The sequence below is a fragment of the Enhydra lutris genome, unplaced genomic scaffold (genome assembly GCF_002288905.1).
Source record: "Enhydra lutris kenyoni isolate GAN:26980312 unplaced genomic scaffold, ASM228890v2 scaffoldscaffold1, whole genome shotgun sequence".
NCBI lineage: Eukaryota > Metazoa > Chordata > Mammalia > Carnivora > Mustelidae > Enhydra > Enhydra lutris.
In genome coordinates this window covers 29,316,996-29,379,696 of record NW_019154085.1, presented here as the reverse complement: position 1 = coordinate 29,379,696, position 62,701 = coordinate 29,316,996, and the positions used below count along the sequence as shown (strand labels likewise).

The 62,701-nt window shown below is 53.0% G+C and overlaps 7 protein-coding genes across 19 annotated transcripts; 4 read left to right on the top strand and 3 right to left on the bottom strand.

Moving 5' to 3' along the window:
- The first annotated feature begins 12,892 nt into the window (after positions 1–12,892).
- LOC111143142 (tubulin alpha 4a) lies at positions 12,893–16,690 on the top strand. Its single transcript, XM_022496645.1, has 4 exons — positions 12,893–13,010; positions 14,751–14,973; positions 15,257–15,405; positions 15,649–16,690. The coding sequence occupies exons 1-4, from the start codon at positions 13,008–13,010 to the stop codon at positions 16,618–16,620; spliced, it is 1,347 nt and encodes a 448-aa protein (XP_022352353.1). The 5' UTR covers positions 12,893–13,007; the 3' UTR covers positions 16,621–16,690.
- A 1,471-nt stretch (positions 16,691–18,161) lies between these two features.
- On the bottom strand, positions 18,162–21,625 carry LOC111141632 (serine/threonine kinase 16). 2 transcript variants are annotated; one of them, XM_022494355.1, is made up of 8 exons: positions 21,594–21,625; positions 21,027–21,216; positions 20,223–20,442; positions 19,817–19,950; positions 19,527–19,647; positions 19,304–19,399; positions 18,763–18,884; positions 18,162–18,646 (listed from the first exon to the last, which is right to left on the bottom strand). In XM_022494355.1, exons 2-8 carry the CDS (start codon positions 21,110–21,112, stop codon positions 18,508–18,510), a joined length of 918 nt encoding a protein of 305 aa, XP_022350063.1. In that variant the 5' UTR covers positions 21,113–21,216; positions 21,594–21,625; the 3' UTR covers positions 18,162–18,507. The 2 variants fall into 2 exon arrangements, with proteins under 2 accessions (XP_022350063.1, XP_022350071.1); XM_022494363.1 differs by lacking the exon at positions 21,594–21,625 and having other exon boundaries at positions 21,027–21,403.
- Positions 21,626–23,120: 1,495 nt separating this feature from the next.
- On the top strand, positions 23,121–31,400 carry LOC111145707 (galactosidase beta 1 like). 2 transcript variants are annotated; one of them, XM_022500882.1, is made up of 16 exons: positions 23,121–23,189; positions 23,406–23,572; positions 23,817–23,967; positions 24,145–24,205; positions 27,786–27,880; positions 27,970–28,144; positions 28,228–28,286; positions 28,390–28,511; positions 28,618–28,658; positions 28,857–28,975; positions 29,285–29,359; positions 29,477–29,566; positions 29,710–29,823; positions 30,122–30,253; positions 30,383–30,598; positions 30,965–31,400. In XM_022500882.1, the coding sequence occupies exons 1-16, from the start codon at positions 23,121–23,123 to the stop codon at positions 31,232–31,234; spliced, it is 1,956 nt and encodes a 651-aa protein (XP_022356590.1). In that variant the 3' UTR covers positions 31,235–31,400. The 2 variants fall into 2 exon arrangements, with proteins under 2 accessions (XP_022356590.1, XP_022356673.1); XM_022500965.1 differs by lacking the exons at positions 27,786–27,880; positions 27,970–28,144.
- Positions 31,343–37,326, bottom strand: LOC111145531 (ankyrin repeat and zinc finger domain containing 1). Of its 4 annotated transcripts, none has more exons than XM_022500576.1 (13): positions 36,845–37,326; positions 36,003–36,109; positions 35,674–35,776; positions 35,362–35,555; positions 34,854–34,966; positions 34,611–34,758; positions 34,095–34,323; positions 33,800–33,946; positions 32,681–33,164; positions 32,405–32,516; positions 32,102–32,269; positions 31,879–31,964; positions 31,343–31,673 (listed from the first exon to the last, which is right to left on the bottom strand). In XM_022500576.1, exons 1-13 carry the CDS (start codon positions 37,002–37,004, stop codon positions 31,550–31,552), a joined length of 2,175 nt encoding a protein of 724 aa, XP_022356284.1. In that variant the 5' UTR covers positions 37,005–37,326; the 3' UTR covers positions 31,343–31,549. The 4 variants fall into 4 exon arrangements, with proteins under 4 accessions (XP_022356284.1, XP_022356194.1, XP_022356371.1 ...); XM_022500486.1 differs by having other exon boundaries at positions 36,857–37,326; XM_022500663.1 differs by lacking the exon at positions 35,362–35,555 and having other exon boundaries at positions 34,611–34,966; positions 36,857–37,326.
- A 554-nt stretch (positions 37,327–37,880) lies between these two features.
- LOC111150832 (autophagy related 9A) lies at positions 37,881–47,004 on the top strand. Of its 2 annotated transcripts, XM_022508495.1 has the most exons (15): positions 37,881–38,843; positions 39,243–39,374; positions 39,496–39,539; positions 40,067–40,131; positions 41,133–41,294; positions 41,475–41,616; positions 41,855–42,603; positions 42,704–42,857; positions 42,964–43,143; positions 43,475–43,723; positions 43,933–44,111; positions 44,220–44,337; positions 45,076–45,298; positions 45,492–45,637; positions 45,931–47,004. In XM_022508495.1, the coding sequence occupies exons 2-15, from the start codon at positions 39,272–39,274 to the stop codon at positions 45,934–45,936; spliced, it is 2,520 nt and encodes an 839-aa protein (XP_022364203.1). In that variant the 5' UTR covers positions 37,881–38,843; positions 39,243–39,271; the 3' UTR covers positions 45,937–47,004. The 2 variants fall into 2 exon arrangements, with proteins under 2 accessions (XP_022364203.1, XP_022364291.1); XM_022508583.1 differs by lacking the exons at positions 37,881–38,843; positions 39,243–39,374; positions 39,496–39,539 and having other exon boundaries at positions 40,072–40,131; positions 41,137–41,294.
- A 532-nt stretch (positions 47,005–47,536) lies between these two features.
- Positions 47,537–54,693, top strand: LOC111150963 (ATP binding cassette subfamily B member 6 (Langereis blood group)). 4 transcript variants are annotated; one of them, XR_002640840.1, is made up of 19 exons: positions 47,537–48,259; positions 48,573–48,710; positions 48,960–49,146; positions 49,344–49,445; positions 49,614–49,797; positions 50,383–50,504; positions 50,990–51,099; positions 51,414–51,479; positions 51,664–51,789; positions 51,926–52,002; positions 52,091–52,154; positions 52,268–52,353; positions 52,549–52,606; positions 52,822–52,926; positions 53,321–53,495; positions 53,593–53,754; positions 53,996–54,090; positions 54,163–54,231; positions 54,413–54,693. XR_002640840.1 is itself a non-coding variant. In XM_022508675.1 (19 exons), exons 1-19 carry the CDS (start codon positions 47,711–47,713, stop codon positions 54,513–54,515), a joined length of 2,529 nt encoding a protein of 842 aa, XP_022364383.1. In that variant the 5' UTR covers positions 47,537–47,710; the 3' UTR covers positions 54,516–54,693. The 4 variants fall into 4 exon arrangements, 3 of the variants coding, with proteins under 3 accessions (XP_022364383.1, XP_022364551.1, XP_022364465.1); XM_022508675.1 differs by having other exon boundaries at positions 53,642–53,754; XM_022508843.1 differs by lacking the exon at positions 48,573–48,710 and having other exon boundaries at positions 53,642–53,754.
- Positions 54,694–54,821: 128 nt separating this feature from the next.
- Positions 54,822–57,727, bottom strand: LOC111141769 (zinc finger AN1-type containing 2B). 4 transcript variants are annotated; one of them, XM_022494578.1, is made up of 9 exons: positions 57,492–57,727; positions 57,121–57,215; positions 56,749–56,880; positions 56,466–56,617; positions 56,112–56,207; positions 55,972–56,053; positions 55,815–55,882; positions 55,420–55,492; positions 54,822–55,213 (listed from the first exon to the last, which is right to left on the bottom strand). In XM_022494578.1, the coding sequence occupies exons 1-9, from the start codon at positions 57,544–57,546 to the stop codon at positions 55,169–55,171; spliced, it is 798 nt and encodes a 265-aa protein (XP_022350286.1). In that variant the 5' UTR covers positions 57,547–57,727; the 3' UTR covers positions 54,822–55,168. The 4 variants fall into 4 exon arrangements, with proteins under 4 accessions (XP_022350286.1, XP_022350294.1, XP_022350310.1 ...); XM_022494586.1 differs by having other exon boundaries at positions 55,972–56,032; XM_022494602.1 differs by lacking the exon at positions 56,749–56,880 and having other exon boundaries at positions 55,972–56,032.
- Between the last annotated feature and the right edge of the window lie 4,974 nt (positions 57,728–62,701).

Sequence of the window (62,701 nt, the reverse complement as noted above, 5' to 3'; positions counted from 1 at the left end):
AAGGTCTTCCCCACATGATTCCAGGCTGGTGGTCAAAGAACGCTTGGCCCCTAAAGCAGGACTGGGATGAACTGCTTGGTCCTGGAAATCAGAAAGTTCAATGCCCTTCCAGAGGAGCCACATGAGAATCAAGAAAGCTGGACCCTCTTGCTTCATCAAACATTCTGAGCCTCTTCTCTCTGCCTGATGTGTTGACACTGGAGATACGGAGCACCTCATGCACGGTCCCCGCCTTCCAGCAGCCCGCTGGGCGGGGAAGGGAGACTTCCGCACGTTAACAGATGTGGGGCGGCATGGTAAGTGGGGTACCAGAATAAGCCTTTTTGCTCTGCTTGAGAAGTAATTACCACAGACCTTGAAAACAAAATGAGTACATCCATCAGCTTTCCCCAAGCTTGAAGGCTTAACCTTGTAGAGGGTGTGGAGAAATGGGAATTCTTAAACAGTTGGTCGAAGCCTAAATTGATGCATCTCTTTTGGAGAAAAAAAAATGGGCAAGATCTAGGGGTGCTGATGGCGGTCTTGCTCTAGAGAAGTTCTCACACAGGTGAACAAGAAGAGAAGCCGGAGAGCCACAATCTCAGAAGCCGATTAAATGTCCTTCAACAGGAGAAGATGGACAAAGAGTGGCACAGAAGTTGAAATGGGTGAACTACAAGGAAGAATCTTACCAAAAAATTCTTCCCAGAAAAAAAAAAAAGCAAATTAGGGAAGAATCATACAACAGGATACCATTTATAAAGATCTTTAACTCGTAAAATAATGTCGTGCGTCATTTACAGATAAATTTATATTTTGCTATATATTCTGGTAGCATGTGTGTCTTACAAAAATAAAGAAAGCAAGGGAAAGTATTAAACACTAAATTTGGAACAATGGTTCTCTCTGGGAGAAAAGGGCGGTGTATGCAGTTGGAGAGGGATTCTCTTTCTTAAGCTGGGTAGCAGGTGTTTATTATATTATTCTTTATACTTTCCTGCCTGGAATATTTCATAATTTTTAATGAGGATGCTGTCTCCATAAATTTAACACTTGCCTGGCTTTTAAAATATGATGCAAGGGCCTTGTCTGATGACTTTGAGAGGACTGGGATTAAACCATACATCGTCATTACTTCTCTATTTGCCTTGAGCAAGACTGTTGACCCCTTTGTGGGTCTCCCTCCATCCCATGAACTGGGGCAATAATAAGAACGCCCTCCTAGAATTACAATGGGGATTAAATGAAAGAAGGCGTAGAAGTTGCCTAGCTCACTGCATGACACATGTTGCGGCACCATACATGTTGGGTCCCCTCACCAACTCCCATTCCCCAACCCCTGCTGTCGTAGTAAGAGAAGGTAATGAATTAAGCTGGGGGGATTGCTTAGGGACACAAGGACTCCAGGAATCCTCATACCCCACAGGGAGGACTGACAGGGTTTACCAGTCTACTGGCAAGGCCAGCCCTGGCAGTTGCAACTTCCAGCCTCCCCGGGCTCTGTCTACAAAGCCAGACACCATCTTGGCCCCCATGACTGCTGGCCCACACAAGGCATCTCTGACCTCTTGGGTAAGCTTGAGATATTAGAAATGATGCCCCTTACTGTGGGGCAACAGGTTTGGGGCAAAGAACTCAACCCCTGGAATCACCTAGATTCAGCCTCAAACCCCATCCCTCTGTGACCTCAGACAAGTTCCTTCTCTTCAGCTGCTCCACTGCCCTTTCCTTGAATGTAAAACTAGTGTGATCTCGCACCTGGCAGGCTTTGTCATTACATCATTTCGTTCCCCTGTACTAAGCATTAATTAGGCGCCAGCCACTGTGCTAAGCGCTCTGCATACATCATCCCATTTCATCTTCACGACAACCCTGTAGGTAGGTCCTTTCACGACGCCATTTTGCACAAGAGGAAACTGACACTCAGGTTAAGCAAGTAGCTCAAGGTCATGAGCAAAACCAGTAATATTCGGAGTGGGAATGGCTTGGCTCCAACCATGCTCTTCACTGCTTTTCTCTCCCTTCTGGTGGGGAGCCTGGCAAAAGATATCAAAGGAGCCCCACGCACAGCCAGCTCTTGATAAGAGGGAGCACACTCTCTTTCCCTCCGCCTCCTCCTCACTCTCTCTGTTGAAATAAGGGGTCAGATCGGATGCATCGGCTGGGCAGGGCTGCAAGGATGCGTCCCGCCAGCCAGGAGAGGTAGGACCAGAGGCCAACGATGAATCTGCTGTGGGGCCCAGGGTTTGTAAAGTGCCTGTACTTCCTGTTCCAGTGCTGCTTACTCCATCCTCCCCACCCCTAGATCCAGAGCCTCTCAGCAGCCCTGCTCCTGAGCAGACTCTCAGCCCCACATCCTGGTTACCATCAGTCTATCCTCCACCCCTGCACGTGCTCTCACGTACCAGCACACTTAAGGGGGCACACTCACATATGGAAGTCTCTTTCCATCTCCCCATCTCACCGGTGCACACAGGAGCCCCGGGAACACCTGGAGTCCTAGGGATCCCTCACACCACTCGCCTGGGTCCACTAGGACCCTCACTAGCGTGCCCAGCCCCTGACCCCTGCTCACCATGCTGCTTGGCTGGGTGCTGGCTTGGGTTGTCTGTCTATCTGCTGCTCGATGAGAGGCAGATACAGGTCTGTGAGAGACCTACAGCCACTGGTCTCCTTATACTCTCCGGTCAGCTCTCAGCAGGGAAAATGTAGTTAGAAACTGCCCCAGGAGGGCAGGCCTGTTGACTTGGTTACCAAGTGCTGGGCCTGGGCTCAAACAGAGCAGCAAGGTGGGTTGGGTAGAGGAGGGGATCGGCTGGTCCCCCCACACAGGTCCCCCCCACTGTGTACCGGGTACACAGGGTCTGCAGCTCACTCAGTCCCATTTCCTGGTGGCTCACTGGCAGGGGAGGATTCAGAAATCAAAGTCCCTGAGCTCCAGCGGCAAGGCCACCCTTAGGGTGGGTGAGGACTGGAAGTGGAATGTGGGTGGCGCTAAGAGAGTGCACTGAGCCGGAAATAATGAGTCCTAGGGCAAGAGACCAAGCCTCAGGGCCTTCGGGATGGAAACTCAGAATATTATAGGACATAGGGAACTAGAGCTCAGTCTTAGGGCCAGTTCTGGTATTTAAGGTCTTTTCCCACCTCAGTTTGCTTATATGTAGAATGGGGAGAAGTGGTATGGTGAGGATGAAAACAGATAAACAAAGAATGCTTAGTCTAGACCTGCTGTTGTTCTCCACAGGGAGAGAACACCCAGGAGCAGGGGCTCAGGGCTCCTCTCAGGGTCTCTCCCTATTCTAAGCAAGTGGCTGCCGGCCTACCCGGGCCTTACTTCCTCACACGCCTCTCCCTATGGCCTCAGGCAAACTTATGAAATACAAAAGCGACTCTGTCACATTCATATCCCATTTTGTGGCTCTTGAGGTGGCTACACCCCTTATCTCCTTTGAGTCCCTCAACAGCTTTGTGAGGTAAGCAAGGCGGGGCCTCCATTCCCCTGAGGGAGAAAAGGAAATGGAAGCCTCTTGCGTCTGGCCCAAGATCACATGGGGGCTCATTAGTGGTAGAATTAAAACCCACCTGGGACTCAGGCTCAGTGCTTCTCCCCTCTCCACAAGGCAGAGCTTTCACTGTCCCTCATCCCCCCTTCTATGTCTGTATCTCCTTCCTTTCCATCTTAAATTCCACAGCGCCCGTCATCGCTCCCTTGCCTCTCTCCACTTCAGCATCCTCGTTTGACTAAACCACAACCCTGATTCTTCATCAACTCTGCGGCTGCACTGACCCAGCTAAACAGTGGCTATAGAAAAACCCAGAAACGGGCTGAATGACCTGACTTCAAATGTATGACCACTAACCTCAAAGGGACTGTAATGCTGCCTGGAAACCACACTGTGCCTCTCCAGTCCTTCTTCTGATTAGCACCAATGACCAGGAATAGGAATGCCAGGTTTAGCAAATAAAGGAATTTTATCTAGCAAACCTATCCACGAAGCAGTTGGTAATATGAAATTTCAGTCACTGTGCCAAAAGGTGGAGGGAGTTATTAGGTTGGGGGCTATATTAGAGTATAACCTAATTATATTAGAGGGGGCTATATTATAAAGGTTGGGGGCTCTATTAGAGCCCTTCTCAACACAGTGTACCAGGGAGGACCCAGAATGTCAAGATGGTTAACTCTGGTTTTGGCTGTGAACTGCAGTCATCACTCTCCCAACTGGAATTAAGAGGCCAAGAACTCCAGAGAGAAGACACAGCCAACCAAGGCTTCAAAGGTCAGCAAGCCCAGCCTACACTGGGTTGATCCACGAAGCCAAAGACCTTAGGAATTATTATCCAGTTGGAGGGATTTGGGGCCCAGAGGGCCCAGTGGCCCAAAACACTTCAACTTCCCAACTGGCCTTCAGAGTTGGGCAACTCAAGAGTCAACGTAGACATCACCAACTCTGGAAAGTAAACTATCCTGAAGGTAGGCCAGGAGGAGAGTCTTATGTACAACAAAGTAAAGAGACCAAGATTTTAAAAGCATATTAATGGGGGCACCTGGGTGGCTCAGGGGGTTAAGCCTCTGCCTTCGGCTAAAGTCATGGTCTCAGGGTCCTGGGATTGAGCTCTGCATTGGGCTCTCTGCTCAGTGGGGAGCCTGCTTCCCCTTTCTCTCTGCCTACTTGTGATCTCTGTCAAATAAATAAATAAAATCTTTATTAAAAAGCATATTAATGTATCTCAGTTATAAAATGAGAGGAAATCTATATCTTAATTTCTTCAACAAATATTTATTGAGAGTCTGCTATGTGCCAAGGACTGTTCCAGGGGCCAAGGATATAGTGATGGACAAAGAGGCTGTGTTCTAAGGAGCTTACGTTTTCTTTTTCTTTTTTTAAAGATTTATTTACTTATTTGACAGAGAGAGAGAGAGAGCGAGCACATGCAGGGCAAGTGGCAGGGAGAGAGAGAAGCAGGCTCCCACTGAGAAGAGATCCTGATATGGGACTGGTCCCAGGACCCTGAGATCATGGCCCAAGCCAAAGGCAGACACTTAACCAACTGAGTCAGCCAGGTGTCCCAAGGAGCTTACATTTTCATGGAGAAGACAGATAATAAATAAATAAACAAGGCAATTTCAGAAAGAAATAAACACATGAAAAAAATAAACCAGGATAATGGCAGAAAGAGATGGGGCTACTATGGAAAGGGAACAGCTCTCTAAGAAGCTGATGTTAGACAAAGGAAGGAAGGAAGGGAGGGAGGGAGAAAGGAAGGAAGGAAAAAGAAAGGAAGAAAGAAAAGAAGAAGCAGATGTTTGAACTGAGACTGAATGCTAAGGAGTCAACTATAACAACGTCTGGATCATGGATCATAGTGCTCTAGATCAAGAGAACTGGTGAGGCTAAAAGAGCCAGCCTGGTGTGTTCAAGGAGAAAGAGAGAGGCAGGGAGGGAGCTCTGCAAGATGAGAACACAGAGGTAAAAGAGTCTTGGAAGAATGGCTTCCATTACTAGGGCAATGGGAGGGTATAAGCAAGCATCATTGCCTACTTTGTGTTTAAGAGAGATTATTGCTGCTGCTGCATGGAGGAAGCATTGTAAGGGTAAGCAAATCCAGGTGTTCAAAAGTAGAAGCAGGACAATAGTTAGAAGTCTACCTTTGGCATCCAGGAATGAGGGATGGTAGTTTGGAGTGGAGCAGGGATTGTAGGAAGTAGCTGGGTTCAAAATAAAGTTATAGGACATGCTAATGTGGGGTGTGCAGATCCACCTAACAGCCTTACTGCCCCCTGCCTCTATTTTGTCTTTGTTGGTAGGGTCTTGAATTTGTATAGTTATTTACCCTTCCACTTGCTCAAGGAAGATGGCCTTTCTCAGACCTAGGTGTGAGTATAAATTACTCTAAACCATTAATGGTAATTCCATTCCCTCCTTCCAACTACTGGTTTAGGCAAGGGACTAGTGAGATATGAGGGAAGTCTACAAGGAGGCTTGAAGACAAGGATTTTCTGACTGTGGGAGGACATCCACCTTTCCAGCCTTAGTAAATGAGAACATGACACTTGGAGCTGCTGCAGTCATCTTGTGATCACAAGAGAAGATGCCACCAGCCATTGAGGATGTCAGAGCGGATAGCTAGAAATACTGGAGTTGTTGGTGACATCATTGAGTCAACTCTGGAACCGCCCTACACTCAGATTTCTTGCAGGATAATAAATATCCTCATTGTTTAAGCCTCTGTTAGTTAGGCTTTCCGTTATTTGTGGCCAAGAAAATTCTAAGCAAAAAAGAGAGGAAGGAGAAAGGGAAAGAGGAATGTAGGATGATTCTAGGTTTTTAACGTAAGCATGTGGGTAGAATACTTGGAAGCCTTAGGACAGAAGCATTTTTGGCAGGGAGCAGGGTGAGAGTGGGACATTGGGAGTTTTACTTTGAATTTGTGATGTTTGAGATGTCTAACAGGCTTTTAAGTGCTAATGTCAAAAAAGCAAATAAGCATGTGAATCTGATATTCAGAGAAGTCCTAAAGAACATATAAATTTGTGACTTATCAGCACATAGATGATATTTCTTTCCATTCTATTCTTTCTCTTTGGTTTGTGAATGTATACACTCTAGTTCTATTCCTTTTTTAATGACCCTAAAATGTTACAGTAACTTTTTATTTTTTTTATTTTTTTATTTTTTTTAAGATTTTATTTATTTATTTGTCAGAGAGTGAGCACAGGCAGAGTGGCAGGCAGAGGCAGAGGGAGAAGCAGGCTCCCTGCTGAGCAAGGAGCCCGATGTGGGACTCGATCCCAGGATGCTGGGATCATGACCTGAGCCGAAGGCAGCCGCTTAACCAACTGAGCCACCCAGGCGTCCCTACAGTAACTTTTTATTAAGGACATTTAATAATACACCCCAAAGTAGAGATAATATAATAAAACCCCATATACTCTACATTTACCTTCAAGAACAATTGCTCCTTTGGGGAGGAAAAGAGAGAGCCTGGGACTGAGCCTTGGGAAACACCCATTAGGGGTAAGCCATCAAAGACTACCAAGAAGGAATGGCTGGAACCAAGAGAGAGGTGTGTCATTGAAGCCAAGAAGAAAGTTTTTCAAGGAGAAAGGAAGGGTCAATTATCTCAAACAATGGCGAGAGGCTGAAAAAGATGTAAAAATGTGACCTTTAGCTTTAGCCAATTGGAAGTCACTAGAGATTTTGGCAAGAACATCTCAATAGAGAATGTGAACCAAGCCTGCGGGGACAGTGAAGAGGAGAGAAGACGTGAATATATCCCTTTCGAAAGATGGTACTGTGAGACAGAGGACAGCTGGTAGATACTCTAGTCTTAAAAAATGGAAGGATATGCACTAAGGCTCAGTTCCAACTTTCCCAGATGGAATCAGTGAAGGCATTTTAAATTTTGAGGACCTTGCTGCATGGCTCCAAGACAGAGGGGAGACTCTGGGAAGGGGTTAGAAAAGATGGAGATAACAAAGGGCAAGGGGAAGAGGGAAAGAGATCCAAAGACAGAGTGGTCTGCAGGATACCCTTGGAGCATAGACAGTCTAAGCAGTGATTCAATTGGAAAAATGAAGAAGTGTGGAGCATCATCTTCTAGATTCTGTACATATGTGTGAATGTCCAAGTTTTCAGGGTGCCTGCATGTCTCAGTTGGTTAAACGTCTGCCTTCAGCTCAGGTTGTGATCCCAGTGTCCTGGGATCGAGTCCTGCATCAGAGGGGAGTTTGCTTCTCCTTCTGCCCCTCTCCCCTGCTATGCTCTCTCACTTGTGCTCTCTCTCTTTCTCAATAAATAAATAAAATCTTTTTTAAAAATGTTCAAGTTTTCAACCTGGCAATATGGATTGCTGCTTGTACACCCACCCAGACGTTATGGCCCTATTCAGGAGATACATACATACTCCAGGTCATGTGCACACATGCACGACTGTACACACACACAGAGGCAGAGGCAGAATCTATATTCTACTAACAAGTCTTGGACATTTCTCCCTCTACCCTTGTCTTCTCCATCTTGCCTGCCAGGGGTTATAAACTTCTTGCTAAGGGTCAGGGTAACATAAATATGTTACAGTTGAGCATATGATGGTAAATGGTGGACTGAGTGATTTGGAGCAGCTTGCTGTCCAGCCTTAGAAGGTAGCCACCAGCCAGCTCCATTTGTTGCCCTACTGGTTTCCTACTGCTGTTTTAACAAATTGCTACAGGCTTAGTAGTTTAAAACAACACAAACTTATTATCTTATAATTCTGGAGATCAGAAGTCCAAAATAGGTCTTGGGGTTACAAGTCTCTGATTTATAAGAAAAATATTTATGTGGTTATTCAGATGACCAAAACATAGTCCTCATACACATTCGGTCTTTGTGTAGGATAACTGGCTCACAGCTGCTAAAACCCTTGGAATTTCATTAAGTGTTGAGAGTGATAAAGATATCTTTTGTTGGGGCGCCTGGGTGGCTCAGTGGGTTAAGCCTTGCCTTCGGCCCAGGCCATGATCTCAGGGTCCTGGGATCGAGCACTGAGCACCAAGCCCCACCCCCCTCTCTGCTCTTCAGGGAGCTTGCTCCCCCGGACCCCTGCCTGCCTCTCTGCCTACTTGTGTCTCTGTCTATCAAATAAATAAACAAAATCTTTTTTTTTTTTTAAAGAGAGATATCTTTTTTACACTAATGAGGTGTCATTCGGAAAGCACCTAGGGTTGGGGGCAGGTGGCCAGTAGAGTCAACCAAGTGTTAGAGGGTTGGAACTTTCAGTCCCTTCCTCACCTCCAGAGAGGCGGTGCCCACCTAGAAAATGTAGAATAAGGTCACCTCAAGAGCGGGGAGAGGGGCTAGAGCAACACCAGTGGTCCGTGATTCCATCCACCATGCCTATGTAATGAACCTCCATAAAAACCCAAAAGGATGGAGCTTGGAGTTTCTAGGTTGGTGAACATGTGAAAATACTGGGAGAGTGGCATGCATGGAAAAGGCATAGAAACTCCTTGTCCTTTCTCCACACCTTGCCCTATGTCTCTCTTCCATCGGGCCATTCCTGATTTGTATCCTTTTATAATAAACGAATGATACAGGAAGTGAAACATCTCTCTGAGTTCTGTCAGCAACTCTAGAAAATTAATCAAACCCAAGAAGTAGTCATGGGCACCTCTAATTTATAGCCAGTTGATCAGAAGCCCAGGAAACAACAGGAGTACTGGAGAGGCAGTTGTATAGGACTGTACCCTCAGCCAGGGGAATCTGATGCTATCTCTGGGTAGGTAGTGGCAGAATTGAGTTAAATTCCCAAGACACCCTGCTAGTGCCTGAGCATTGCTTGGTGGTGTATGGGGAAGCCCACCCCCGGAATTAATATCAGAACCTATTTAAGGTATAAATAAACTCAAAGCATTGGCAGATTGCCTTCCTTCTAGAGACTCTAGAGGAGAATCTGTTCCTTGCCTTTTCTTCCTTCTAGAGGCTGCCCATATTCCTTGACTCATGGCTTCTTTCTACCTTGAAAGCCAATAATCACATCACTTTGACCTCTGCTTCTGACCTCTCCTTCCCTGACTCTGTCTCTCCTGTCGCCCTCCTCTACTTATAAAGACCTTTGTGGTTATACTGGACCCACCCAGAAAATGGAGAATAAGCTCACCTCAAGACCTTCACTTCAGTCACATCTGCAGTGTTCTGCCACGTAAAGTGACATAGTCACGGGGTTCAGGGATTAAAATGTGGACATCTTTGGGGGACGATTAATTCTGACTATCACAGTTGCTAATTGGGAATGCAAGCCTGATATAGCCAGATCCTCCAATTCTTTTCAAGATAAGCTAGGAATCTAGGTTTTTATATGACTGTGCAGAAAGAGTTAACACAGTTGAGACTGCTCCTTAGAAAGTTCTGCTGGTAAGAGTACCTCAATGCCCTTGGCTGGCATTGAGAACTTGGCTCTTAGAGTGTCAGTCAGTCAGTCAGTCAATAGTTAAAGGACCAGGATGGTTTGTTGTGCCTAGACTGTGTGTATGAAGAATATGGTTTGTGCTGTGGGGCACCGGGGCCGCTCAGTCGGTTAAGCACCTGACTCGATTTCAGCTCAGGTCACAATCTCAGGATTGTGAGATTGAGCTCCTCATTGGGCTCCGTGCTGGACGTGGAGTCTGCTTAGGATTCTCTCTCTATCCCCTTCTCTCTGCCCCTCCCTCCTCTCTCAAATAAATAAAAGTCTTTTTAAAAAAAATAATGGCTTATGCTGAACAGCTGCTTTTCTTCTAGGAATCTGGAATTTGGGTACGTGCAAGGCAGAGGTGTCTATGTGACCAGCCCTCACGACAAGTCTTAGGTGCTGAGTCTCTAACAGGCTTCCTTGGGCAGAACTACTGCAGGGAAATGTTGCTCCTCTTCCATTTTGGAGGAAGAGAATGCTGTGGGAGCCCTACCGGGAGGGAGAGGGCAAACATTCCTTCAGATTCAGCTCGTGTCTTTCCCCCGTATGATCCAGCTGTGCAGCCTTCCTACATCACTAATAAACCTTAATAGTTTATTTAACAAGTAATAAACCTTAGCTAAGGGGTTATTTATCAACTTTATGCTGAGTCCTTCTAGTAAATCTCCTGACATGGGGGTGGTTTTGGGGATGCTCCAGAACGAAGGCAGTTCCTGCTTTTTCTCATATATTCTAAACGCTATGGGGATGAACACTGTGAGGGTCAAACAAAACAATTCTGAGAGGGAACTTGGCCTCCAGGCTGCCAATTTGCAACTGCTGGCTTCTTAGAGTTCTACCCTAATTTTATTCCCATCTCAGAAGCGAAACAATTCTTCTGACACACATTTAGCCAATGCTTACCCTGTGCGAAGCACTATGCTAGGATCTAGGGACACAAAGATGAATAAGATCCAGTCCTTACCTGGAATGAGTCTGCAATTTCTAAGATGGGCATGGACACAAATAACTGCAGCCTGGTGTGCCAGCGCACTAAAGCGAAGGAAGGATATGCTCCAGGAACCCATTTCAGATGCTTACACGGCACTTTGCTGTGTATGTACACAGCCCCGAAGTTCATCAGGTCCTTAAAGTCTGAAGTTATCCCTGTTTCACAAAGGAAGAACCTGAACCTGAAGGTCAAAGGAGTTTAGGGTTTTGCCTGAAAGAGCTCAGGTCTTTTACCATACTCATTCTGTAGGGATTAGGGATGCACAAGGGAAGAGGAGGGCCCGGGAAGGTCTGCAAGAGATTGTATGCTCTGTCATCACCAAGGGTCTTTGCTCTGTAGAGACCATGACCCTATTTCCCAAAGCAGCTTCACTATATGACCTTGCCCCATTCCATGTTTATGAATGAGTCTTGTTCTCCCAACCATACAGCAAGTGCATAGGGAAGAGAGACCTTGTCATGCTTCACTGTGTTCCTTTCCATGCCTTGCTCAGGTAAGCGGTCAATTAGCTATTTTGTTGGCAGGAAGTTGCCATTGTTAGTTATTTTAGCCTACTGTGTTGTCATGTCAGACAGTCTAGTGGTCCAAGGAAACGCTATCGTGGAGATGCAGGTGAATCATTTCCAAGGAACTAGACTGGGAGACAGGTTTCTTCACGATATGCTGATGGGCTCGAGGGGAACTTCCTGATGATTTCCCCAGTGAGGGGAGAGAGCTAGAAAACGTAAGGCATACAAGGGAAAGCAGAAGATCGATAAGGGGCACCTGGATGGCTCAGTTGGTTAAGGAGCTGCCTTCTACTGCGGTCATGGTCTCAGAGTCCTGGGATCTGAGCCCCATATAGGACTCCCTGCTCAGCAGGGAGTCTGCTTCTTCTTCCTCTGTGCTCTCTCTCCTCTCGCTCTCTCTCTCAAATAAATAAATAAATAAAATCTCTTTAAAAAGTAGATGGAAAAGCCCATTCTTGCAAGAAATGGAAATGAAATGTGGAAAGAAGGGGTAATTGATGTTGAGGCCTCTGCCTGAGCGCTAAGGGCGTTGAGATGTGGTCGCAGATGCCTGCCCGGCCCGGGAAACAGGAGAAGATGAGAAAGTCAAAATCACCTATGATACCAGAATCTCCACTTTCTTTTTTCCTCTTCAGAGTCAACGCACATTTTGATACCTCACAACAATGCTTTCAGTGTAGGATCATCGTCTCCTTTTCACCGATGAATATGCCAAGGACTCAGTGAGGTTAGGTCACTTGCCCAAGGTCACATAGAACAGTCCGGCTGTGAACGCAGGTCCCGAGGGCTTCCGCCCAGAGCTCTGGCGGTTCTGGCGGCAGGGAAGCGGGCAGGTGTGGGTGGCGAGGGCTCGCTAATAGTGACGGCGTTGATGACGGGGCCACTGACCCGCGGGCAGCCGGCGAGCCGCGCCAGATTCCTGGGGTCGGCCCTTGCAGACAGGCTGCGGAGCTTGGCTCTGTGGGGGTACTCTGAGGGATCGGCACCCTGGGGCTCAGACTGTGCAGCTCCTTGTCCTCGGCCGCCCACAGGCATTGGCGAAGGCCAGCCTCCCCGGCCGAGGACCAGCAGGCCGTGTGCCGCTGTAAGGGGTTCCCCCGGGACTGGCCAGAACCACCAGGGAGGCAGGGCGGGGAGGGGGGCACGGGCGAAGGCCCGCTGAAGCCACTTCGCAAGGACAGCCTCTACAGCCCCCGGCCTAAGTCAGAACACCCGGGTGATGGGCGCCCCGGGGATTCAGGTGCAGGCGAGATGCGCCCTGGCACCGCGCCCTGCGTCCCTGCCGTGGAGATCGGGAACCCAGGGTGTCGGCTCAAAACCTGGAGCGAAGGGCAGAGGCCCGCATCGCTACACCTAACCCAAGTGCGACAGGTGAGAGACAGGGACAGGGCAGGGGGAGGAGACCCGCCCTGACCCCGCCCCTTAGCACCGCCTACCGTGCGGGGGCGTGGCCTCCGGGCCGCTCAGCTCCTAGTGGGCGAGCGCAGCGCGCGGGCCCCGCCCTCCGCCTATAAGAGCGGTGCGGCACTGCAGCTAGCGCAGTTCTCACTGAGACCCGTCGCCCGGACTCTACGTGAGACCCACCGCCCGGACTCACCATGGTGAGTGCGGCCCCGCGGGGATCGCGGCTCTCCCCTTATTGCCCTTCTCCTTCGGGACCCTGCATTCCGGGATGCTCCGGACCCCCATCCGATGTTCCCGGGCTCGAGGACGCGCGAGGGTTTGTGCATTCCCCCACCCCCACTCTCTCGTGACTTTGGCCGAGACGTGCTGTCCACTTTTGGAGGCTGGGGAAGGGGGATGGAGTGGGGTGGGATTCTTCACTAACTGAGAGGAGTCCTTCTGGAAATCGCCTCCTGCTCCAGCAAGCATTTGTGCCCTAATCCTCCTAAAGGGGAGTCGCGATCCCACGCCCAGTCCTTTCCGCGGATGAGGGAGACCCGCTGGGCTGCCCTCCGCCCCAACCTCCCGCCACCCCTAACCCCGCTTCCTGGATCTGACCGAACACGTGCTTAGCCCAAGAAGGTGGTAGGGGGTCACATTACTTGGTCCAGCATACCCCTTTCCTCCGACTGTGTGTGCATCCCTCCTACCCAGAGCCCCCCCCGTGACTCAGCACCCCGATTCTGAGCCGGGAGGGGTGGCGGGAATGGGGTTCGGCGTTGTGAGGCGAGCTGGCCCCTCTCCAGCTGGAGCCCAGCGAGCGGACGGGCAGAGACAGCTGGCGCTGAGCGAGAGTGCGGGCCCAGGCCAGGTTGGGGGGAGGGGAAAGAGGTGTGTGTAGGGGGGTGATATTTATAGCCCAGGAACGGGGGCCGAAATCCAATCTTCACTTTCGGCTGGGATGTAACTGGAAAGAATCTAGAAGGGGGCGAATGCAGGGCCCTGGTGCAGGATGGCGCTTACACTCCGCACCGCAAGGCGGGTTACCTCTGGGGCCTCACCCCAGGTTCCACTTCCTTTTCTGGGTATTTGGAAACCGTCACCCCGCCATTTCGGCGTTAGGAAGGGAGGCTGCGTGAGCCCTGCGCCGCACCACTTTGGCTCTTTACGGGTTAATTTCAGACTGGCAGGGATGAGCCTAAGGCGCCTAGTGCCCCAGTGCCCACAACCCTTATTGCCTGCACCTGCCATCTGCACACTTTGCTATTTCCGTGAGGGCTGCGCGGTGGATGAAGGTGGTGAAGATACCCAGAGTGCGGGGGTGGAGGTGGGGAGAGCAGCCAGCTGGGATTGATCTCCAGAGCCAGATGGGATTTAAAGGTGGGGGAGAGGGCATCCTGATGGGTCAGTTGATGCCAGATCAGAAGGCTGAGACCTTTCTGCAGCCCACAGGAAGGAAAGGGAGAGAGTTGTAAGAAATTCTAGTTCACCTTCAAAGAGGGCTTCTGGCTATAAACTCATGCCTCTGGAACACCTGTCCCTTCTCAGGCTGGAGAAGCTGGCTTTGGGAGTAGAAAACTGGAAACAGCTGAGAAGTTGTGTGCTGTTGTCTGTTTCTGCAGCATCTGCCTGTCTTTCATATGCACTTGCCCTCTCTGTCCTCCCTGAGTGTCCTGTGAGTGTGGCAGGGTCATGCGGAGCCACAGTTCTTACTTGACAAGGTCCCCACAGAGAAGTGAGCTAAGGGATTTTTCCCTACTCGGTGCCTCCAGTTGTCAAGTCCTATGTGGGGGAGCCTGGGCAGGCTGCCAGCCTCTTCTGACCTATGCCCAGGCCCAGGCCTCCACTTTTGCCAACAGAATCACCCTAGCCGGTAGGCAGTGGGGTGGAAGAGAGGCTCGTGAGGTGAGGACTGCAGATGTGGTGCTTATGCTGTGTCCCCTCTCTTTATCCCTCAGCGCGAATGCATCTCAGTCCATGTGGGGCAGGCAGGTGTCCAGATGGGCAATGCCTGTTGGGAGCTCTACTGCCTGGAACATGGGATCCAGCCTGACGGGCAGATGCCCAGCGATAAGACCATCGGTGGAGGGGATGACTCCTTTACCACCTTCTTCTGTGAAACTGGCGCTGGGAAGCATGTGCCCCGCGCCGTGTTTGTGGATCTGGAGCCCACGGTGATTGGTGAGATGAAGATGGGGTAGAATTGAAACCGTGACTCCAAGCTTCCCTCTGCAGGGATGGTGTCTAGAGCCGGCTTTCCTGGCCCTCAGCTCTGCCCTGTTTGCAGCTGATCGCAGGCGAGCCTGGGTGGTGGGTCTGGGTTTCTCACCCACTGCTATCACAGGCCAGCAGAAGGATGAGCTTTTCCACACATCTGGCTATAGCTACTGTGCTGGGGGAGGGCGATCCCTGCTGAGCATGGCCTTGTGGTTTTTGCCCTAACGATGTGTTTGCGCCCCACCAGATGAGATCCGAAATGGCCCGTACCGCCAGCTCTTCCACCCAGAGCAGCTCATCACCGGGAAGGAGGACGCTGCGAACAACTACGCCCGTGGCCACTACACCATCGGCAAGGAGATCATCGACCCGGTGCTGGACCGGATCCGCAAGCTGGTGAGAATCTGGGATGGAAGGGAGGGGGCTTTTGAGATGATGCTAATGGCCTGGAAATTATTTTTTTCCAGGACCCATGTTGGGGGGTCATCTCTAATTTTAACTGTCTTATGCTGCTGCTATGAGATACTTCCTAGTCTCGGCCCTGACTCCTGAAAGAGTTCAGGCATTCGTGGAGTCAGAAGGTAGAGCTCTACAGGCCCCTGACATACCTACATGCTCTTTCTCTTTCCTGCCTTTCAGTCTGACCAGTGCACGGGACTCCAAGGCTTCCTGGTCTTCCACAGCTTCGGAGGGGGCACCGGCTCGGGCTTCACGTCTCTCCTGATGGAGCGGCTCTCGGTTGACTATGGCAAGAAGTCCAAGCTGGAGTTCTCCATCTACCCCGCGCCCCAGGTGTCCACGGCCGTGGTGGAGCCCTACAACTCCATCCTGACCACCCACACCACCCTGGAGCACTCGGACTGTGCCTTCATGGTGGACAACGAGGCCATCTACGACATCTGCCGCCGCAACCTGGACATCGAGCGCCCCACCTACACCAACCTCAACCGGCTCATCAGCCAGATCGTGTCCTCCATCACGGCCTCCCTGCGCTTCGATGGGGCCCTCAACGTGGACCTGACGGAGTTCCAGACCAACCTGGTGCCCTATCCCCGCATCCACTTCCCCCTGGCCACCTACGCGCCGGTCATCTCTGCGGAGAAGGCCTACCACGAGCAGCTGTCGGTGGCAGAGATCACCAACGCCTGCTTCGAGCCTGCCAACCAGATGGTGAAGTGTGACCCCCGCCACGGCAAGTACATGGCCTGCTGCCTGCTGTACCGGGGCGACGTGGTGCCCAAAGACGTCAACGCCGCCATCGCCGCCATCAAGACCAAGCGCAGTATTCAGTTCGTGGACTGGTGCCCCACGGGCTTCAAGGTCGGGATCAACTACCAGCCCCCCACGGTGGTGCCCGGGGGCGACCTGGCCAAGGTGCAGCGCGCCGTGTGCATGCTGAGCAACACGACCGCCATCGCCGAGGCCTGGGCCCGCCTGGACCACAAGTTCGACCTGATGTATGCCAAGAGGGCCTTTGTGCACTGGTACGTGGGTGAGGGCATGGAGGAAGGGGAGTTCTCGGAGGCCCGGGAGGATATGGCTGCCCTGGAGAAGGATTACGAGGAGGTGGGCATCGACTCCTATGAGGACGAGGACGAGGGAGAAGAATAGAACTGCCTGGACCCCACTCACTATGTTTATTGCAAAATCCTTTCGAAATAAACAGTCTCCTTGCACGGTTTCTTGTCCCCTCTGTGAGTGCTTAAGCTTCTGCTGTCTTCCTCTCTGTGCTGCTGCTGCCTGCTGCTTCTGCTGCTGCCCTCATTTTTGCTGCCTGTGACCCCTTTCCCTTCTGTGGCTGAAGGTGAGACCTGCCAAGGGGTCCTTGCCAGGCCCGAGGAAACATGACCCCGGGGACCTTGATGTAAGACCCCGGGGATGCCCAGGATGGTAGAGAAGAAATGAGGACTTACTCCCAGACCTGTGCGTCCAGCCGCAAGCTGTTGAAAGACACAAGTTTTCACTTCCTTTCCAAGTAGGAGTTTAAGTCCAGCAGTTTCTGTATTTGAGTTAGACTGCCACCCTGTTCTTCCTGCTGCTTCTGCATTCACCGATTCTGGAAGCTTGGCCCCAGGCACTTCTGTGTGTCATGAGGGCCTGGGACCAGGACTGGGCTGGCCCACAGTTGCTGGGCATGGAGCCTAGTCATGAGCTTGGGGGATGGGAAGGGACAAGGGCGATCTCCTAGTGTTGTCTGTGTCACCGCACCTCTGAGCAGCTTCGCACAGCTGACTCTTGCTGCATTGCTGGGGCCTAGGGCTGTGCCATTAAAGTCAGGTCGTCTCCCCTCTGTTTGTTCTTTCTTTCTGACCTCAGCCTCTATGCTAGCCCAGGGAGCCTCCTGCCAGGGCCCTGGGGAAAATGCCAACATTGCTAATAGGCACCCCAGGACCCACATTGACGTCAACACATGGGGGTGAGCATGGCTGTGGTGGGGGATGGGGGGTGGGGATGAGGCTTCAATCTTGGGAGCAGAAGATGTCAGCCCTGCCCTTCCCTTTCCCTCCCTGGTGATTCAGGGACGCAGTGCCCTTCCCTAGGGAACATGTTTCAGCCCAGCAAAGCCAGGGCCCCTGTTTACTCAGCAGAGTAGGGCAGGAAGTGGCAGCTGGATACAGCCACGCCACACCGGCCTCATTAATCATTAACCATGTGTGTGCTAGAACCCTCTGGGAGAAACTCAGGGCCAAACGGCTGCCACCTCCACTCCCCTCACCCCCAGGCTGAGGCCGGGAGAGACCTGCTCAGCTGCGGTCCAAGAGCTTCCTCAGGTGTCTCCACCCAAAAGCCCTTGCCTGGCAAACCGGCTGGGCTGCTCTGACTCAGCTACCCACTCCTGGGAATGAAGGAAAGAACAAACTGAATGTGCTTCTGGGGTGGGGGGGTGGGCATGGTCCCAGTTCTTAGCACACAAGCCAACTCGATCCAGAACAGCATAAGTTTCTGACTGAGACAGGCTGGGAGAAGATATGCCTCCTCCAGCCAGACAGGTCTCAGGTAAGGACACTTGCCTCCTTAGGTGGAAGGACGAAGTCATGTCATTCCTCACGAAGCCAGTCCCTCTTCCCAGTCTGTTCCCTTGGAAATGGCAACCAGACCTCGGGCCCCTGGCCCCTCTTCTCTCTCCCTCCAGGAACAATGAGACTAAGATCTACACCAAGCTGCTTTCACTTTATTCTTCTATTTATACATTCTCCTGCTCCCAGATGTGAAGGCAGACCATGATGTAGGCTCTGCAGTCCTGCTCAGAGCCTTTCTAAATTCTATCCGTTTCCCTTTCCCCCTCTCCCATCCTCGTCCACCCCAACTCAGTCAGTCCCCCTGTCCAGTTGTTGCTTTTGGAGGTCAGAGAGCAGAAGCAGAGAAGTAAGACTGAGTCAACTGTCCCATCCACCTGCCCCAGTGACAAGACAGCAGCCCTGGAGAGACTGGATGGAGGTTCTGAGGGATGGGAGCCAAGGCACAGGGGCCACCATCTCAATGTTGCCACTGGTTCATTCAGATTTGGGTGGTGTGCTGGCCCGAAGCTGGGGGTTGCAGTGCCTCCAACTGACTGAGAAGGAGAGAAACAGGCGGGCGCTGCTGGGGATCTACAGTCATCATGGAGGTCAGCAGCTGCCGCAAGGCTGAAGAATGCCTGTGGAAGGAGGCGGGCAGAGTGACTGGAGGGTCGCTGTTCCCCGTGCTAAGGTTCCAACTCTGCTAATGGCAGGGAGAAGTCTGAAATGTTTTGGTGCCCCTTTTATTGCTCACCTGGGGCTCTGCGGGATGCTGAGTTGGTTCTGCACAGCAAGGGCCACGCTGTCACCCTTCTGGAACACCATGTCATACGGGCCTTCCCCAAACATCATGGCGTATAGCACACAGCCTAGGGACTGAGCATAACTTGGTTATTCCTTGGCAAGGGACCAACGGAGGTGATTATCTCTCCTCTTATTTGGTAGTGAAAGGTGACTTCGTAAGCTAAAAAGAATATGCTGACCTCAGCCACAGGACATCACGAGAGTCCAGAGAAACTGCCAGTTCGCTGGAGGCCTCTGTACCCCTTGCCTGACCACTGCCTTCAGCCTTGCCACTTAGCTCTACTCAGTCTGTTCGAAGGGCAGGATTATACCACTTCCTGAGCAGCTGAGTACCATGTCAGTGACAGTTCCCAGGAAGGAAGTCGAGGGGGGTGGGGACATACATGGTTCCTGGGGCCCCATGCTTTTGAAACCAAAGTCCCACCCCTCTGTCACACAGCAGGGAGAACAGCACTCCTCCCCCGCCATGTGTCTGGCCACACGCTCCTCACCCAGACATCAGTGCGCTCGTCAATGACACAGTGGCTCTGCACGGAGAAAAGCTCCGGGGCCCGGTAGGAGATGGTGCATCGCTGGGCTGCCCAGTCCTGGAACAGTGGCCCCAAAACTCAGATGAGGGGCACAGGTCATGGTCACGTGATCAAACTGGGGCAGGCAAAAGAAAAGGTTGAGGATGGGGAACAGGCGGGGAAAGGAACCTGCACACTCTTTTACCTGCAGGGCTAGAGCCTGGCGGGAGCCCTCCACGTGGATGCAAGCTTGATTCATGGAACCCAAGTCCATTAAAATTGGCTGCCCCTCATCTCCAAGCAAGATATTGGTGGGCTTCAGGTCCCTGTAGGGAAGTGGAAATGGCCCATGAGCATCCCTGGATAGGGAGGCTAGAATCCCTCGGGGCAAAAGAATCATGGGTACTGTTCCTCGGGAGGAGAGCAGGACCTCTCATTCCTTTTGGTGAGGCCCTTCCTTTCTGCCCCATAAGCACACAGGGCCCTCCCACTGACCTGTGGGCATAACCTCGGGCATGAATGGCCTCAAGGCCTCTGCAGATACCCAGCAGCAGCTGAAGGATCTGATCTTCAGTCAAGAAGTTGCCTTTGTCCTTTAGCCTTTCTATCTCGTTCCACAGCGTACCCCTCTGCAACACAAATTTCCCCATAGTTGGCCATCTTTTCTGAGCCTCTGCTTCCTCATCCTAATCCCTTTTCTGTGCCACAGCCTAGCAACTCTTTGACCACACACACTCACACACTAGACACCTCACGGTCCCACTTGGGTTCCTCTAAACCCCAAATCTGCAGCGGCTCACCCCAGGACATGGTCTCTGCTTCCTAACATGCTGGACTACTCACACAGCCCTCGGTAGATGATTCTGTTGCAAGCCCCTCCATTGCCAGGAGACTTTCTGACCTTGAAGAAGGGCAGCAGCAGCCAGGCCTCATGTTTAGTGCCCCGCTCCCTCAGACAATAAGCCACAAGGCGAAGGATGTTGGGGTGATGGAAGAGGCGATGCATGTCTGCTTCTCGTTGGGCCTCCTCCCGATCCTGCTGCTCGTGACACAGGATCCGCTTCAGGGCGTAGAAGTGTCCATCATGTAACCCCTCCACTAGGTCCACATAGCTGAACCCACTGTGGGCCAAAGGGGTCAGTGAAGGACCATGGTCATCTCCCACACTGCTTGGACCCCGAGGAACTCCCTGGGGAGAAGGGGAGGGGGGTATCTTTCCCAGTTGGCAGAAACCCTCCCAAGATGTGGCTTCAAGAGAAATCTGAAGATTTTACATTCTGAGCTCAAGAGTAGGAAAACCATAATTTGAGGTACTCTGGTCATAATGCACTGTTCTGCACATGACAAATGCTCCATAAATATCACATGAGTAACAGTCAACATTACCAAGTGCTAGGAACCAGGCCCTGGGTGAGATGTTTTATACGCAATATCTCATTTAATCCTCACAACTCCATCACCAACAAAAGACAATTATCTCCATTAAGCAGATGAAGAAACCATGGCTTTTCAAGGTCACACAAGGTGGATCCAGGAGCCCTGGCCCCAGAATCCACTTCCTTGACCACCATGTCACTAGGCTCTCTCAGGTGAGCTAAGAGGATAAGTTAAGAGAATAAAACTTCTATGCCTCTATCATGTGCAGACTGCTGTCCTTCAATCACCAGAACCTTGGGGACTAGCTAAGTGATTTCCAAACACTCACCCCTCCCCCAGTTTTTGGATGAAGAGGTAGCGCTTATTGTCAATGATGACAGTTCCCCGAGAGCAGACACACAGTGCGTGGCCCATAGTGTCTCAGTCATCCTCCTCAAGGGCGGTCTGAGGCTGCCGACAGCTGCGTCCAAGTTGAGTGGGCTCTTCCAGGTGATGCGCTGGGGGCCCAGCGGATCATGCTGGAAGGAAAAGAACAGCAGGGTCGTGGGTCAGGCACGATCCAGACGATTCCTGAAGTACTAATGTGGAAAGCTGGCGCCCGGGTCTCGGAACGTGGAGAAAACGGGCCTTGGCGACGCCAGCTCCAAGAAGGCTGGGGTCGGATGCCTTAAAGCCTCCGGCCACGCAGCGACTGCAAGGCCGCTTCCTCCAACCCCAGCCCACCTCTAAGCGACCCCCGCTCCCCCGGCCATCGGGGCGCCACCGCAGGGCAGAGGGTAGTCCGGCGGGGTGCGAGGCCCAGGCCCACCCCTGGCAGGGCCCACCCCTCAGGAAAGCCCACCGCCATTCTCTGCGCGCAGAGCCCCGGGAAGGCCAGCCCCGACTCCCCACTGACCTGGCTCGGGCTGTAGAGAAGCGCCGGGGACCGGAACACGTGGATACGTCATCAGTCCGCGCCGGCGTAACGGCCCGCGGTATCCTAGCAACCGCTGGGCATAGGGATAATGTGGGGGCACCGAGCTGAGAGGCCGGGGGCGGGCTAAGCCTGGGGGAGAACGGGTCCCAGGACCCCGGTGAGGGTTCCGCACCTGGCCTTCAGTAGTGGTCAAGACGCAGGCACCCACGCCAAAAGGGAGCAAAGCCGGGCTCCGCCCGAGGCCCCCAGGACCTCCATCTCCCAATGCTGGAGGTAGGAAGCTGACTACAGTCCAGCCCCGAGGGGCGGATGCTGGGGCGCGTGCTGCCGACCTGGACTCCTACCCCCTACAGCTCTGATCAGTACAATCTTGGGGGCTCTGACCTGTATCCCACTCCCCTAGTTTCAGTGGTTGAGACCTTAGGCTCTTGAGCCAGACTAGGTTCTAAATCCTGTCTTAATAGCTTAGTTACTAGCGTGTGGTCTTGGACCACTTAACCTCTCAGAGCCTCAGTCTCCCTAATTGTAAACAAGGTATAGTGGTACCTAAGATTAAGTGCAGGTACTGTGAGGCCAGATGGCCTAGTTCAAATCCCAGCTATGCTAAACTAGTAGTGCGACCTTGAACAGGTTATTTAAAATTTCTGTCTCTCAATTACCTCATCTGTAAAATCGGAATAATAACTATCAACTGCACGGAGTTTTTTGAAGATAAAATGAGATGTGACGTACTTAGCACAATAGCTGACATAGCCCTCAGTGTCAATAAACAAATTACTGATATTTTTATTATTATTTTATTTTTCTTATTCTGATCCTTACATCCCAGGCTTGGGACTGTGAAGGCAGGAGCCATGGAAATTCACAAATTCCCAAACCTTAGCACCAAGTAGCTGTCCTTGACATCTCTCACACAGGCAGGCAGGGATAAATTGAAGAGCAGTGCACATCCAAAGAAGACAGAATGGCTGAGGTGATACAGGGCCACCGGGAAAAAGAGCCCTCTTATAACTTGGTCCCCCGCTTTTCACACCACTGGGAAGATCTGGTTTCTCTTGGTTCTGAACCGTTTTAGCCCCCTGGTTCTGACATTCATTCATCTAGATTTAACCTGCTATGTGCCAGGCCCCATGCTAGAAGCTGAGGATTCAAGATGGACAAGGTACTCTTCACCCTCAGGGAGCTCAGTTTAGTAGGACAGTGCTTCTCAATCTGGAATGTCTTTAGGATCACCTGGGAATCTTGTTAAAATGCAAATTCTGATTCTATAGGTCTGAGGTAGGACCTGAGACTGCATTTCTAACAAGCTCCCAGGTGACGATGATGAAGCAGATTCAAGATACAGAGGATTTTTACAAACGTAGAGTAATGGGGTGGACAAGTCCAGGCTACTGGCCTGGCAACTTGAGGTGGTCCCCGCCCCCTTGCTCGCTGAGGTTCCCTCCCAGGAATCCGACACGTGACAGCCGGACCGCCCTCTCAGACTAGAGGAGCCCTGTTAGCGCCATGGCCCCCAAGAAGCCTCTCTGCCTTCCCGCCCTGCTGTTGCCACTTCTGACGCTGCTGCTGCCCCAGGTAAAATGACAGGACTGAGTCAGCAGGCTGGGTGTGGTGAGGCGGGACTAGACGGAGCCCAGGAGAGAAGGAAAGTGAAAATCATAGAACAATGGGCAGGGCTAGTTCCACCTCCTCTACCGACACTGCGCCGCCTCCCGTACCCCCCCCCGCCCCCCTCCCCGGCCACCATCCCGGACTCCAGACCTCTGCTGAGCATGTTCTCTCTCTCTGCAGGCAGGCACTCGGTCGTTCGTAGTGGATCGGGAAAATGACAGATTCCTCCTAGATGGGGCCCCGTTCCGCTACGTGTCTGGCAGCCTGCACTACTTTCGGGTACCACGGGTGCTTTGGGCAGACCGGCTTTACAAGATGCGAATGAGTGGCCTCAACACTGTACAGTTGTAAGAAGTGCTCAGGAGAGCCGTGGAGGGTGGGATTTACCCTTCCTACCACCCCCGTAAGAAGGGGTTTGGGGACAGGAAGACCAGCTGGGTATGAGAGCTCCAGGACTTTCAGGCCAAGGGTGGGAAAGGGTAAGCCAGGACCACCTTCCGGCAGCTTCCTGGAGATTCCCTGCAAGGCCTGAGCCCTTAGGCTTCCCAGCACCTCCCCACCTTGGGCCCTGTTAACCTCTTTCTTTCTCAGTTATGTGCCCTGGAACTACCATGAGCCCCAGCCTGGGGTCTATAACTTTAATGGCAGCCGGGACCTCTTTGCATTCCTGAATGAGGCATCTTTGGCGAACCTGTTGGTCATACTGAGACCAGGACCTTACATCTGTGCGGAGTGGGACATGGTGAGTTAGGAGAAGGGACAGAACCAGAGCCACTCACAGGCAGTTCCTCCACACCTCCCATCTGCCCACACTGTAGGGCCACTTCCAGTGCTGCATTCAACATACTCCCTTCTTACACGCCCCCCCCCCCCCCCCCCCCCGCCAAACAACAAAACCTCCTGTTTATGTTTGTCTCAGGGGGGCCTCCCAGCCTGGCTGCTTCAAAAATCTGACATACAACTGAGAACCTCAGATCCAGGTGAGTTGAGACAACATTTTTAACACAGAAAAAAAGCAACCAACAGCCACAAAATGGGTCGTTTGGGTACCCCAAACCAGAGAGACCATCCCCAAACTGGAGCTCATTCATGCAGACATTTGAGTGTCTCCTTCATGCCTAGCGAGGCGCCATATACTGGGGAACCAGACAGACCCAGCTCCTGTGGAGTGGAGCTTATGGTGAAAGAAACAGCTTTTTATAAAACCAAAACCTGCAAGATTAGCACAACCTGTAAAAATACCAGCCGTGGAAATAGACAAGGAGTTGAGATCATGAGTAACAGGGAAGGCCCGTTTGGGGTAGGGACATCAGAAAAGGCTCTTCTGAGATGATGACATTTCACTTGGCTCTAGGGAAGGGAAAGCACTGGTCATATGAAGAGTGAAGTGACAACAACCAGGTAGAGGGAACAGTCTATTCTAAAGCCCAGAGTTGGGAAAGAACATGGCCTGATTGAGGCCAGCTTGGCTGGAGCATAGCGGGTAAGGGAGGGAAGAATGTGTCGTGAAACTGGAGATAGATCAGGACTGTTCAGGCAGGACCTGGTAGGCTGCTGTAGGGTTCACATTTTATTCCAAGCACAGCAGAAAGTCATTGAAAGAGCCTAACCAGACAGGTTTGATTTGCTTTCAGATTACTTTTGCCTGGATGTAGAGAATGGAGGGAACAGGGCAAGGGTAAAGGTGGAGAAACTAACTGGGAGACTCTGACTGTAGTTGAGAAGGGAGGTGATGGGAAGAAGAGGGGAGAATTGAAATGCAGGTTGGAGATCAAAATCACCAGGACTTGTTGATAGATTTTGACAGGAAGGAGAAGGGTGGGGGCAGCATGGGTAGGGTCTGAAAAGAAAGGGGTCCCCTTTCTTGCCAGTCTAGATGGTGGTGCCATTTACTGACATGGGGAAGATGGAGAAGACTAGGGGTGGCAAAGGACCACCTTTTTTAGCGGGGTGGGGGGAACAGTTCTTCTGGTCATGTTAAATTTCTGTCCCGTCACACTCAAGTGAGGATGTTAAGTAAGCCACAGACTGTGTGAGCGTGGCACTCGTGGGGAGGTCTGAGCTAGAGATAAATTCAGGATTCCTCAGTCTAAAGATGGCGTTTAGATCCATGGCTATTGAGACATTGTCTGAGGAAGGAGCATAGGGAGAGAAAAGATGAGAATTCAAGATTAAGCTCGGAAATGCCCAGTATTTCAAGGAGTTTGAATTTTACTTCAGGTGTGTAAATAGGAAGTCATCAGAGCAAGGGAGCGATTTTATCTGATTTCTGTCTTTCAAAAAGATCACTCTGGTAATCTGGTAAGAACACTTTGTATCTGTTAGGGACCCTGCAGGGACTGTCCCACTTCTGAGGGTGCTGAAGGGCTTTCTGCCCCTCACAGCAATTCCCCAACTCAGCTGGCTATGAAATACATTTGAAATGGTAATTTGTGCTGGAACACCGGCAGGCGGTGTCCGCTTTTCTCAAGAAAGCCAGTGACCTCTTCACTGCTGAGTCCACACTCCCTTTCCAGGCCTCTCTCCTCCTTGGCCAGTCAGGAGCTCCCAGCCCAGCTTTTCCCACGATCCTTTCACATACACTCTTCTCTTGGCTTCCAGGATACCACCTTTATCTGATTCCTGCTCCTTCCCGGCGCCCCAGCCTTGCTGACCACTCCTTATTAGTCTCTTTTGTTTGTTTGTTTTAAAGATTTTATTTACTAATTTGAGAGAGAGAGGGAGAGCCTGAGCAGAGAGAGAGCGAGAGAGAGAAATCCCGGGAGCAGGGAGAGAGCGAGAGAGAGAGATCCCGGGGGCAGGGGGTAGGGGCGTGTACAGAGGGAGAAGCAGGCTTGCTGCTGAGCAGGGAGCCCGATGCAGGACTCCATCCCAGGAGCCTGGGACCGTGACCTTAGCCAAAGGACGACGTTTAACACACTGAACCACCCAGGCGCCTTCCTTCCTAGTCTCATGCTGGCTCTTCTCCCGTTCTCTTTCTGCTAAATGCTGGGGTATTGCAGGGCTCAGTCCTTGGATGCTTCTCTGTTCTATGTGTTCATTCCTTAGACAATCTCATCCATTCTCATGGCTTTCGATCCATCTAATAGCTAATGACTCTGAAATAGGAATCTTCAGTCAGGGTCACCTAGGTGGCTCAGTCGGCTCAGGTCATGATCCCAGCATCCTTGGATTGAGTTGTGCGTCACGCTCCCTGCAGAGACCCTGCTTCTCCCTCTGCCTGCTGCTCCCCCGGCCATTCCTACGATCTCCTCTCAGTTAATGGTGACTCCATTTTGCAACTGATCAGGCTAAGTAAGCACTGTGGTGTAATTCATTGGGCCTCTCCCTCCCACCTCACATTCAACCTATCAGAAAACCCTGCAGCTTTACTCTCAAAATACATTGAATTCAGCCCCTTTTCACCACCCTCATTAATCCGAACCACCTCCCCCACCTGGCTTCTTTAATAGCTTACTTACTGGTTTCCCTTCTTTGCCCCTAGCCTCTGTTCTTGACACACGGTGATCCTATTAAAATAGAAGTTTAAATACATATCTCAGATCATGCCATTTCACTGCTTAAACGTCTCCAATAGGTTCTCACCTCATTCAGAATAGGAACCATGGATTCCTTAAAATGGCCTATTAGATCCTACCTAGTTGGCCCTGTCATCTCCCTGACCTCTGCTCTTTTCCTCATTGTTCATGCTGGCCTCCGTTGCTGTTTTTCAAACCCACCAGGCACATTCCTCCTTTGAGGTGTTTGCACTCAGTGCTCCCGCTGTCTTCCCACAAATGAGGCCTGCCCTAGGCTACTCTCTAAAATTTAAGCCCCCCACGATTTTATATCCTTCTTCCCTGCTTTATTTTTTCTCCTTGGCACTAACGTACTATCTATTTTAGCTATTTATTTATTGTCTGCCCTCCTCACTGGGAAGGAATTTTCACAAGGGCAGAGATTTTTATCTGTTTTGTTCTACTCTGTGTCCCTAACACCTAGAACATTGGTACACAGGAAGCATGAATAAATATTTGTTGAATGAGATTTAACATATGCTTGGATTAAAGGAGGCAGTTAAGTCTGGACACCCCTTATACAGAACACAAAAGGTAAAGGAATTCAATGTTTTTGTTTGTTTTTTAAAGATTTTATATATTTGTCAGAGAGAGAGAGAGGGCTCATTCACAAGCAGGGGGAGCGGCAGGCAGCGGGAAAAGCGGGCTCCCCACTGAGCAAGGAGCCTGATGCGGTATGATGCAGGACTCTATCCCAGGACCCTGGGATCATGACCTGAGCCAAAGGCAGAAACTTAACCAACTGAGCCAGCCAGGCGTCTCTAACATTTTTCTTACGTTTAAAAATTAAATTTATAAACACTGCTTTTAAGGTTTCCTGAGCTCAGATATCCTTGCCATGCAAATTCACAGGTGCTCAGGGTTCAGAGTCATTTGTGGACAAGTGGAATGCAAACTGTAGCCCAGGGTTCAGGCAGCACTGAGCTTGCTGACCTTGGTGCTGTGGGTGGGGGCTGCAAAAGTGGTTGTGTCCTAATGAGCAGACCACCGCTTCTTCCTTTAGCCTTTCTTGCCGCAGTGGACTCCTGGTTCAAGGTCTTGCTGCCCAAGTTATATCCATGGCTCTACCATAATGGGGGCAACATCATTAGCATTCAGGTACAAGTGGACCGGGCAAGAGGAAGGTGGTGCCAGGGGTCCTAACCTCCACTGGATAGCTGAGCTCCACTCCTCCTTTTCCCTGGCAGGTGGAGAATGAATATGGTAGCTATAGGGCCTGTGACTTCAGCTACATGCGGCACCTGGCTGGGCTTTTCCGTGCGCTGCTGGGAGACAGGATCCTCCTCTTCACCACAGATGGGCCTGAAGGACTCAAATGTGGCTCCCTCCAGGGACTCTACACCACTGTGGATTTTGGCCCAGGTCTCCTGAGCTGGGGTGGAGTGGAATCTGGGGACTGGGCATCTCCTCTATGCTCATCTCTCATCTTTGCCTCCTTTCTGCAGCTGACAACATGACCAAAATCTTTGGCCTACTGCGGGAGTATGAACCCCATGGGCCACTGGTGAGGAGCTGGAGGGGAGGGCAGTCAGAGCTGGAGTCAGGGTTAGGAATGGGTCAAGCTCAGGTCCCATCCCGCTTACAGCTGCTGTCACTCCACGTTTTAGGTGAACTCCGAGTATTACACAGGCTGGCTGGATTACTGGGGCCAGAACCACTCCACACGGTCCATTTTGGCTGTGACCAAAGGCCTAGAAAGCATGCTGAAGCTGGGAGCCAGTGTGAACATGTAACTGGAGACACGGGGGCCAACATGAAGCCATTAACGGGGTATTGGGGGATCAGAGCGATTCAGTGGGTCAGCTTTTGCCTTTCTTCACCTTCCCCCACTTCAGGTACATGTTCCACGGAGGCACCAACTTTGGATACTGGAATGGTGAGTCCGCAGGGTCCCTGGGGTGGAATCAGGGAGCCATCAAGGAATTTGAATCCGAGGGCTGGGTAGATTAGGAGGTCTAGAAATTGAATGTGGCCACCACTGCCCCCACTGGTGGCAAAATTCTTTGCATGAATGTCTTTGCTTAGTGCCTATCATTTGAAAGACACTGAATTAAGGAAATTGGTTTGACCCCAGGTGCTGATGAGAAGGGATGCTTTCTTCCAATTACTACCAGCTATGACTACGATGCACCAATATCTGAAGCAGGGGACCCCACACCTAAGCTTTTTGCTCTTCGAAACGTCATCAGTGAGGTGCCCTACCACTTCATTAAGCGCCCAAGGCTCTTATTAATTTGGGGAAAGGGAGTACCTAAATTGTTCGTAATGGGATCCCATAAATCACTGGTGGTTGTCTGGGCCATGGAGCCCAAAGAACTGTTTCCCAGCTACGCAGATGGGACTACCTGGGAAGATAGACACAAGCATGTGCAAAAGTACAGGATCTTCATGACCCCTTGAAACCATTCCCTGGACCCCAGATTGAGAACCCTATGCTAGGGTCTTGGAATAAGGGTTGTTTGTTGTGGTTTTCCTATGGCTCCTGAGAGAATTTGGGCTCAGTTCCAGGAAATTCCCCTGGGACCTTTACCTCCCCCCAGCCCCAAGATGACGCTTGGACCTTTGACCCTGCAACTGGTAAGCTCTTCTTCATCTTTTCTGATCCTACCCTTTGTTCTCTAAATGGCCCAGCCTATCCTGCCCTCTATTCTGGAACTTTCCTTTTATTCTAATACCTTCCCCTTCTTCCAATAGGATGGGGATTTGCTGGCTTTCCTAGACTTCCTGTGTCCCCAAGGGCCCATCAGTTCAATCTTGCCAATGTCCTTTGAGGCTGTCAAACAGGTAAGGCAGAATCCCACATCCAGCAGGCATGGCAGCTTTCCTCAACAGCCATGGCCAAAGTTTCCTTCTGCCCCACACACCTTCCCCAGAGCATCCTCTCTTACCTCTCAGTTCATCTTAAATACTTCCTCTTCCATACCCAGGACCGTGGCTTTGTGCTATACCGGACCTATCTGACCTATACTGTGTCTGAGCCAACACAGTTCTGGGTGCCTAACAACGGAGTCCATGACCGCGCCTATGTGATGGTGGATGGGGTAAGGACCTAATTCTAGGCTACCCTTGTGAGCCTTTCTCTTCTCCCCCCCAGCATACTTTAGCCTTAAGTTCCCTGTATCTGCCTTTTCCCGCTGTCTGCCCACATTTGTTGGGGGCCCTCGGATAAGCTGGGATGAGGAAGAATTTAACTGAGGCTAAGGTTCCAGAATGCATAGGTAACCGACAGATGGGCTACGTTCTCTTTGCTCTTCAAATACGTGGGCTAACATAGCTTCCTCTGTCACGGCCATGAGTTAGAGGCTGAGGCCTTCCTCTCACAGCTCCTCTTATCTACAGGTGTTTCAGGGTGTTCTGGAACGAAATATGAAACACCAACTATTTTTGATGGGGAAAGTAGGGGCCAAACTAGACATCTTACTGGAGAACATGGGGAGGCTCAGTTTCGGGTCTAACAGCAGTGACTTCAAGGTAAGTTAGTTTTTCCCACCCCTTCTCCTCCGGACTCTTACTAACCAGACTCCCTTAGAAAAATAGGGGCCTAATAGAGGACAAACAAGAGCTTAATGAATGATGAGTTTTCATTTGCCTTCTTTGCAGGGCCTATTAGAGCCACCAGTTCTGGGGCAAACAGTCCTCAGCCAGTGGCTGATGTTCCCTCTGAAAATTGATAAGCTTGTAAAGCGGTGGTTTCCCCTCCAGCTGAAGAAAAGGTCACATCCTCAAGTTCCCTCTGGCCCCACTTTCTACTCCACAAAGTTTCCAATTTTAGGAGAAGGCGGGGACACTTTTCTCTCTCTACCTGGATGGACCAAGGTACTGCTGACAGTGGGGTCAGAGTGATGAGAGGAGTATCATGGAAGGAGGGGGGAACAGAAATTATTCCCTATTAGAAACCCAAAAGGGAGGGGCGCCTGGGTGGCTCAGTTGGTTGAGCATCCAACTCTTGATTTCAGCTAAGGGTGTGATCTCAGGGTCATGGGATCAAACCCCCGTGTCAGGTTCCATGCTTAGGATTCTCTCTTTCTCCCTCTGCCTCTCTCTGCTGCGCTCTTTCATTCTCACTCTCAAATAAATAAATCTTGAAAGAAAAAAAGAAGAAAGAAAAAGAAAACCCCAAAAGGGGATGATTCTACCCCCTTGAGAGCTGACCCTTTTGTTTTCCGCTCTTCTCTTTCCCAGGGCCAAGTCTGGATCAATGGGTTTAACCTGGGCCGGTACTGGACAAAGCGGGGGCCCCAAGAGACCCTCTACGTGCCAAGACCCCTGCTGTTCTCTAGGGGAGCCCTCAACAAAATCACACTGCTAGAGCTAGAAAACGTGCCACCTCAGCCCCAAGTCCAGTTTCTGGATAGGCCTATCCTAAACAGCACCCTGCATAAGACATACATCTATTCCCTCTCAGCTGATACACAAGGTGCCTCTGAACCAATGGAGTTAAGCGGGCACTGAGAGAAAGGTAACCCTTGGACCTGGGACACGGAGTGGGCAGGATTCCTTGGTGCTGGCCACGATGACCTCAAGGAACCAAAGGCCACAAGGCCCAAATGCTAGTCCAAGTGCAGCTTCCTTGCCAAACTTTATTGTGATTAAAATTCCAGAGACAGTCCCAGCTCCACACTCCTCTGTGGCCCTGTCTTTGCCCGGGTTCCTGAGTGTCCTTCCTAATCTTCTGAATACTCCACTTTCATGGGAAAGAAGAAACCTAGGGCTGGCGTGAATGTAGCCTCTCAGGGCCGAGCTGGCTCCAGGTGCAGCCGTGAGAGATCAGGAAGAGGGCTTGGCGGCCTGGCAGCGGTGGTCCCGAAGGCAACGTGTGGAGCAGAAAGAGAAGTCGAGATAGTGAAAGGGAGTGAGGCCCCGGAGGGATGTCCCGCAACTCCAGCAGCGTCTGGACAAGAGGAAGACAGATGGTTGAACAGGTACCCCAGAAACTCTCCAATCCAGGCTCTCCCCACCCCTCTGGCCATTTCTGGTTTGGCTCTAGAGGGTTCCCAGAACATCTCCAGCCCCCCAGTGGCCTTTCTGAGTAGGCTGCAGCATTCAGTCTGCTTGCTCGCTCCTAGCCGAGCCATCACGCCCGCCCCCGCACTTACGGAGCACTGCGGTCCACGGAGCCGGGGGTCCGCAGGGTGGGGACGCCCAGCTGGGCAGCTAGCCGCTGCTCTGCGGCCAGAGCCCTCTGAGGGAAAGAGAAGTCTTGTTAAGGACAAGGCCCCAGTGGTGGGCAGAGTACCCAAGAAGGGACAGCTGCACGCTGGGAACGGGTCAGACCTCAAAGGAAATCAGGGCTGTGGAGGAGAGCAGCTCGGGCCTCACCTTCTCACGATCACTGAGGGCGGCAAAGCGCTGCTGCTCTTCCCGCTCCCTCTCCTCCTGCTCCCGCTGCTTCCGCTGCTGTTCCCCCCGTTGCCGCCGGGCAGCCTTCTGCTCCCTTTTCCGCATAGCCTGCCGTGCCTCCATTTCGGGCGTCAGCGGCCCTGGCACCTGGAGGATTTCCGGGGAGGTGTAAGGTAAGACCCATAGAAACTGTCCTTGGGAAAACTTGAACAAAGCAGAAAAGATTTTAGCCTGGATCTAGGCTGCCTTCCTACTGTGCTGCTGCTTCCTTTTCCAGCTGACCTGAGCCTTGCTGTAATCGTAAGCATCTGGATTCTTCTCCATGAACCTTCGGAACTCATTTCGCGTTGACCTGTCAGCTGCAACCGTATATGGTGGCCGGGCCCGGGAGTCCCTAGGTGCGAAGAGCCCCAAATATGGGTTCAGCTTGCCTCCTGCATCTCCCAACCTCACCCAAACAGATCAAGGGGAATTCTGTCAAGTAGCCAGTACCAACGTTAGCCTCCAGATGATCCTCTCTATACCCCCAAAGGGCTCAGCTTGGAGACCCCTACTTACTGCACGGTAGGGTCGGCACCTGCCTCCAGCAGCAGGCGAACCACTGAGCCTCTCCCAGCTGCAGCTGCTGCATGTAGGAGGGTGAAGCCACTGGAGCCCCAGGGGGCACTGAGCAGAGACAGAACTCCAGGGTCTCTGGGGCCGGCAGCTAGCTGGAGTTCCAACATCCCAACGTCTCCGGCTCGGCAAGCAGCTAGAAGCATGTCCCAGAGCTCTGACCGATCAGGGGTCTTGGCCTCATCCAGGGAAGGCCCCAAAGGGGCCGTGTGTGCCTGGGCGGACTGTGAGAAGGCTTCATCATCTTGAGGTTGCTGAGGAAGAGTCACATGTGCCCCAGCTTTCAGGTCTCGGCTCCTCTCCTTATTCCTCTTCCTCCTCCTCCGCTTTGGCAGTACCTCAAACTCACGCAGATCCAGGGTCCCCACTGTCAACTCTACTAGCTCCAACTCTACCTGGGGGCTGTCCTCTCCCTCCGACCCTGAACCTAGGGAAAAATACGACATGTTTGGTCCACCTGAAGAAATACACAGGGTGGGCTGCCCCAGATGTATAAGAATGTACATAAAAAGAGAATCCAGATTGTCTTGAAATGAAAAATATTTGTATTTTGTCACCCGAGATCTGTATCCATTAGTACTGAGTGCAGAAATGAGGCTCAGCTCAGAGGGGAAAGACCCAGAAGGAGCTATGGAGGGTCAAGCATTCTTAGACTCTCCCCTCGAGCCGCGTTAGGATGGTACACAATGGGGGAGAGCATGGAGGCAGCGACAGCCACTAAGGCTAAGAGTATGAGGCCGGGAAAGCAGGCCTTAGCCCCAAACCACAGTATCTGGTAAGAAAGCAAATACGTGAGATTTCACATATTTGTGAAACCACAGCATCTGTTTCATGTACTATTTCATGCTGAGTACTGGGATACATCAGTGAACAAAAGCGAACAGGAAGTCTGGAAAGGTCCCTGACCCAGTCCCAGTAATTGCTACCAGGTGCCCCTTATCATAACGACCTATGTGTTGTGTAGGGCTCATTATAAAGAGGGAAGCGACAGTAGATTTGACACTGCATTTCCGGGACAGTCACCCAGAGAGAGAGTTGACAGCTGCCAGATGGGACTCAAACCCTGTTTGGAAGATTCCTCATTCTGCCCAAGTGCCTCATTTTCATCACTGGAGACCTTTCTTTCTGCCTCGGTAGCCTTCTTCCCCTCTCTCTTCTTCCAGTGTGTCTGAGGTGAGTCCAACCTGTCTGCCTCCCGGGGGTCCTCTCCTGTCATAAAACAAAAGATGTTTCTCAAGTTGAGCTGAGCAGAAGCCAGCCCAGGTCTCTCGCAATGGAGTATACATGAGAACCCAAGGCCTGGGCTGGAAGATACAGAAAGGTCTAGGGAGTCTGAGGACCTGGATCAGCAGCTCACCGTGGATGTGCAAGGTGGTCAGCTTATGGAGCACATGCTGTAGCTCTCGGAAGGTGGGTCTGCGGGTAGCGAGGGGGATATCCCAAAGTCGGGGATCCCCCCGTTGCAGGGGTGCCCCATGGCCTCCGAAGAACAGGGACCGGCCAGAGCGGGGAGCATGCAGCAGTATCGTCCCAGCCTCCCCCAGCGCTTTGGCCCAGATTGGCCCTGCCAGCAGGTCACGAACATCCTAGAGAAGAGAGAAACTCAGCCCCGTGCAGCTTCACTTGCTATTTCTAAATCTCCAACCAAAACACTGGCCCAAAGATGACGTGTAAGGAATGGGACGCACAAGACAACAGAGGGGAAGAAGAATGAGAGGATGAAGACTCCTGGGGAGCCCTCCCTAGTCTACCTTCACCTTCCCAGAAATAATGAAGACCGGAGGATGCAGGCGTCAAGCTCCCCACTGTAACATTTGATGAAAGGGGACAAAAGGAGAGGAGCAGACCACCAGATCTGAGATGCCTAACTCACCTTGTATAATGTGGCTTCATTATAGCGCCTCAGGTTGGCTCCGGCAGAGCGAGAAGCCCCACCCCGGGCGTCCCGAATTCCCTGGGCTGTGCCCCGCTTGGCCCGCACTGTGTAGCGGTGAAAGGTTTTGTGGGTCACCACGTCTCTTCTGTAGACAACACAGACCCAGTGCTGGCAACTGGCCCGTACGCCCAGGCTAACAGGACCCACTGCATCCTTATACCCCAGGTAGCACCCTCTCACCCTTGGAAAATGGCTCCAGCAAAGTGCCCAGCTGCAGCCATGAGCACCACCCAGTGTCTGGGACCTCCGTTTTGCAGGCTGTGTAGGAGTAGTTCGGGTTCTTCTTGGGGCACCTGGAAGATAGAGGGAGAACACAGGCATGCCCATGGCACTCGCTGACAGGAAGAAACCCAGTGCCAGTGCTGAGTGTCTTAATATGCATGATCTCATTCCCTACAACCATCCTGAGGCTCGTCTCCCAGTTTTCAGCCAAGGAAATCTAAGGCTTACAGAGTACAGGTAGTCAAGATCAAGTGGTAGAACAATTCAAACCTAGATGGGTCTGTTTCCAAACTTAATTCCATTATGCCTGACCCCAGATTCAGGCCATGTCAATCCAAGACCGTGCTGTCAATGGTGAGACCCACATCCAAAAGGAAGAAAAGTAAGAGATGGCCTGGGCTTAGGGGAGACCTAAGCTGAGTGTACAAAGGCTGTAGTTGGCTATACAACCCGGGCTGCCACTTGCCTGGCGAGGGCCTAGCACACAGCGATAGGCATAAAGAAACTGGCCCTGAGCGTTCTGGAAAAGAACCCGATGAGGGTGGAAGCCTTGGGGTCTGCTGGGCTTCTCAAACCCAGCCCTCTCCTCATCTGGTATCTGCAAGCCATCCTCACTGGCTGAGTCTGAGTCCTCTGATCCTGAGATGCTGGAAAGATCTCCTGAAAACAACATGAGGTGCACAAGTTTGGTGTTCCATCTTTGGCCTTTCCTCAAGCTCCTAAACTAGAGCCTTCTTCCACCCCCATGTCCTACTCAACATGTCCTACCGGCCATCACCTGTGGAGCTCTGCTTTTCAAAATCCAAGGCAGACAGGAGAGGCTTGTCCTTGAGACGTTGCTTTAGGTTAAACCGATGCCAGTCAAGCTTATAATGTTCCCTCTGGTAGGACGCAAAGAAAGAGGCTGAATGTGGAAATATGCCCTAGCCTGGCCCTTTGTGGTACCCAAGACCAGTGATAGAATTCCAGGAAATATGACCAGGTAATACCAACTGCCTCAGTCAAAACATGGACCTTTATTAATTAAAGAGCTGTCACATGTCTCCCTCTCCTCATGCCCCATGATACTTTTGCTTCCACCCCTTAGCTCTGCACCTCGCTTTCTACCTGTTCCTGGTGGTCGTGGAAGGTCTGGTCACAAGTAGAACAAAATAACTTCTCTGAAATAGCCGGGAGACCCTGGAGTGGCTTTCTTTCTGGGCTTGATCTCTCCCCTGAACATAAATAAGGGGAGGGTAATCAGAGGGGGAAAGGGAGTCCAAATCTGCAGTACCTGGAATTACATTCAGGGTCTGGTATACAAAGGAGGATACAAAAGAAAAAGATGGCACATCCTTTCCTTCAAAGAATTATAATCTGGGAATCATGAGATAAATGGCACAGTAGTCACTTTTCTCAGTAAAGATATTATGTGAAACAGACATATATCAAACGCGTTAACTAAAGGGATTGTTTAGAGGAATCCTGTAGAAAATAATTTTTGGTAACGTTAAAATTATTTTTAACTGCAAAAACCACTTCCCAAACGCCCATTTTTTAAGCTTACATTTCCAATTACAGTGTGGTTTCTTTCAAACTTCAAGAAAAACAGCCAGAAACAAATTAAGGTTGTAAAAAACGAAATAAAAAATTGTTTTACATTCATTAAGAACGACTGATTTGATTGGAAACCAGTTAAATTTGGACTGTATCTAGGAATTTTGAAGTTTTTTTGCAGGCAGTGCTGTAAACATGACCAGACATAAGAAATGACAAGAGGCTTGTTTGCAAACAATTCGGTGGGCCTGTGTGGGAAACAACTCTGAGATTGTGGGAATTGAAGAAAAATTTTATCCTGTAGAAAGAGATATCAGCAAGGGCTCTTAAACCGGGTAATATCAGTAAGAATGTGTTCCCTGGACGAGCAATAAGCTCTAGCCCGTCACGGTCCTCGTGGTTCCTCCCCAAACCTTCCCAGATACCTGGACAGGAAGCCCGCAGAGCCTGGGCTAGAGCCTCCCCAGAAGGGCGGCTCACCAGGCTCAGGCCCTGAAGGACCGGAGCATCGGCGCTGAGGTCAAAGAGGGAGACCAACGCAGGAACCTGGGTTGCAGCTGAAACCGGCGACATGGCTGAGCAGAAATTCTTTAGGAGGACCTCCTGGAGCAGAAAGGGGGACAGAAACAGAGCTCCCCAGAGTGCGATCCTACCACCCGGTCTCCTGCCTGCCTGACTTGGTCTCCCCACGCCGGAAGGCACCTTGGGCCTCAGTCTGGTACCAGGAATCCGCTCTGGGGATTAATACGTGACCCCAGGCCGCTTTCTCAAACCCACAGTCTCGAACCACATAGAGTGAAAGGGGGAAACATCCAACTCCCAAATGGAGTCCAGTAGAGCCAAAATCACTCAGGTTCCCTAAGCGACCGCTCCTCGATACCCGTGCGATGAGCTCCAGCAATGACTAAACCGCGTGGACTCGTCCGCGCCACCAGAAGCGGCACCAAAGGACCCAGGGAGCCGAGCGCCACGCTCGTCTACAATTCCAAGCCCGGATTTCTGCAACACCACAACAATCTCGTCACTACGGAGCAGCGAAGGGGACAAACGGCGTCGCCCGCGCCTCAGCCCCGCCCCACATGGCGCTCACTATTGGTCCTCTGACCGTCCAAAACCCACCTTGAACCTTTAGTCCCGCCCCCGAAGCCGAGAATTGGCCGTCGTGTCTCCACCCCCCATGCTCATTGGCCAGACTGACTGCGGGTGACAGTGAGTGGCAGGCGCCGGGCCTAGGGCTCCGGGTCCGGACGAACCCAGCGGAGCCGACCGAGCCCCTGGAGTCGCTAGGGTCACGGTTCCTGAGGTGAAACGTGAAACGCGAGATCGGTTACTGAACTCCCAAGGCCCGGGCCGGACCTGACGGGGGGGGTTGCCCGCGGAGCCCTAAGTGAGCTCACGGCGAGTAACGGGGGGAAGGGGCGCCGCGGGAGGGGCAAAGGCGCGCAGCCGGAATGTTTTGATGGCGGGGGCGCGCGGGCGGGGGCGCGCGCGGGCGGCGGGGCCGCGCGCGAGGTTGTCCGCTGTTGGGAGCCGAGCCCTTGGCCTGGCGCCGGGCGACCCTGGGGCGCTCTGGGCTCGGGTCCTGGCGGCTGGGTGTGGGGAGGCAACCCAGCCCACCTGGGCGATCCGCTGTCGGACTGGCTCGATTCTTCCACCATCCGCAGGAACCCCTGAGCCCAGGCCCGGCCAGCCAGGGCTCCATGAGCCTGGGTCCACACTGACCCGGTGAGTGGTGAGTTCCCCGAGGGCTTGGTCAGCTCCTTTGGACCCAGGGCTCTCACTAACCCAGTGAGTCCCACTGGGGTCCGGCTGGGTCGTGTTCCACATCCCGTGGGTCTGCACCGACTGGGTGAGTGCCGTCTAGACATGCCCGGCTGTGGGGACCTAGGGACCCCACAGTTCACCCAGGATCTGGGTCTCCACTGACCCATTCAGGATTTCCCATCCAGCTATGCCTGCCTTTGGTGCTAGGAAAGCAGGGGAAGACGTTGACCAGAAAGGCCCTTTTCAGGAAAGACTCTTTTCTTGGGTTTTGGATTTGGGGCTTTGAGGACCCCGAGAGGCCCAATTTCAGAGGCTGAGGTGGGGCGATGGAAGAACAGTCCAGAGGAGCTGCCTGACCTCGGGCCTGTACTGACTCAGTCTTGACAGGCTCAACAAGCCACTTCTTGGGATCCTAGGGTTGGATGAGTATAGTAAACCAGAGGAAGGACACCTCGCCCAGTGCCTCTTTCCCAACGCAGCTCCCTGCCCCATGCTTGGCCTCCTCTCAGTGGAGGCTGGGTTGGTAGGAGGGCTGGGTTTCTTTCTCTCCCCACTCCCCTCTCTCTGGGGCCTGACACCTTCTCCTCCAGCAGCTGCGGAGCCCGGGCATCAAGGGCTGGAGTGGAGCAGACGCTGTCCATGGAGCTGGTAGGGCCATGTGCTTATCTCAAACCTTTGTTTACAAAGTGCTTCGGGACTGCTAGTCTCTTGGGAGACCTGGGTTTCTCTAGGAGGGAGAGAGAAGTCCCCTTAACTCCACTGCATAGAAGACGAAACAGCCCTCCCCGTCCCCCCAAAAGCAACAGAGTCTTGCTTTAGTCCAGCCAGATCTCAGTAGACACTCAGGAAAGGCTGTGGGAAGGACTGAGCTCCCAGACCCTGAGCTTACTGCTCTCCTTTGGTAACTACTCCTCTGCCTTTGAGCTAAGAAGACTGGGAGTAGAGACCAAGCCCAGGGATTCTTTCTCACTCTTTGTGGTCTACTAGGCAGGGCAGCAGACAAGCAGCCCCGGGGTCTGAACCGGATCTCTTCATCATTACTGGCAGGTGGACAGAGCGGACAGGGGGCGGTGGTGATGGCGCAGTTCGACACTGAATACCAGCGCCTTGAGGCCTCCTACAGTGATTCACCCCCTGGGGAGGAGGACCTCCTGGTGCACGTCCCTGAGGGGAGTAAATGTGAGTTCTCTGACCCGACAGCGCAGCCGGGGCCTGGGGAGAGAGCCGGTGGAGGAATGCTGAGGGAGCAAGGGGCTCCGGCTCCTTCAGGGCTCTGACATCTCTGCTCCTGTACCCACAGCACCCTGGCACCACATCGAAAACCTTGACCTCTTCTTTTCTCGAATATCCTTTGTGTCTCTGCGTTGGAGCTCTGGGACCCTTAGCCCCACTCTAAGCCAGGGCCTGGATGGGAAGTTGGGGTGGGTTTGATTCTAATCCCCGGAAGGGAGATGGAACTTTTAAGTTGAAAGAGGCTGGGGAAATAATGATCATTCTGAATAATGATAACCCTGCATTTCCGAAGAGCTATGTGCCTTTCACTTGGTGGTGTCAGTTCATAAGGACCTTCTCTAAAGGAGATCTTTCTTTTTGATGGGACGCTAATAACTATAATAGTTAATATGTTTTGACTTACTTTGTGTCAGCTCTGTGTTAAATACTTTACACCCATTATCTGATACCTAATAATCCTATGAGACGGGTGTTGTTTTTCCAAAGTACCATTGCAGACAAAAGTTGCGAGAGATTAAGTAACTTTGGCCAAAAGCTCGAAAGTCACAGAGCTGGGAGTTAAGTTCGGGCACGTGATCCCCAAAGTCTGTGCTCCTGATTGCTGTCTCTATCAACCACATTTTTCTTGACAATTATACGTTTATAATCTACACCAGAAGAATGGCTTCACTTGCATGCTCATTGGGGAGATCTTTGAGCTCATGTAAGTCTAAGAAGGGATGGTGATGTGGGAAAGGACTGCATCTCAGTCTATCCTTTTCTTTAGCTCAGCCCTGGCACCTGCAGGTGCAGCTCAGTTCCTGGCTTGAAACCCTACAGACTAATTTTAGAGTTCAGGGACTAGGTGTGGCACCAACATTTATAGTCTCATTTTTTTTTTTTTTTAAATCTTCCAAATCCTCTCTCCTCCATGAGGAGAACTCAAGACTTGATTATTTCATCAGAGCCTGGATGGAATGGGCGTGGTTCGGTCAGGAGGTCTCAGAGATGTCAACTACTTAAGAAAAGTGTGTGTTTGGGGCACCTGGGTGGCTCAGTGGGTTAAGCCTCTGCCTTGGGCTCAGGTCATGATCTCAGGGTCCTGGGATTGAACCCCACATCGGGCTCTCTGCTCAGCGGGGAGCCTGCTTCCCTCTCTCTCTCTGCCTGCCTCTCTGCCTACTTGTGATCTCTCTCTCTAAATAAATAAATAAAATCTTTTAAAAAAAAAAAAGGAAAGAAAAGTGTGTGTTCTGCCTTAGTTACATCTAGGAAGGCAGAGCACAACGCTTTCTAAAATGAAAAAGCCATATGGCCTTGCCAAAGAGGATGCGATTGGGAAACCCTCCTTCAATCAGAAAGACTGTAAATCCCCTTAGGGCTTCTAAATACTATCTCAAAAGGAAATCAAGGATTGGGTAGCAGAGACCACAATCACAAGATCTTTGCGTGAGTCTGGTAAGTGGTGGCAGAGATTACTAAGCGGGGGAGGAAAGCAGGTTAATTGTGTGACGCCCAAGGCTAAGAGGAAAAAGCAGGAGCTGGTTTGGACCTAAGACGGTCCTGGGGGCTGAGCAGCAGAGAGCGCCCACTGGGAGTTCTCCAGCCTCTGCTGGTCCCCAAAGGCTGCTCCAATCTTGTTCTGCTGCTTCCAGACTCTTACCCTTTCCCACACTATTTCACTGGTGCCTCTCTGACTCTTGGGCCCTCGTCCCAATCCCCCAGGCAGTTCCTCTTTGTGGTTGCCTTCACCACCTTCCTGGTCAGCTGTGTGGACTACGACATCCTCTTTGCCAACAAGATGGTGAACCATAGTCTTCACCCGACCGAGCCTGTCAAGGTCACTCTGCCAGACGCCTTTTTGCCCGCCCAGGTCTGTAGTGCCAGGTGAGGGCCTCAGAGGACCCCAGAGCCAGAGTTCCACCAACAGGTGGGGAATGGAGTGGAGTGGGAGGCACATTCTCTCAAACACAGACTCGGCCTCAGTCTCGCCAGCCTTCGGGATAGCATCCTGTCTGCCAAGACTCCTTAGGGGCCACTCCTCGTCCCCTTTCTTCTCCCCAACAGGATTCAGGAAAATGGCTCCCTCATCACCATCCTGGTCATCGCGGGTGTGTTCTGGATCCATCGGCTTATCAAGTTCATCTACAACATTTGCTGCTACTGGGAGATCCACTCCTTCTACCTACACGCTCTGCGTATCCCCATGGTGAGACTGGGAAGTGGGGCTGTTCGCGCCACAGTCCAAGGTGCGCTCAGCAGCTGGGGCCTAGTGGGGTGGATCGCTGGGCCTCGGGCATCCCCCTCGCGGCCTGGTGGTTCCAGGAGCCTTCGCTTAAAGGCTCCCCCCAGCTCCACGAGGGGTCTCACAGCTACTGCGGGGAGAAGAGGAGGAGTCCTGGGCCACAAGCCCACCTTCCCTGGCGGCCCTCTCTCCCACCCCGCAGTCCGCCCTCCCCTACTGCACGTGGCAGGAAGTACAGGCGCGCATCGTGCAGACCCAGAAGGAGCACCAGATCTGCATCCACAAGCGTGAGCTGACCGAGCTGGACATCTACCACCGCATCCTCCGTTTCCAGAACTACATGGTCGCCCTGGTGAACAAGTCCCTCCTGCCTCTGCGCTTCCGCCTCCCGGGCCTGGGGGAGGCTGTCTTCTTCACCCGTGGCCTCAAGTACAACTTCGAGCTGATCCTCTTCTGGGGCCCTGGCTCTCTGTTTCTCAATGAATGGAGCCTCAAGGCTGAGTACAAGCGTGGGGGGCAGCGGCTGGAGTTGGCCCAGCGCCTCAGCAACCGCATCCTGTGGATTGGCATCGCCAACTTCCTGCTGTGCCCCCTCATCCTCATCTGGCAGATCCTCTACGCCTTCTTCAGCTACGCCGAGGTGCTGAAGCGGGAGCCCGGGGCCCTCGGGGCGCGCTGCTGGTCCCTCTATGGCCGCTGCTACCTCCGCCACTTCAACGAGCTGGAGCATGAGCTGCAGTCCCGCCTCAGCCGAGGCTACAAGCCCGCCTCCAAGTACATGAACTGCTTCCTGTCCCCGCTGCTGACGCTGCTGGCCAAGAATGGCGCCTTCTTCGCCGGCTCCATCCTGGCCGTGCTCATTGCCCTCACCATCTATGACGAAGACGTGTTGGCCGTGGAGCACGTCCTCACCACCGTCACGCTCCTGGGGGTCACCGTGACCGTGTGCAGGTGCGGCCCAGGGCGGCAGGTGGGGCGTGGGGGGTGGGAGCAAGCCGACTAGTGGCCCCTGGGAGAGGCAGCCCTCTCACCGTGGCCCCACCTCCCGCAGGTCCTTTATCCCGGACCAGCACATGGTGTTCTGCCCTGAGCAGCTGCTCCGCGTGATCCTCGCGCACATTCACTACATGCCTGACCACTGGCAGGGTAATGCCCACCGCTCGCAGACCCGGGACGAGTTTGCCCAGCTCTTCCAGTACAAGGCAGTGAGTGGAGTTGGGAGTTAGGGCCTGTTAGAGACCGGCTGATAGCTCGCTGGTGAGGGCTGGGATCTCGCCAGCTTTCTTGTGACCGCAGTCCCCTCCCTTTCAGGTGTTCATCTTGGAGGAACTGCTGAGCCCCATCGTCACGCCCCTCATCCTTATCTTCTGCCTGCGCCCACGGGCCCTGGAGATCATAGACTTCTTCCGCAATTTCACCGTGGAGGTCGTTGGTGTTGGGGATACCTGCTCCTTTGCTCAGATGGATGTTCGCCAGCACGGGCATCCCCAGGTACTGGGAGAGGATGGGCGCGGGTGGCCAGAGGCAATGCTGGGGTACACCGTGTCCTTGGGCAGACTGCAAAAAAGACACCGCTCTGAGCCAGCGCATCTTGAAAAGGTGGCCCCGTCTCTGGCAGCCAGGCACCAGGGTACACACTGTTTGGGGAACTAGGAGCTTGGGCTGGATTTTAGCCTTCAGCTGGCACCTCTGGCCAAGTTTGCTTGAGAAAGTCACAAACCAAGCAACTCGGCCAGCATACGGCTGCTCCTGGGGCGGGGGTCCGCCCCAGGGCCCTGGACGAGATGTGGCAGTCCTGCTCACGATAGCCTCCCCTATACAGTGGCTGTCGGGTGGGCAGACAGAGGCCTCGGTGTACCAGCAAGCTGAGGATGGGAAGACAGAGCTGTCACTCATGCACTTCGCTATCACCAACCCCGGCTGGCAGCCGCCACGTGAGAGCACCGCCTTCCTCGGCTTCCTCAAGGAGCAGGTTCAGCGGGACGGAGCAGCTGCCAGCCTCGCCCAAGGGGGTCTGCTTCCTGAAAATGCTCTCTTTACGTCCATCCAGTCCTTACAATCTGAGTCTGAGGTGTGTCCCTGGGTACTGGGAGGTGACGGTAGGCAGAGTGGACTCCTGGTGCTGGGAGTTGAGGACCAGGCCTGGGATGGAAGGACCTACCCTTTCGGTTGGTTTCCTTCTGTCCAGTCTGTGCCCTGGGGTTCTGACGTCCAGAATACTGAGGGACCCCGCTGCCTCCCTCCTGCCCTGGGAACCCTACCCACCGCTTTCTTTCACAGCCACTGAGCCTTATTGCAAATGTGGTAGCCGGCTCATCCTGCCGGGGCCCCCCACTGCCCAGAGACCTGCAGGGCTCCAGGCACAGGGCCGAAGTCGCCTCTGCCCTGCGCTCCTTTTCCCCTTTGCACCCTGGTCAGGTGCCCACAGGCCGAGGTCCCAGCACCATGACAGGCTCTGGGTGAGTAGAGGTGGGCTGCAGTGGGAGGGCATGGCAGTAGTCCCCCAGGAGCCTCTGTGGGGCTCAGAAATGTTGACGGCCACTGTTTGTGTGTGCTGGATGGGACAGGCTGGACGCCAGGACGGCCAGCTCTGGAAGCAGTGTGTGGGAAGGACAGCTGCAGAGCCTGGTGCTGTCGGAGTACGCATCCACCGAGATGAGTCTGCACGCCCTCTACATGCACCAGGTGAGCCAGTGGGAAGGGGCAGAGCCCTGGAATCAAGGGGGCCGCTGACAGGCAGAGGGGTTTAGGTGTGGAAAAGCAAGACGTGGGTTCGGAACCCTTCTCTGCCGTTCCCCTTCTCTGATCTGCATTCCCACATAGATGAGCTTATTGTCATCCGGGGCCTTTATACATTTGTTGTTTCCCTTGCCAAGAGTCCACTTCCCTGAGCTAGGCGGATGGCTCCCTCCTTTATTCACGTGTCTGTTCTTACCTCTTCTGTGAGACTATCTGTGGCCATTCTGACCAAAAGAGCCTCCCTTGGCCACCCTCCTGAATCTTCCTGCCTTATTTTTCTCCGTAGCATTTATCTGACATATTTGCATTTTTTTCCTTTTTTTATCTTATTGTCTCTAACTCCCTGCCTCCACCCCCCAGCATATAAAGCCATACAGAGGCTGGGACTTTTGTCTGTTTTGTTCACTGCTGTCTTCCCAGCATCTTGAAAGGGCACCTGGCACTTTCTTACATGGCAGCCAATTCGTAATGGCCTCAAATGACTAGGTTCCAGGGATCTGCAGAGAATTTAATCTGTAAGACGTCATATGTGTGGTACACACTGTTAACGTAGTTACTCTGGGTCATTGATTCTCGGTGATGTGGTGAAAATGGGAACTGGGGGATAGCAAGGTGGGGGGCAGCTGTTTCAGATATCCTATTCCCAACTAATGAGCCCCCCAACCCCCCACCCCCACTTCTCAGCTCCACAAGCAGCAGGCCCAAGCCGAACCTGAGCGGCACGTGTGGCACCGCCGGGAGAGCGATGAGAGTGGGGAGAGCGCCCCTGAAGAGGGGGGAGAGGGTTCCCGGGCCTCCCAACCTATCCCCCGTTCGGCCAGCTATCCCTGTGCTGCAGCCCGGCCCGGAGCACCTGAGACCACCGCCCTGCAGGGGGGCTTCCAGAGGCGCTACGGGGGTATCACAGGTATCAGTGCAAGTCCGGGAGGTAGAGAGCCTTCAGGGAAAGGTGGCTTTTTGGGGGACCTCTTGGGGAGGAAGGAGGTCAGAGCGATCAGGCCCAAAGAGACTGAGCCTCACCCCACCCCAAACGGCCCCAGAACCTTTCTCCACATTTTTGTCTGTGCTCATTCTAAGAGTATGTTTACTTGTGTCTCTAGATCCTGGCACAGTACCCCGGGCTCCCTCTCACTTCTCACGGTTGCCTCTTGGAGGGTGGGCCGAAGACGGGCAGGCAGCCTCCAGGCACCCAGAGCCGGTGCCCGAGGAGGGCTCAGAGGATGAGCTTCCCCCTCAGGTGCACAAGGTAAGGGCTCCAGGACCGGACAATGACTACTACTGGAACTAGTAACTTCCAGGCCAAGATCAAAGCCCCCCGTGAAGGAAGGCAGACCTCTCCTACAGAGATACTGTTGGTCCCCCTCCAAAATACACTCCCCTTTCTTGCCTCACTTTCTCTGAAATCTGAGGCTTGGTTTTCCCTACGCTTTCCTGCCCAGGAATCAAGCTTTCATTTTCCTTTATCTCTGATAAAGACTGTTTTTTTGGTAAGCCGATAGCTGAAGATTATCTCCACTGCTAATGCTTTTCTCTCCACAGGTATAGACGAGGCTGAGGAGGGTCCCTATGTCCCAGGATGGCGGCTGCTGATGCCCCGCCATCCCATCCGCCCGCCACGGAGGGCTCCTCTGAGTGTTGCCTGGCTCCACATGTGTGGTGTTTGTGTGTCTGTGCCTGGCCAAGGGAAATGCCAACACTGGGCTTTCCACAGCCCCAGGAGAGAAATGGGGGGCCTAGGAACCAAGACGCACAGGACTCTAGCCTCATCCCCAGGACCCCCCTTGGCTCAGAGTGTGGTGCTAGAAACTGGTCCCCAGCCCAGCCCCAGTACTGCCACCTTTGCACCCACCCCTGCAAGTCTCCAGAGGACTGCCCACCACAGAACCTGCCAAGCAGGGAGAACCTGTGCCAACTGTGGAGTGGGGAGGTTGGGCCCCAGCCCTCAACCTCTGCAGCCTCCCTCCCCGACCCCAAACAGAAGAGCAGCCCAGGCTGTGGCGCATACCTCACCCCCAGTTCTCTCCCAGTGCTGCAGCCTGCTCGCCTCTCTCCCGCCTCCTGCACAGGACTGGCATGTGGGCCTCTCGCTCCCGTTCTGTTTGCTTTGCTACCATTCTGTTCAGCTTTTGCTTCGCATTGGTGCGGAGGCCCTGGCTCCCAGCTCCTCTCATGCTATCTTTTGACACTAAGAAGGAAGGTTTCTAAACTGGCAGGAGCAGGATGGAAATTCTTTGCTGCCCTCTCCCAACTTTTAAGATGGGCCCCTGGGAGACAGGCCATCCTGGCTCTCATTGCTGCTTACCGTACCCCTCACCGCCTGCACATAGGATGGACTGGGCCGGTTGTGCCCTCGGCTGTCTACCTCCCAGCAGGAGAGCTCTGGCCTGCCTCCCCGGGTCCCCAGAGCAGGGACAGGCGCGACAGGAGGCTTTCGCCCTAGGCTTCGAGCTGCCGCATTGCATGCTGGGATCCAGCTCCTACTTTCCTCTCTACCCCTCACCCAGGTGTAGTCCGCTGCGGGTGTGGTGAACTGTGCTGCCCGAGCTCACAGCGGAAGGCGTAGGAACTGTGTACAGCTTGATAACCCTTAATAAAAAAGGGACTTTGACCAGGTCGCGGCTTGGTGTCTTGCGCCTCTAGCTGTCTCTTCCTGCTAGGATTCTGGGAACAAGTGGGATGTGTGTGATTTTTCCTGATGGCTGGGGACCCTGTCGGGCCCTGTAGGAAAGTGGGGCTGTGCCGCCACTCGGATATAGCGAGCTAACTAGCAGAAGGGTCATTCCCCAGCCGTGCTTCCGTGGAGGTCAAAGTCTGGCTGGACGTGCGGTCAGATTTCGCGCCCTGAGCACGTGACTAAACCGACTCCGCCCCCGTATCTTGCCTCTCCCGCGTGCACCCTCTCCCTCCCACCCCTTCAGGGAGTTTGACCAATGGGGGCCCTACGTGGGGCCTGGAGCCGCCCTGGTGGGCCGGGCGGCTGCGCGAGGGAGCTGCTCGCTGCAGACGCCCAGCATTCCAACCCCGCCCGAACTCCGCAAGAGGTTCCCGGGCTGCGAGCGAGGGGCGGACTGACGGGCAAAGACGGCGTGCGTGCCCTGCGTGAGTGCGTGGCGGCGGCGCGTGCGCGAAGAGTGGGTAGTGTGGCGGGGCCCACGTGTGTCCCTGCCCAAGACCCCTGCGGCTTGGCGCCCCTCGGCTCCATGACCCGAAACACCCCAGCGTCCGCGCCCCGCCCCAGGCAGCTGGTCCCGTTTGCCCTTCCTGCAGTCCCCGCAGTCCCCGCAGTCCCCACAGCCTCGGCCAGCGGCCACGTATCGCCATGGTGATCGTGGGCAACTACTGCGAGGCCGAGGGGCCTTTGGGGCCGGCCTGGGTGCAGGGTGGCTTGAGTCCCTGCTTCTTCTTCACTCTTATGCCCTCGACACTGATGGCCCTTGGGGCTCTGGCCTTGGTGCTAGCCCTGCCTTGCAAGCGCCGAGAACGGCCTGCTGGCGCCCGCGAGGTGTCTTGGAGCTCCGGGCCTCTTGTCGCTCCCTACGTACTGCAGCTGCTTCTGGCCACACTTCAGGTGGCCCTGCCCCTAGCCAGCCTGGTTGGCCAGGTGGGCACTGCGGGGGGCGCCCCGCTGCCAGGCTACCTACTGCTGGCTTCCATACTGGGGACTCTGGCCAGCGCCTGTGGCCTGGGGCTGCTCGTGGTGGAACGTAACCAGGCCTGGCAGAAGCTAGCTATGGGCATCTGGATCGAGTTCAGGCACAGCTCGGGTCTCCTGCTCCTCTGGACTGTGGCATTTACAGCTGAGAACTTGGCCCTTGTGTCTTGGAACAGCCCACTGTGGTGGTGGGCACGGGCAGACTTGGGCCAGCAGGTAAGGGACCTCTTGGGGAGAGGAGAATCGTGAGTGGCAAGGGCCGGGAAGAAGAATGGTATGCCTGGGCACAGTGTTCCACACTTTGGGATGTACCTAAGAAAGGGAAGAAGGGGAGGCCTCCTGGCCTGGCTGCTGATAGCCAGCTGGTGGGGTGTGTCTGTGCTGAGTCACTCTAGATGTTTTTAAAGCTTCCCTGATGCTGGGCCCCTGACTTGGGTATGTGCCCTGTCTCACTACCCAGCCCTGTTATAAGTGTTAATAATGGCATTTTTGGCCTTCTTTGATGCTCTCCGGATACGTTTTATTCTAGGTTCAGTTTAGCCTGTGGGTGCTGCGGTATGTGGTCTCTGGAGGGCTTTTTATCCTGGGACTCTGGGCCCCTGGACTTCGTCCCCAGTCCTATGCCTTGAAAATTAATGAAGACGATCAGGATGTAGAGAGGAGCGAGGTATACATGAATTTCTGAATCTTAGGGTCTGTCTTACTTTCATTGCCTGTCCTCCTTTTTTCCCACCACGATATTTCTTTCCCAAATCTCAGTTTGTGCCCTGTGAGCCTTTCTGATCTCATTGGGGATCACTTGTGGGTCTGAGATAGCTGGGAGCTGTAATCCCATACTTTTTCCCCAGAGGGGTTCGCCTAGGGCACTTCTTTTTGACTTCTGAGCTCCCCGCCCCTATGTGTTTCACCATCTTAGGTTCAGTCAGCAGAGGCACCACCACGATCTACATGGCAAGACCTGGGCAGGAAGCTCCGCCTACTGAGTGGCTACCTGTGGCCTCAAGGGAGCCCAGTTCTGCAGTTCATTGTGCTCATCTGCCTGGGGCTCATGGGCTTGGAACGGGGACTGAACGTGTTGGTCCCCATCTTCTATAGGGACATAGGTGAGGGGATGAAGAAGTGCCAGCTCAGTTCTCTGGTCCTTCATGGGCCACGTGCGGGGTCCAGGCCCTAACCTACGGAGGTGGGGCAGTGTTAGGAGCGGGAGGATGAGAAAGGGGCTGTGGCTGGTGCCTGGAGCAGTTTCTCCTGAACAGAGTCCTCAGGGCCGGAATTGGGCTCTGACTTTCTGTCTCCGTAGTGAACTTGCTGACTGAGAAGGCCCCTTGGAGCTCCCTGGCCTGGACCGTTACCGTCTATGTCATCCTCAAGTTCCTCCAGGGGGGTGGCACAGGCAGTACAGGTACGAGGGACCCTGCTGTCATCCTGGTTGGCATTGGCCTCTTCCCCTCTTCCTCCCCTAAGCACCCCTCCCCTGGCCCTTTGGTGGTCTCGGACCTTTCATCTGGGGTACCGGGCTGATGGTGTTTGGCCCCCCAGCTCTACCGAGGCCTCCCCCGGCTCCCCCTAGGCTTCGTGAGCAACCTGCGCACGTTCCTGTGGATTCGGGTGCAGCAGTTCACGTCACGGCAGGTGGAGCTGCGCCTTTTCTCCCACCTGCACGAGCTGTCCCTGCGCTGGCACCTGGGGCGCCGCACCGGGGAGGTGCTGCGGATTGTGGACCGGGGCACGTCCAGCGTCACGGGGCTGCTCAGGTGCCAGGCCGGCGGAAACGGAGTGAGGGGCGGCGGGCTGGAGGAGCAGGCATGAAGGGGGCTGGCTGTAGAAAGCACCCAGCTTCAGCTGCCTCTTCGTCCTGTTTTATCCTTTTTTTTTTTTTTAACTTTAAGACAAACATAGGTATGCTAAATGGAGCTAGTATCTTATAAATTCTGCTCACTCTTCCAGAGGTTCCCACCCCATCTAGGATGTTGGGTTCTGTTTTTGATACATTGACATATGTATGTGCACAGCCTCACGGCCCTAACAGGGTGCTAGGGAGGGTTTTCCCAAAATGCATGGGATCACGACATAGGTGTCGTTCTCAGAATTGCCTTATCAACAAAACGGCAAGATATCCATTCCTGCCCTGCATGAAGAGCCTCCTCGTTCATAACTGACCCGGCGCATCCTGTCCTTGGGGCCTGCTGCCTGTTTATTTAGCCATCTACCCGCTGAGGGGCAATTCAGCTTGCTTCTATTCTGTCACTGAGAAACAAAACCACAAGGAAACTCCCGGGGGCAGAGCTGCTGGCTCCCAGCCCCTAAACCTTCCTTTGTCGCATGACTTGCCTCCTTAGCTACCTGGTGTTCAACATCCTCCCCACACTGGCTGACATCACCATCGGCATCATCTACTTCAGCATGTTCTTCAACGCCTGGTTTGGCCTCATTGTGTTCCTCTGCATGAGTCTTTACCTCAGTGAGTGCTGCCTGGGGGAAATGTCTCCCTGAAATGCCCCGGGGACTTCCTTGGGTGTGAGCCCTGCCCCTACTCAGCTGGCCCAGCTAGGGGAGGCTATAGATGAGGGGACTCGAATCCACTCCGGCTGCTGCTCCCTAGCACGACGGACTGGCCTCCTCGGCCAGGGGAGCCATAGCTCGGCCTGGACTGAGGGCCGGGGAAGGGCATCCTGGTCACCTTGTGAGTTCACGTCACAGAGAAACCTCATCCATGTAACCAGATGCAGCCAGCCCCCAACAGCATTTTCACACACAGGCCTTGTACAGGTTGCATGGGTGTCTTGGGCACAGCCCCTTCCCTCGGGGAGCTAGGGCTCCCTTTGGTACCTGGGGCCCTGGTCACCGTTCGCGTGTATGTGGCAAGTGGCAGACATCCCCCTGTGGTCTCTGAGAGTGACGCCTTGCTCTCTTCTTCCCCTTCCTCCCCCTCTTGTCACTTTGCAGTTGTGACCATTGTGGTCACCGAGTGGAGAACGAAGTTTCGACGTGCCATGAACACACAGGAGAATGCCACCCGGGCCCGAGCTGTGGATTCTTTGTTAAACTTTGAGACGGTAATGAAGGCCTTGGTGGTATTAGTGTGAGGCATGGAGGTGTGGGCCAGCGGGGCTGCCAGGGGACCTGGGGTGGGGGAGTGCGGTGGGGAGGGAGTGATATTTCAAATGAGGACAGACAGACACCCGGCTGGCTCAGTCGGAAGAGCATGCGACTCAGTCTCGGGGTTGTGAGTTTGACCCCCACGCTGGGTGTAGAGAGTACTTAAATACGAGTAAAAGTTTAAAAAAATAAAATATAAAACGAGGAAGGAGGCAGTGGGAATGTGTTCAGGCAGCAGCCGTGTCTCACAAGGGCGGCTTGACTTCGTCAGGTGAAGTATTACAATGCGGAGGGTTACGAAGTGGACCGCTATCGAGAGGCCATCCTCAAGTACCAGGTGAAGATGCCCGCTGGACACCTGCTGAGACCAGCAGCCCAGCCACACGGAATTGCCAGGGCCAAGGGGAGGACAGCTTTGGGCTGAGAAAATGAGGTCGAAGTTGCCTGGGCTCGGTTTGGATTTGGTGAGAGTGCATATGTGACGTTCCACCTCCCCCCGAACCCCCATGTCATCGCCCCAGGATCTGGAGTGGAAGTCAACAGCTTCATTGGTTCTACTGAATCAGACCCAGAACCTGGTGATAGGGCTGGGGCTCCTCGCTGGCTCCCTGCTTTGTGCGTACTTTGTCAGCGAGCAGAAGCTACAGGTGAGGGCACTGTGGTGGGGACAGGGAAGAGAGGCCCGGGGCCTGTGTCTGGGCCCCCAGGTACCCGGGTGGGAAGTGGGCAGGGTGACAGCCCATAGGCGTCCCGTGACCTTGTCCTCCCCTCGGATCTCTGCAGGTTGGGGACTTTGTGCTGTTCGGCACCTACATTATCCAGCTGTACATGCCGCTCAACTGGTTCGGCACCTACTACAGGTAACTGACCTCTGACCCTGCCCCGTCTGGGGTGCACACTGATATCCCCTGCTCCTCGGAGGGGCCCCAGCCGGCGCTGTTCTTGCAGGATGATCCAGACAAACTTCATCGACATGGAGAACATGTTTGACCTGCTGAAAGAGAAGGCAGAAGTGAGTGAAACGTGGGGAGTGGGGCGTGCAGGACATGGGGGTCTGCGTGGTGGCCCGGTGTTTCAGGCATACCAGACCTGTGGTGGCAGCACACACGGGCGGCACTCTCCTAGGTGAAGGACCTGCCTGGAGCAGGGCCCCTGCGCTTCCAGAGGGGCCAGATTGAGTTTGAGAACGTTCACTTCAGCTACTCCAGTGGGTGAGCCTGCCTTCTGCCACCTCCCAGCCCCTGTCCCGTCGTCCGTTTACATGTGGCCAACCCAGCTTCTCACCCACCATTGCCTAGAAAGGGAGCCTGAGCTGGGGAGGGGCAGGGCCCAGGAGTAGCTCTGCCGATGGAAGAGGTCACTGGGAGTGCCGCAGGCCTGCTGACCATGCCCACCCTTCCTTGCAGGCGAGAGACCCTGCAGGACGTGTCCTTCACCGTCATGCCTGGACAGACACTGGCCCTGGTGAGAGAAGACCCGGGTATTGGCCCAGACTCCTTGAGTTACCCTACTCCCGGTGCTTCTGGAAGTTTGTGATCCAGGCAGTGGAGACCAAATCCTGTCACGCAGGCCATAGGATCGAACGTAGCAGCCTCTGTGGACACTGGCAGCTTCTTGGACAGGAAGCCTTAAGAGCCAGCGGGCCTGAACATGTCTTCCCTCTGTTTCCACTGCGCCAGGTGGGCCCATCGGGAGCTGGGAAGAGCACAGTGTTGCGCCTGCTGTTTCGCTTCTACGACATCAGCTCCGGCTGCATCCGAATCGATGGGCAGGACATCTCCCAGGTAGGGCTCCCAGGGAGGAGACTGTGATTTAAGGGCCTGTGTGTTAAAGAAGGATACTCTGGGGAGTGCTGGCCACTGTCCGGGGAGAGAGGATGTCACCCGTGCAGAAAGCTGCAGCTGGAGCCCTCAGCCTTCCTCGTGCCGTGTGACCTCCCCAAGTAAGGGAGTCCGGGCACGCAGAGCGTCTTGTTTCTTCATAGACAGAGAAACAGACTCAGGGAGGTTGAGGGATTGGCTCACACAGCTAGGATCTGGGGCAGTGGTGACAGGGTTCCTGTACCCCCTCCCATGTGCTTCCCCTCCTGCCCCCCCCCCCCAGCCCCCGCTACCTCCAGGCCAGAGGGCGGGTGTGGGGCAGTCTCACAGCCTGGGGCATTTGGTCTCTTGGCTCCAGGTGACCCAGATCTCCCTCCGGTCACACATTGGAGTCGTGCCCCAGGACACCGTCCTCTTCAACGACACCGTTGCCAACAACATCCGCTATGGCTGCGTCACTGCTGGGGATGAGGAGGTGATGGCGGCTGCTCAGGCTGCCGGCATCCATGAGGCCATCCTGAATTTCCCTGAAGGTGAGCTCCCCTGCAGAGAGAGCCCCTCCCCTGCCTGATTCAGCCCTGCTCCTCCTTCTGACCTCTGCTCCATCCCTTCCTGCTCATCTGGTCACAGAAACCAAATGTAGCCTGTGTGACTTGAGGGAGGTGGGCGATGTTCACAGGATACGAGACGCAGGTGGGTGAGCGGGGACTCAAGCTGAGTGGGGGAGAGAAGCAGCGCATTGCCATTGCTCGCACCATCCTCAAGGCTCCAGACATCATTCTGCTGGATGAGGTGAGGGCCCGAGGCTGCCTGCTTCCCTTCTTCCTCCCTTGCCTGGGTCCAGGCCGCTGCTATGGGGCAGTGTCCCATCGCGGATAGATAGCGTGAATCCCTGCTTCGTAAAGACATCTTAACAGTTCTCAAATGCAGAGAAGGTCCTTATTGATTCCCAAGACCTCAGGTAACAGCTCGTATCCTCCTTCTATGGGGATTTTGGGAGGCAGGGCCAGGTTTACCCAGATCTTCTCTGTAGGCAACATCCGCACTGGATACATCTAATGAGAGAGCCATCCAGGCTTCTCTGGCCAAAGTCTGCGCCAATCGCACCACCATCGTAGTGGCACACAGGTACGGGACCTGGGTGGTGGGTGGCGGGTGGCCACCTGTTGTGCACTGCCTAACTCAACTCTAATTTCTCAGGCTCTCAACTGTGGTCGACGCTGACCAGATCCTTGTCTTTAAGGATGGCTGCATTGTGGAGCGAGGACGGTAAGGAAGCCCGCACGATGAACAGGGCAGGACCTCTGAATGGGGGCCAAGGAAAAGATGAAATCCCAGGAGTGTTTCAGAGGGATCTCTTGGGCCGATCCCTCTCCTCTCTGTGGGCTGGAGGTGAGGACTCTTAGAGTTAAGCAGGTAATAGGGACTTGCACTTTCCTCCTCACCCCAGGCACGAGGCTCTGTTGTCTCGAGGCGGCATGTACGCAGACATGTGGCAGCTGCAGCAGCGGGGACAAGAAGAAGTTTCTGAGGACACCAGACCCCCAGAGTGAGGCCAGTGACTAAAGCTGCGGCCACGTCCCTCCCAAAGGAGAACTCAGAGGGGAAGAAGATGTATCCCTTCTCCCGGCACATTTCATCCCAGTGAAGGGATATGGTGCTAGCCATAGCAGAGGAAAAGAACCTTTCAGAAAAGCACTTTTTGGGGAAATAAAAGTGTGGACCATGCTAGGATCCTTGTGACTCTGGTGTGGGGTACTCTGGGGAGCCTCTACCCTTAAGTCAGGGGTGCATTCTTAATGGGACTCCTCTGGTTTCGGTTGGACAAGAGAAAGAAACACGCCACCTGGAGGTCTTAGTGACTGCCAAGATCCTTTATTCCTTCCAGGCCCCTCCTTGCCCCCTACACATGAGGGCAGCCTCAGTGTAAAGGGGATGACAAAATGCAGGGGGCTATATGGGGCCTGGCCAGCATTCGCCAAGGGCCCACCCACCGGACACTTCTAGCTGCTCTCTCCTGGGCAGCTGGAGAGGCCAGCGGGGCCTTCTGCAGGCTCGGCTCCACACGCTGCTCCTCCGGATGCTCCCCGGAGGTGGCCTCCTCATCTTCACTCCTGGCTGCTCCCAGCCTCCTCTCCCTGTGTACCCTAGAGGTGTGGGGGCCAGAGTCCTCCTCAGCTGAGCCTCCCTCCCCAAGCCCAGGGCCCTAGCACAGGCTGCAGTTGGACGGCTTCAAGCTGCGGCTCTGGGCCTGGAGCAAGGAAAGGGGAAGGAAGGGAAGAAAGGGCATGGTGTCAGGGAAAGGAGGGCTGGTCCTCACTTCAGAGCCTAGTGTGGGCTGGAGTCACACCAAAAACGAAAGGATAACCACCATTCCCAAACTCTACCACTTGAAGAAAGCACCCCCCCCGCCACTCCCCTCCCGGCCAGGCCCTGAGCTCTCCCCAGTCCTCATACCTGCTGCCGTCGGTATTCTGCCTCACTGGCCGACAGGGCCTGTGCTAAAGCTAAGTCTTCTTCCTCCTGAGAACTGGGAGGGAGCAACAGCGCAAGTTGGATGACAGTAATATCTAAAACGCGAGCATCTGATCTGCTAGCGTCCCTGTGCTGAGCGCTTCCGAGTATTCTCAGTCTTCACGTGACCCTACAAGGTAGGTAGCAGTTCTGGCCCATTTTAGAGAAAATCAAGAACCTTTATGGGTTCAAGAACTTGTCAAAGGTTGTAGAGTTAAAAAGCAGAATTTTGAGCCCAACTTCTTAATTATTACTCTATGTGGGGTTGGAGTAGTCCCACCACCGTCCCTCCAAACAGCCTTTGCCCACATCCCACCCTCTTTCACCAGAGGAGGCACCTTGGGGCCTGGGGTTTGGTCTCTGCCAAGGACAATTCCAGAGCTCTTTGCAGAGCCTCATCCTCACTCTGCAAAAAAGGAGAAAGACGACCAGTTGCCCTGGACTTTATTCTCTGTGGGGGGGTTGCTTTGGTCGCTCAAGCTCCGCCCAACTCACCAAGCCATTCTGCAGGGCAATCACTGGAGGGGCTGTCTGGGACGGAGACTGGGTTGTCGCTCTACGGCAGACATTCAAGAGGCTCAGGTCAGAGATGCGAAGGGAAAAAAGGGAGAGAAGAACCAGGCAGGCATGCCTACCTGCTGGGAGAGGTAGATGAAGGCAATGTCCGACTTGGGCTGGGGACGCTGCTTGTAGAAGAAGCCAGACCTTGTGCTCTGGAGATGGCAGCAAGTCTGTAGGGAAGAGACACTCTTGGTATGCCTCCAAGAACAGTCAGCTTGCATGCTCCTCCCAGGCCTTACCCAGGAGGTCAGGAGGGAAATTCCCCCCAAACAGCCTGGAAAAATACGCATTTGAATAGAAAGCTAAAAGACTCCTCTAGCCAAAGGCAACAGGTTTGAAGCTCCCCAACTTGTAACTGTAGAGGCTGAGTCAGTTCCAAAAGGATGGGGTGATTCCTAAAGGCAAGTACTGGACCTGGTTGCAATTACCCTGCCCGGCTGGTGGGGTGACTGTCCCTGGAGCAATCATGGTCCAGTGGGTGACGGTGCTTGATGCAGAAATTTCGGCCACATCGCTCGCAGGTCAGTTTCATCATTTCTCGCTGCCGGCAGCCAGAGCGTTCGCACTTATTGGTGAAGATCTGAGGCAGAGAGGGAAGGTTTGTCTCTGCGGAGACTCTGACCACGTTCTCCAATGCCATCGCAAGAGCTGTTGCGGTTTGCAAGCATCCATGGTCCCAGCTGAGTCATGGCTAACCCCTCCAACGCTTACCTTACGTTTTTGCTGTGCTGGATCTGAGCGACAGTCTCGGTCGATGTGCTCCCCCACAGCGCGGTCAGGGGGCTCCCCTCTGGCCACAGGCACAGGCACATTACAGAGTGGGCATACAGGTACCTGGATATCCTAGAGTTAAGGAGCAGGGGTCAGTCTGTGACCCGCTCCCAGTCAAACCAAATCTCTGGTCCTGAAACAGCCTGCCCGAGAGAACCTGAATATACCCCCTATAAACATGCAAGGAAACAATGTTTCCAGCACTGAGCCTCAGAAAAACAGTAAAGGAGAGGAAATGGGAGACAGAGGGACTCCGGAGATAATGCAAGCATCCTCCACCCGCCCCCTCCCACCCTCCGACCGCCCCCTCACCTTTTGGTAAGCAGATCCACAGTGATGCTGGGCGTAGGCCACATGGTCTGCGCAGAAGATGCCGGAGCAGGCGTCGCACTTGAGCGGCAGAAAATCTGCAGGGAGCAGGTCGGATTGCAGGTCCAGCGGGACCTCAACGTCGTTCCCACTCACTCAGCCTTCCACTCAGGGGAAAGAAAAACGCCTCCCGTGCAACCAACTGCACCCGGTCCTAGGCCACTCTCTCCTAAGCCACGCCCCCTGGCCACCGCCCCCAACTTCGGTCCCCGCCCTCCTCCGGCACTGCCAGCCCCGGAGCCCACCCTTTGCTCCACCTGCAACTCCAAGCCCCTCTTGGCCCGGCCCCGCCCCTCGCGCGCTCCGCCCCTCACCCAAGCGCTGACAGCTCGGCTCGGAACAGTGAGCCCCGAGGTCCGGAAACTCCATCGCCGGCCCGGCCGGGGCCTGCTGGCTGAAGAAACGGCGCTGAGCGTGTGGAGGGGTCTCTCGCTCCGGGTCCGGACCACGATCCCGCACTCCAGGGGGCTCCTGCCCCGCCCCTCCCTCTCCCCCTCCCTGCCGGGGTTACCGGAGCCTCAGCCCTTCCCGGCCAGCGACTCCCACTCCTCCCCCGGCACGCGCGGGCGTGCTGACGTCATCGCGCAGGGCGGCACGTCCCGCGCAGTCTCTGGGTGGCGGGAGGAGCCGCCCCTGCAGAGCCGAGTCCCGCCCTCCCCGGCCCGGTGAGGCGAGGCTGTGGTCGCGCGCGGCTCGGGGCTGGCTGGCGCTGGCGGGCGCTGGCTAAGCTCCCGGAAGGGCGAAAGCGCCGGCGAGGGCTTGGGTAGTTAGTATCTTGGGGAGGGAGGGCTGGGGGCTTTTCACAATCGGGTCCCGCGCCCGCTCCTCACTCTACCACTCTCGCCCTTTCGTCCACTGCGACGGCTGCTCTTACTGCCCACGAGCTGACGACTCCCATATTGCCTCGAAGTGAGATTTCTCCCCAGACCTGCGCATCCTTCCTCCGGTTTTACCTCTGATGCCCTTCTGTAAGACTTCGCTGACCCTCCCCAGTCTGAGTTAGGAGCACCTGCTGTGTCATCTTCCCGATGGTGTACTAGCGCCCATTATCGCCTTGTAATAAGCGGTTCACACACGCGCTCGTGAATGTACGGGGCAGTGAGGGACCACCTCTATCTTGTTCTAGGTCCCTGACGCCCAGCGCAGTGCCTAGGATTCTGTGGTTTTGTTAGGTGGGTTTGATACAATTTCGAAAGTTGTTTTTAGAAGTAAAGTTGTTTTGACACGGGAATGAAGTAAGTTGGGTCGGGATGTCATCATCTCACCTGTTCTCACAGGTGAGGACTCAGTAGCTCAGCGGCTGAGGGGCCCCTGGGGGCTTATTAATAAAAACATATGAAGAAACAACTGGATGATATATACAAAGACATGACTCACAGGGCAATATATATCCATTTCAGATACCCCAGTCCAGGGTGGGCGTGTATTCTTTCAGTCAAAACCTGAAGGGTGAGTGGATGTTGGTTGGCTAGGTGAAGGCTGAAGGAGAAAGGAAGAGAGTGGAAGGAGATGGTATTCCAGGCAGAGGAATCAGCAGGGACAAAGAGCTCGAAATAAGAGTGGGAATGAGGTCCTTCAGATGACCTTTAAGAAAGCTTGGGGCTAGGGGACGCCTGGGTGGCTCAGTGGATTAAGCTGCTGCCTTCAGCTCTGGTCATGATCTTGGGGTCCTGGGATCGAGCCCCGCATCTGGCTCTCTGCTTAGCGGGGAGCCTGCTTCCCTCTCTCTCTGCCTGACTCTCTGCCTACTTGTGATCTCTCTCTGTCAAATAAATAAATAAAATCTTAAAAAAAAAAAAAAAGAAAGCTTGGGGCTATACACAACTGATAAATTATTGAACACTACATCTAAAACTAGTGAGGTACCTATATGTTGGCTAATATAACTAAAATTGAAATTTTAAAATTTAAGTAGAAACAAATTTATTTAATTTAAATAAAAACAAAAAGAAAGCTTGGGACATCTGGATCTTAGGTACAGAAAGCAGTCTGGCAGGAGGTGAAGCTGGCGAGCTAGCAGGAGACAAATTAGCTCAGATAGTGGAGGCCACAGCAGTATTGAGAATTTCAACATAAATATGACAAGAGACTAGAGATAGCTTTAAGCAGGGAAGTGACATGATCAGGATTGTATTTTGGGGAAATCACTCTGGCTTCAGCGTGGAGAACAGATCAGGGGAAGTATGAGATTGGAAAAAGGGAGATGGGGGGAGGTGGTGTAATCCAGGCAAGAGATGATGATGGCCTGAATCTGAGTAGGGGCAATGCTTAGAATTAATGAGAGCTCAGTAGAGAGTTTAGATATGAGATAGATATTTTAAAATAAGTAACTTTCCAGTGTATCACTAAAGGGATAAAATGGGGGTGGGGGGAATTCTATTCCCAGAGCAATTATAAAGTACTTAAAAATTTTTTAAAGAAAAATTCCAACCTTATCTGCAGGAAACACTTTGACTTACCTCTATGCAAAAGTTCAGCCAAACATTAGTTTAGTGTATGGAGCACCTTTGGCCATTCTTTCAGGGAAATCCTGACAGCTGCTTCCCTCAACCCACCCTCATACCCTGGGGTGGCTCAGGACAGCCATGTTTCTGCCTTCCCAAAGATGATTGGTCTGGGAGCAATCACCTGACATGTACTGGGTATCTAAGTTTGTGTTCCCCTAAAAGCATAGCCTGAGACAAGGATTTGGGTGCAGGTGGTTCACGTGGGAGTAATCGTAGCCAAAAAGAGAAAGAGACAAGGAAGGAAGGAAAACCAATGAAGAATGTTATTGAGCTGGTTACCACCATGGTAATAGGAGCTCAGTTCCACTGGCAACCATAGGAGAAACCACGCAGACTGCACCTCAGAATTGTCTTTCTAAAGGGCAGACGGTGGGGCGCACTCCTGTTTGCCATGAGCTGGGGGTTGCTGCCAGTGGTGGTAACTCTCCACGCCCACTCTGCGGAGCCTGTGCTCATGTGTGCAAGCTGAGCTATGGAGGCTTTACCTTGAGGCAGAGATGGCAAGGCTGGGCTTTGAGGTAGGAAGCCATTAGGGCTTCTATGAACAGCACAGCTGCAGTCATAGATGGACTGAGCAAATGTGGCACAGGGCACTAGGAACATCTGCTATATTTGGCAATATTTGGCTAATCGGTTTCTTTCCCAAAAATTTGGAATTGAGGTCAAGAGAATCAATGTTCAGAAAACCATGGGGCCTGTAACATAACCTATAGTTTGGCCCTCTGCCATACTCCCATACTGTCATACTGACTGGGTAACAGGAAAAGAGATTGTTATCTGCAATATTCTGTTTTCACAGTGGGACACAGTGAGCCTCCTAAAAAGAGGTTGATCTTGTAGCTCACCTATATGGGCTTAAGTCATACCACTGATTCTTTTGCCTCTTCCCAAAGTCTACACTCCGACAAAACTGTGGCTAACTGCCATTACCCCTCATTTCACTTTGTCTGTTTTAAGACAGTTGTAAGTCATCCCGTTAGAGTCAGGGTACTTCTTAAGGCTTCGTCAGAATCTCTGATCACAATGTGAAGTCAGGCTGATGACATTGTGGAGGCTTCTGAGACAGGTCTACACATCAGGCCCTCTGCCATGGGGTTTAGCTTTTGACCCTGGCCCTGTAGAAGAACATGTTGAAGAGCTTGCCATTTGTGAATTCCAAAACTCCGTATCTGTGAAATCCAGCCTCAGTTCGGTTAGATTTAAACTTATGAAATAGCTAATATTTGACTACTTTTTTTACACTTAAAAATTTTTCATATGGGGCACCTGGCTGGCTCAGTTGGTAGAGTGTGCAACTCTTGATTTTGGGGTTGTGAGTTTGAGCCCCATGTTGGGTATAGAGATTACTTAAAAAAATAAAATCTTTAAAAAAATTTTTGTATGATTTATTCTAACCTAAGCAGCATACATCATGGGCAAGAATTGTTTTTCTCTGACCTTCTATCTAATCGTGAGCCTGCTGGGTTTTTGCACCAAGACATGAAGGCAAACAGTTACTGTCTGAGAGTATGGGCTAAGTCCACATACCTTAAAAACAGAGGTGCCAAATGTCTATGTACCTCTGCCCTTCAAACTTTTATTTTCTACTAATCATATATAAGAAGAGGATATAGATAGGAAATAAGTTACGCTGCCATAACGGGGACTCAAAACCAGTGGCATAAATAAGAAAGAAGTTTAATTTCTTGTTTGTGTAATAATCCAAGGCTAGTATGAAAACACCTCTCAAAGGCCCGGACACCTCCGTTTTGTGCCCCCTTCATCCTAACCTGTTGCCTTTGTCCATGTGGTCCCAAAAGAGTCCTTGCTCCAGGCAGCAGAATGAAGGAGCGGAAAAGGAAGGCATGCCAGTGATTTAATTTTATTTGCATACATCACTTCTGGGTGCTTTGGATGGACTAGCACTTAGTCACAATGATCATACCTAGCTCCATCGTGCTCATTCCCTCGCTAGGAAATGTAGTCCTCAGCTGGATGGTCATGTGCCCAGATCAAATTTCAATTATTATGTCAGTGAAGGAAAACAGATATTAGGGAGGAGACTAGTGTCACAAGGGGGAAATAAAGGACACATTTTTATGTTACGTGGACCATCTTGAGCTTGAAGTACTAAAGCAGGGTGTGGGTCACATAACGTCACATAGCAGCCAAGATTGTAGGCCTCTTCCCTCATGTGGTTTGAGGAGAACGAGCTCTGCTTGGCCTGTCCCCTGTTGCAGTGCTCTCTGCTGGTTGTCTACCTAACAGCCTTTCCCAGCTCCCTCCTTGAGGACAAAACCATGATTTTAATCACCCTTGTGTTCTACGTGGATCCCTTTGCAGCCCCTAATCTTAAATGCTCTAAGTCAGTGTTTCTCAAACTTGTTAACCACTACCAACATTGAATACCCATTTTATAACTACATTTTATAAGCCAACACACTCCCAGAGGCCAAAACTAATACTTGACCTTATTAATGTTTGATATACTCCAATATTCTATTGTTTCATTTTTAAAAAAATCTGGTTGCCCATTCACTATGTTGATTTCCATCCCACCCACCCCCCATTAATCGTTTGTAATCTTTGGCTCTGGGGGGAGGGGGAAGCCAAGCTGCTCTAAGCCAATTAAGCTGCCTTCATTCCCCTTGGTTAAAGCATATTACACAATTTGTAATCTGAAAGAAAAATTTATCCTTATCTCAAAAAACCAAAATGATGATCATTCTCTTTAAAAAATATAATGCTAAAAATACAATGCTGGAGGTTTTCTAATAAGCCTCCTTAACCTTCATCTAGTGCTCTTGGAAATATAACTGTTGTTATATTTGGCTAACAATCTACTACTGATAAAAGCACACTTTATAGTTTATAGCATTGGGCTGTGGAAATTGATAAGGTGTTGTTCATACATAACTTCAAAGAAACATACATATCCCCAAAGGCATTTTTTTTTTTTTGCCTTGTGGAATGTTAATCAGTTTGTAACCAACCTAGTAATTTTGTTCATTTATTGATACACATTTCTTCCTTGAAAA

Coding starts and splice junctions, on each gene's coding strand:
- LOC111143142 (XM_022496645.1), top strand. Junction 14,974..15,256: donor TCTGGAGCCCACGGTGATTG/GTGAGATGAAGA, acceptor GCGCCCCACCAG/ATGAGATCCGAAATGGCCCG. Junction 15,406..15,648: donor TGGACCGGATCCGCAAGCTG/GTGAGAATCTGG, acceptor CCTGCCTTTCAG/TCTGACCAGTGCACGGGACT.
- LOC111141769 (XM_022494578.1), bottom strand. CDS start 57,546: ATGGAGTTTCCGGACCTCGGGGCTCACTGTTCCGAGCCGAGCTGTCAG. Junction 56,881..57,120: donor GTGGATCTGCTTACCAAAAG/GTGAGGGGGCGG, acceptor CCTTAACTCTAG/GATATCCAGGTACCTGTATG. Junction 56,618..56,748: donor CAGCACAGCAAAAACGTAAG/GTAAGCGTTGGA, acceptor TCTCTGCCTCAG/ATCTTCACCAATAAGTGCGA.
- LOC111150963 (XM_022508675.1), top strand. CDS start 47,711: ATGGTGATCGTGGGCAACTACTGCGAGGCCGAGGGGCCTTTGGGGCCG. Junction 49,446..49,613: donor GGGTGGCACAGGCAGTACAG/GTACGAGGGACC, acceptor GGCTCCCCCTAG/GCTTCGTGAGCAACCTGCGC. Junction 53,496..53,641: donor CATCCTGAATTTCCCTGAAG/GTGAGCTCCCCT, acceptor CGATGTTCACAG/GATACGAGACGCAGGTGGGT.
- LOC111141632 (XM_022494355.1), bottom strand. CDS start 21,112: ATGGGCCACGCACTGTGTGTCTGCTCTCGGGGAACTGTCATCATTGAC. Junction 19,648..19,816: donor GCCCGAGGTTATGCCCACAG/GTCAGTGGGAGG, acceptor ACTTCCCTACAG/GGACCTGAAGCCCACCAATA. Junction 19,400..19,526: donor GCCAGGCTCTAGCCCTGCAG/GTAAAAGAGTGT, acceptor CCACTGTTCCAG/GACTGGGCAGCCCAGCGATG.
- LOC111145707 (XM_022500882.1), top strand. CDS start 23,121: ATGGCCCCCAAGAAGCCTCTCTGCCTTCCCGCCCTGCTGTTGCCACTT. Junction 23,573..23,816: donor GGCCTCAACACTGTACAGTT/GTAAGAAGTGCT, acceptor TTTCTTTCTCAG/TTATGTGCCCTGGAACTACC. Junction 23,968..24,144: donor TCTGTGCGGAGTGGGACATG/GTGAGTTAGGAG, acceptor TGTTTGTCTCAG/GGGGGCCTCCCAGCCTGGCT.
- LOC111150832 (XM_022508495.1), top strand. CDS start 39,272: ATGGCGCAGTTCGACACTGAATACCAGCGCCTTGAGGCCTCCTACAGT. Junction 41,617..41,854: donor ACGCTCTGCGTATCCCCATG/GTGAGACTGGGA, acceptor CCCACCCCGCAG/TCCGCCCTCCCCTACTGCAC. Junction 42,604..42,703: donor GTCACCGTGACCGTGTGCAG/GTGCGGCCCAGG, acceptor CACCTCCCGCAG/GTCCTTTATCCCGGACCAGC.
- LOC111145531 (XM_022500576.1), bottom strand. CDS start 37,004: ATGTCGCCGGTTTCAGCTGCAACCCAGGTTCCTGCGTTGGTCTCCCTC. Junction 36,110..36,844: donor CTGTCCAGGTATCTGGGAAG/GTTTGGGGAGGA, acceptor ATTTATGTTCAG/GGGAGAGATCAAGCCCAGAA. Junction 35,777..36,002: donor TCCACGACCACCAGGAACAG/GTAGAAAGCGAG, acceptor GCGTCCTACCAG/AGGGAACATTATAAGCTTGA.